The sequence below is a fragment of the Thermobia domestica genome, chromosome 3 (assembly GCF_964235325.1).
Source record: "Thermobia domestica chromosome 3, izTheDome1.hap1.1, whole genome shotgun sequence".
Lineage (NCBI taxonomy): Eukaryota > Metazoa > Arthropoda > Insecta > Zygentoma > Lepismatidae > Thermobia > Thermobia domestica.
The window spans coordinates 343621016-343693104 of NC_137456.1; the positions used below are offsets into that span (position 1 = coordinate 343621016).

The 72089-nt window shown below is 36.7% G+C and overlaps 1 long non-coding RNA gene across 2 annotated transcripts; it reads left to right on the top strand.

The window, feature by feature from the left end:
* The first annotated feature begins 8321 nt into the window (after nt 1–8321).
* LOC145682040 (uncharacterized) lies at nt 8322–26645 on the top strand. Of its 2 annotated transcripts, none has more exons than XR_014130884.1 (3): nt 8322–8413; nt 22690–22827; nt 26490–26645. It is a non-coding gene; the product is annotated as an uncharacterized LOC145682040 (long non-coding RNA). The 2 variants fall into 2 exon arrangements; XR_014130883.1 differs by lacking the exon at nt 8322–8413 and adding an exon at nt 13225–14034.
* Nucleotides 26646–72089: the final 45444 nt, after the last annotated feature.

Here is a 72089-nt window from a genome sequence, read left to right on the forward strand (position 1 = left end):
TATATATATATATATATATATATATATATATATATATAAAAAACGAAATGATATATTCAGTCTAAAAATTATAAACTATCGGTGGCGGACTCGCAGTGTTAAGGATACGTACGGGACAAGAAGAGTTAGAGGAAATGTCCCGTCTTCATATAAGACAAAAGTTGTTCAGGGTAAATTACGTAATACATATATTTTTTGAAAATTTGCAACATTTTGATCAGGCACGTTACATGAATTTATTTGAGAAGGGTCCAAAGCTTTTGGAGGAATCAAATTCATTATGAGGAATTTTTTTTTTTAATTTGTAAACTCACCCGTAAAGAAAACACAATTTGTAGATAAATTAGAATTTTGGAATAATCAGAATATCAGGACTCCATTCACTGCTTACGTCTCAGATTTTGATCACTATTTAGCATTCCCACAACTTGTTAGGAAAGAACTGACCTACAAACACTATAACGACGACGAATTTGACGAACGAGGCAACATTTTTCTGCCATTTTGGACTAGTCGAATTTGAGATCATCTTTTTCATTCTTTTATTTTATTGTAAAATTTTGTTTCTTGATTACTTTTCTCTTTAGACTATATTTGTACTGTTTTGAATTGGAACTGTTTTTGAATCTTCCTTTACCTACTCATGGAGTCTACTCAGAGTTTTTTTTTTAAGATTCGTAAATAGTGGTAAGAGTTCGTTTAACTTTTAGTATGTTTTAATTTATTTTATTTTATTATGAAATATGCGTGTTTACAGGATTTAGACGTTTGGTTTTTCAATATATAGCACAATGTAACAGAAAATTAGTTTCTGTGGTGTTCGGTTTAACAAAATGCCGTTATACATGTACATTTTTCGTCCGTCTGGGAGATAAAAGTCTCAAGAACGAATTGATCAATCATCACCAAATTTAGTCAAATTTAGAAGGTAAAAGTTCGGAAAGGAGTTCGCTTTTCGAGCCGATAATCAAGTCTGTAGCGGTACAAATTATTCATCTCCATTTTTGATTGATCATTATATGGTGAAAAGGGGTAAAAGATAGAGAGAAGCAGTTTCCTGCAATCGATTAAACGTCTCAGAAATTTATACCATGTGTAGTGTAATATCACTATTAAAACTGGAAGTAAAAAAATACTTTCGGTTTAATGTTGAAAGTTATATAGTGAAAATAGTAACACATACCGGGAAGACGTTTTCTGTAATTGATTAAGCGGTGCAGGTATATATTCCACCTCCGCTGTATTTTCTCTATTAAAGGAAGTTAGAGAAAATTATCCACCTTTAATTTTAACGGTGATTGCTATAGAGTAGAAAACTGTCATAGATAGAGGAAACAAGTTTTCTGTAATCAAATAAGCATTCAAAAGTATATTTCACTTCCATTTTTAAGTATCCACAAAAATCAAAACTGGTAGAATCGCACAACGATTGTCGGTTTTAATGTTCATAGAGAAACGTTCTAAGAATAGGTTATGTCTTCTCTCTGAAACTACTATTGAAACCGTAAGTTGTAAATGTCAACCTCTTTAGGTATAAAGTTAATCGTTATAGAGTTTAAACGGTAACGGATAGAAATAAGTATTTTTCTGCAATCAACTAAGCGTTCCAAGAATATATTCTATCTACACTCTACTAAAACTGGAAGTGATACAAATCTACTACCTTTTTCAGTCTCTAATTGGGGAAAATGTTGGTCAGTCCGTTCTGTAGTTATTCTCACGCTCCAGTCTCGTCAAGGTTGGTGGTTCTAAGTTTACTTGTCCTGCCGTCCATGAACAACACGTCTGGCCCATTACACTACGGAAAGCATGCACATCTCCTGTCAGAATGTTACGATATCATTCAGTGGTAGCAGATACTTTTTCAAAGTTGCAGCGATGTTCATCTATTTTTCATGATACCCAAACATACCATAACATAAGATTGGCCATACCTTATGAATGCCATGAAGGTATTTTGTGAATGCTATGGTATTCCATATTCTTGCAACTCCAAATGATAACCGTAGGTGTAATCACTGGATACACAGAAAAGTAACTCACTTAAAAACATGACATTGGGCCAGTTCCCATCGTCCCAGTTATTGGTTCGGTAGACATTATGAGAAAAGGACGAACACTATTGGACATCTTTGCAGCTGGATCTGTTACCGGTGTTGTAGCAAGATCATAAGATGATACATGTGTTTTTTCGTAATACAGCGTGTCCCAGTGGCGCATTTTGTGGGCTACCGGTGGTAGCCCTTGAATATTACGAAATAAAGGTATTATAATAAAAAGGAATATATATTGATAATTTTATACTTTAGTATCTTCTTTCAATGATGCAACTTTCTGAGAACTATATGAATTTAAAAACATCCGGTAGTTTCTTTACACGGAGTGTGTTTCGCTACTTAAATGATCTTCGACTCGGCAACACAGCAGAAACCTACCTTTTCTTTCAGCAATAATCGTGTAGTTATCAGCAAATTCTTTGCTCCACCTCCAACCGCACCTTACGAACGGGCTGCCAGGTAGCACAAGCTGCCTACGGAGTAATCGGTTTCTTGGGCGTGCGTGATAGGTAAAGGGAAGTTATACGAGTAACAACAACGCATTTTGGGAACTTCAGTCGCTTGGAATTGTCTCGGACATCGTCAATTTCATTCCATAGCGGTTTGCGTCAATGCAAAACAAATTTTGTTTTACAGTATTTTGCGATAGTGGGCATACCTGCTATAATTACCTTTGCTTATTTGCGCTACGTTGAGAGGCTTTTACAAACTGAGGCTCCTTCTTCGTTGGCTAATCAGCTATTTCAGCGTTCTTTTGCAAACTTTCATTTACTCTAATGAGTAGAGTTACCACTTATCCAAAGCAAAATATACGGGCATTTCACGCAGCACATGAAGCTAGAAATGTACGATCCTTTTTCCGTAATAATTAGTAAAAAAAGAAGTCTTTCTAATAAGCAAATCGTATTTATCTACTAGATAACATATAAGTATGCTCTAAGGCTTACTGTTGTTTTCAAGACTGTATAATAACGTGAAAATATTATTATTATTATTATTATTAATAATAATAATAATAATAATAATAATAATAATAATAATAATAAGAAGAAGAAGAAGAAGAAGTATTATTAATGTACAGGTGTTACAAAGTAGTGGTAGCCCAAGCCATCAAACCGATAGACGCCGACTTGGTGTTTATGGACGACAATCACAGAGCTGCCCAAATTGGAAACATCCCAAAATGTGGGACAACCTACTAAATAGACTGGTCACCATATTACCTAACCTGAAATACATTGAGAATGTTCGGGATGCTCTTGGAATTGCATAGCGGAATTCTTCATCTTTGACACTTGAGGACCTGAAAACTACCTTCAGCGGAGAATGGAACAACTTACTCCTGAAATTTACGAACTCTATAGTGGATATCATAGCAACTATATGGAGCATCCCTTACTGCTCTGCTCAGAACCAGTCAGTATTAATGACAACTAACATTTCATGTTATTAGTCCATTTTAAAAGGTTATGTCTATCCACAATGACGAATTCTTACCATATTTGATCGATCAATAAGACTAACATAATATCGGCACTGATATTTAGGCCACTTACTGTACTCTGACTGTGCTATGAAAATGGTTAAAAATGAATTTGATGCCCAAAAATTACCAAACAGTGTGTATCCCTACTCATACTTTGAAAAACAGTAATAATAATAAGGAAGTTACATTTGTATGTATCTTTTTAGTAAAAGTATAAGTGCATATGTCCTTTTGTGTAGAACAATGCATGATATTACAGTTCAATTTCTCCTAGATATTGGGCGATCTGTGGTCAGCACTTCAGCTCCCCTTACCAGTTCCCAATTGTCTCACAATGCTTGATCAATACCGAAAAATCTAGCACAGGAAATAGAATCCGACAGTAGGTACAGCCAATAGCAACACATTTGTGCAACAAGAAGAGGTTATTTTAAATTTTCCATATATATAAAGAATACTTTTTAACACAATTAAATATTGCCAAAGTGAAAATTGGATTCTATTATTAGAATATAATATCTGCACTGGTACACTGAGAAAAATCCGTTATCCGGACAGCGGTATGTTGTACAAATATATGGAATCCTTACGTTTAGTACGGAAATCTGTATGGAGCATACGTTATCCATATACTACATAATTACTGCCTTTTTCTCACTTAGATATTACATCATGTTGCTGCAGGATGTCTGACATCGAACAAACTTCCGTATATTACATATGTATACGTATATTATATACGTCAGCTATATATTTCATACATCCATCTGTATGTGAGATTCTGACCGCCCATGGACAGTTCTTTCTTTCATCATGAGTGACGTCATTGAACAAAGAACAACTGTCGTTTTCTTGCGGGTCGGTTTATGCATATCATGTCACGGCGTGGGAGGTCGTAACACCCTTCATTCTATATCTTCTACTTTATACTTTTAATACTTTACTACGTAACACGATCTTATTAATTTATTATACGCTTCATATATTTACTAACTATCCAACGATATTTGTTGCCTCGGGCATTAAATTGGTGAAGAAGAAGAAGAAGAAGAAGAGTCATTTACTGAACTAGGTTTGTTTACAGCTAAAAAGAACAAAGGAAGGAAACAAAAGCCTGAGTAAGTACAATAGTTAACTATAACATTAATTAAATATTCCTTTAATTACCGATTACTTTAGTATAACTCTCTTTAAGCTTAATAAATCACTAACATGTTAACGTGACTTCTGGTTGCAACTCTTCCTATTTTAACCCGTTAGTTAAGAAGAAAGAATGGGCGAATCTGAATTTTGAGAATTCTTTGAACATTGGCGCTTATAAACTTTTTCTACATTTCAAGGTGCACAAAGTAAATGTTGTGTTTATTTATTTCTTTTTAGACGGTCCCTTCCTCGGAGGAGAATTACTATAACATAGAGTAAATCTCATAACTTCATAACATGTTTGCTTAGAAACCGTTTTCAGCGCGAATATCGTCTTCGTGTAGTCTAAAAGACTGTTAGCCATTTTTGCTAGAATATTTTCACATAAAGCTTTTTGTTTAACGTCCTGCGATTATCCACCAAGGTGATGATGAGATAGGTGATAATGGTTGCAAAAAGAAAGTGGGGTGGAACGGAAGAATCTTAAGAGTAATCACGCACACAGTGTTTGCCCACCAAAAGCTCACTTGACAGTAGCTGGAATCGACCCATGGACCCAAGGCGTCAGAGGTGAGAACTCTACCGGGTCCAAGATTTGTTTCGTGAAACACTCTGAAGGGAGGGAATCAATTTGTAAAAATAGTCGAGTAGCACAGAGAGTTAAGGCACCAAATGTGATGGGGCGGAAATTATTATCAGTCAACTTTACTTAGTTTTACTATGCATGCAAATTTACTAGCTTATCTGACCTACTTGTAAGCGCGTAACATTCCAGTTTTTGACGTTTCAAATCTGAAAATATTATGTTGATAGGTTTTCGTGATAAATACTTTCAATATAGAAAAGTAATTCACGTGAAATATATTTACGACGTTAGACGGTCTGTTACTTACAACTCATGGTTTATAAAAGGTATAAATAATACAATGTATATATGTACTGTATGCTGTACACTTATAACATGAAAAAAAGTTTGCAATTTTATTAATAGAGGCCATGATGGGTTAGTGGTAAGGCCTTTACCTCTGGCACATGGGGTCCTTGGTTCGATCCCAACTCGCGCCAAGTGAGCTTTGTGGTGGACAAATGTCGTGTGCATGTTTTTTCTCGGGGTTCTCCCGTTTCCACCCACTTTCTTCATTCCACCATTTCACTCATCTCTCATCATCACTGTCTCCTTTAGCCTAGCCAGCATAAACGTGGGATGTAAAACTTAGAGATTTCATTTCATTTCATTTTTGAAGTAGTGACTTCGACTTTATTCAGCGGGGGTGGGGGCTCAGTGATAGAGTGTTCACCTCCGGTGCTTGACGACCCTGGTTCGATCTCAGCTCGCGTCGAGTGGACTTTGTGGTGGACAAACACCGTGCTCTTGGTTTCTCTCGGGGGTTCTCCCGTTTCCTCCCACTTTCTTCATTCCACCATTTCACTCATTTCTCATTATTGCCGTCTCCTTTAGCCTAACCGGCATATCCCTGGGGCGTTAAACTTAAAGATTTCATTTCATTTCATTTTATTCAGCGGAAAGTCAAAGTTCGGTTTGGAAAAAATCATCGAAATTTATTTTATTTCTTCGGAAAATTCGATTACGTCATTTACGTGTTTTAGTTCTTCTAATGTCCTTTTAACACGCAACCACCGAGTTATGTCACTGCTTGTGAAGTATTGCTTAAATTGGAGCTTTTGTACGGGGCAACTGTAGTTGCTTCCTCTAAAACAGTCGCCGCCACCGTTAGCTTTAGAACAACTGTCTCGAGCAACTCTTCGTACCCGGCAGTCGTGAAGAAGCATTGTGTTAAATGGAAGGATTCGTACGGGGACACGGCAGTTGACGCCACCGTACAAGCTTCCAATGTACCTTTTTTTTTAAAAAAAAAAAATCTTAGTTGGAGTACTGATCACAGGCGAAAAAAGCGGAGTTGTTTATCACTTTATTTTACGTCACATACTGGAGTTCTCCGATGTCTTAAAACAACTATAGACTATTCCTATATTCTATATATATTACAATGCAGTATCATCCCTGTGATGAACGCATAAGATACCAGGATTACATTGTTGCCTTCTTTATATTTATACCATCTTCCAAATTACGTTTATAATACTGATCTTTCTGTAATACAACGTGCCCATGGAAGCTAACTAGTCGTCTATTACGTTTTGTTTTATGTATATGAAGCATACATATTAATCATCCGATTTGCAGCCACCTCTAAAGCATTTCTGGATGTATGTTATTATTATTATTGAGTTGAGTTGATTTTGAGTTTAACGTCCCTTTAAGCAGCGAGGCTATATGAGACGGGACCTACTGATTAACGTGGAATTCGAACCACATGAACTCCTGCCAAGAATCGAATCCGGGTCTCTCATGCCAAAGGCGCGTACGCTAACCGCTTAACCACGAAGAAACTCATTATTATTATTATTATTATTATTATTATTATTATTATTCAACCACTAAAGAAAGAAGCAAAGGAGGAAAATATGTTGTTGACCAAACCAAACATACATCGATGGGATTCAGGAGCGTCATTTCAGATTTTGCTTGGGGGGGGGGCAAGACCTCTTGATATAAGTAAAATTTTGCGTTTTCTTACTGATTTAATACTATTCTATTGATAAAATCTATATAAATCTCAATCTCAGGGGCGCAATTGCCCCTCCCTGCCCTCTCTAAATGACACCCCTGATGGGATTCCTCATGGCCAAGTAGTTAGAACTTCGCTGCCTATGCAGAACAGGTTTGATTCTCGATGGTAGGTACTGTGGTTTGAGAAACGAAATGAATTGAAATGAAATCTTTCAGTTTAACGTCCCATACTTATGTCCGCTAGGGTAAGGGAGACGATGATCAAAGTAAGTGAATGATGATGGAAGAATTGATGGAATGAGAATGTTGGAGGGAAAGGAGTACCCCGAGAAAATCCACGCACACGATGTTGCCCACCCCAAACTTACTTGGTCGAGGATCGAACAAGGGACCTCACGCCACAGAGACAAGGATCTACCACTGAGCCACCGTGCTCTCTAATGTGGTTTGAATGAAAGCTACGGATCTACGTCTAATATAGCCTAGTAGCCTCGGTGCTGTATCTTTGAAAATGAAATGAAATCTTTAAGTTTAACGTCCCACGGTTATGCCGGTTAGGCTAAAGGAGACGGTGATAATGAGAAATGAGTGAAATGGTGGAATGAAGAAAGTGGGAGGAAACGGGAGAACCCCGAGAAAACCCACGAGCACGGTGTTTGTCCACCACAAAGTCCACACGGCGCGAGCTGGGATCGAACCAGGGACCCCAAGCACCGGAGGTGAACGCTCTACCAATGAGACACCGCGCCGCCTGCTGTATCTTTCCATGTATATCTTGTGTACTAACAACCCAGTCCCACTACAGAAAAAATACGTGGGTATTGAAAGGTTTAAAAAACAACAGAGAAAACAAGTAATATATCAGTGTCTGCTATCAGTTGCTTGACGTAAAAAGCATTTTTTTTTTTTTTATTTCCATTGCCCAATAGTAAAATTGCCCGTAGGGGTTACTAACTGGTGGATCCTTTTCATTGGTAGCATTAGCGGGCGGGTTGTCATTATTTTTGTAATACCCAGAATTCAGTAGCATAGAAGCGACTTAGCTTCGTCTTGGCTTGACATTTGATGTGCAAAATTAGTATAAGAAGGAGAGTGGAAGCATTTTTGATCGTGGTCACTCACCTAGGATTTCAAGTAAGTTGGTTTTCCTGCACTAGAAGATCTACTATTTTACATTTCAATTAGTTTTGTTTTACTTTCACCTCAGTGCTGCGAGATTCCGTAAGCTCGTTTGTTTTTTATTTACGTAAATGTATGAAGGTATGTTTATAGAAGTAGCAGTTTGTGTAGACTACGTTAATCTTTCTTTTCTTTTCTTTTTTTTTTTAAAGTTTAATGTCCCACGATTATGCACTGGGGCTGAGGGAGACTGATTATGAAATGAATGATTATGTTGGAATAACGAAAGTGGGAGGAAACGAGAGAACTCTGTGGAAAAAAGGGCCATGGTGTTTGTTCATCACAAAGCACTTGGGAACAGTGTAGACCTATTTATTCCGTTAAGCCCCAATAGCTCTTCAACTTTGACAGTAATTACGGGGAAGGTTCTAGAATGCTGGTGCGCATATATAAGTAAAGAGAGTTGGTACCCAGGATGGTTACTTTCTTCATCAAAGCTCAATATTCAATTCACATAGTAATGCCAAGTGAGCGATAGCGAGTCAAGATTACTTAGTAGTCAGGGTGATTATTTTATTACGATTGAGTGGTTCTATTAAAAAGGAAAAAAAAAACTGGCATAATTACGTATAAATATATTTTGGTTAGGTTTGCTTAATTTTCGTTCACTGGTAAGAGTGCACTTTGAGCAGAACAAGTGATTTTGGGTATCTTTTAGTTTCTCCCCCAATCCTGCAAATATAAGATCTCCAGTGTTACTTACTAAGGGAAATATAACTGAGCGAGTGACAGCAAGCGAACGGGGTTAGACACCCCGCAGGGCTCGGTTTAGTATTGGTTCCTATGAATGTTCTGTTTAAAGTGCATTTTTACCGGTTCACTTACATAGTAGGTCTGGACCGACGGAGTTTATGGTACTTAACCTTGGAACAAGGATTGAACAGGGAGTAATTCCTCACGTCAGAAGTGACCACACTACCACTGAGCCACCGTGGTCCGAGCTCTCATTTCATAACTTAAATATCATACAATATTGACTGTTGGATTAAGTCATTTGAAATCTTGGAGCATTTTGAAATTACTCAAAGGTGTATATAGGTTGCATAAAATATTTTTTCTTTACGTAAGTAATCGAAAAAAATGTCCTATGTTGGTTGAGGAACGTATCTTCACATAGAGTAGTATAACACGGTCATGTCCGTAGCTAGGATGTAAGCCAGGAGAGAGGGCTTGAGAACCCTTTTTGACCATCTTCAGGCCTTCTTGAAACTTTCAGCTTATTGGTATGTATATATGAAAGTAAAATGAGCTCAAATTAGCTTCCACAAAAAATTAACTCATTCCCTTGCCTTAGTAGTTTGAAATATTAGAAATTAGTAATATAATTTTGAATAGTTAGTGATATGCGATGGTTCTAGCTTATGACGAACTGGTTCCTTGAAATCTCTGGTTAGTTCATATTTGGTCTAGAAAACATAATTTTCAAAATTAAAACATGTTTTCATTGTTTTGGATACATAAATTTGGAATTTAGGTATACATTCCTCCCCTCCCATCTGCGTTAACTTGATATGGAGAGTTGGCGTGTTTGCTATTTGTATTTGTCTTGGCACTTGATTTGGTTACTAAACCATAGTTGAAAGCCATGGGTATGCACGCAAGCCGCCACGAGAGTCTGCAACGGACGTTAAAGCAAATGCCTGACATGGGTTCGAATGCCAGGCAGTTTAATTTCACCTTTCACAGTGAGACTATTGTAGGATTGGACTGGGTTCATATTCTGTGCTTGGTAAAAACGTAAAACAACTGAATTTTAACTTGGACAGATGCTATAGATGTTATGAGACAGAGCATGTTATATATTGATAAGTAATAGTAAAGATATAATGTGGTTACTAACAGCAACGTGAAGACCACATAGTAGTTGGTAACTGTATTTTCATTGTTTTACGAGTGGTGGTTCACGGTATGATAACCAGATTTGATCAATCAAGTACTTGTATTACATTTTATTACGTTACAAGCAGTGGCGGATCTAGCCCGGGGCCGGGGGCGCTAGGCCCCCCAGTTTTTTGAGTGACAGATATAATTTAAGGTATTATTAATATTTCTTTCAAAGTTTATAGTAAACTCATGATATACCTACCATAGTCTGGGTTCTGCCCCCCCCCCCCAGTTTTTACCTTCTAGATCAGACTCTGGTTACAAGCGGGACGTAAAACTGAAAGATGTTTTACTTTGTTTCCATGCGTTTTCTTTATAGCTGTGCCCAACCTGGGCTAATGCGCCTGCCTGCATTCCCTAATGTCACGAAGATAATTGGGTCTACTTCTTTAGTTGGTATAGTTTAAGGGCACCGTCATAAAAATCGTTCCGTGATATTGGTGTGTACCAGTGGCGTATTTACGATTTTGTTCGGGAGGGGCTTTGTTAACTTTCGGGGGGGGGGGCTTTGCCTGGAAATGTGAAAATTCTGCAAGATATTTCATTTACTTTACTAAGTAAGATTTTGGGGAGGGCTTAAGCCCGGAAGCCACCCCCCTAAATACGTCACTGGTGTGCACAGTTCACGATTTCAGATAAACTGCGTTAAATAGCATACTATATACCCTGTTGGCATTTAGAATAAGATTCCTTCTCAATTCTTTACACTAATTTGATTTCTACTATAAATTAAATATATTGTTACTTTGTATTTTAGTAGTCTTCCCCACTGGTCTAGTGATTTCCGTGTGGCCTTGCTAAACGTGGCCCCTCGTCCGATTCTCGGTGGGAGAGTGGAAACAAATTACTTCCATAAACGCGTTCACTTCTATTAATTGTCAGTCTCTTTTGGCCTAAGGTCGTAGCTGTGCGACATGAAAAAAGAAAAATAATTTTTAATTCCCTAGTTTTGGTTTTGTGTAGGTCTACTTGCTGGAGTTGAGACCTTCAACGGAACAGTAAGTTATAGAATTTATAACTAGTTTAATCAGTCGGAAATTATTCCGGTTCCTTGAGATTCATTCGGTTATTAGTTTTTCTTCATAGTATTGTTTCACTATTTCTAGAAGGAATTAGGTATTAACAAAGCAACTAATACGCAAAAACTCGCTATGCTAGGCTTTGATTCACTTGAATTATTTCTCCTATTCCGTTTGTGTTTTGATCCCCAGTTGCGCACATTCTAGTGTTTTGTTTTGAGGCCAGGCCCGTAAGTAGAGGGGGAGGCTAGTGGGCAACTGCCCCCTAAACTTTTCATGGCCCCTCCAGACCTCAATACAGAAAACACAATTTAGATATTTGTAAGAGAAGTTTTGATGACTTGCCCCCCTAATATATTCATGGTCCCTCTAAACATATGTGGCTGGTTTCGGGCCTGCTTGAGACTACGTTTACCCTGTTGTATCCAGGTGGGAAGTGCAGTAACTCGAAGGGTTCAAATGAAGCTTCTTACGAGAGGGTGACTTTTCTAGATATACAATCAAAGCTATTTATATCTCAGTGATGCAATACGAGGGTTGCACTGAAAGTTTCGGGAAAATGATAGAACGCAAGAACATGAAAGTGCATTTTTTTATTGCTTTTGAAAGTACTCCCCATGAATAGCAGTGCATTTTCATGCGATAGAACCAAATCTTGAAACAGGTATGCCACTCCGAGGTTGGTATCTGTGAAACCTGCAGTTTGTATGTCTCGATGGCTTCTTCTGGAGGTGCAAAAGCGCTTCCCACGCAACATGTTCTTTATTGTTGGGAACAAAAAGAAATCACTGGGAACTAAATCAGGGAAATAAGCCGGATGTCATGACTTCGCTTTCCTGGTCCAGAAAATCATTTGTGGCAGCTGCTGTGTGCGAGCTCGTATAGTCGTGTGCAGAATGATACGACGGTTGAACTGTTTGCTCACATTCAGTACTTCTGATAGACATATGGTTGTGTACCATTCTGCATTGACTGTTCTGCAATTCTCCAATGGTACAGTTGCAATATGACCTGATTTACCAAAAACTTATGCAATCGTTTGTTTGGAGGCACAGTGTGCATGAACAACTTTGATTGGTTTAGGTTCTCGCGGAACACCCACACAGCAGATTGTCGTTTAGTTTCCGGTTCGTACGTATATATCCAAGTTTCATTACCTGCTCCAATGTTAAACACCGAATTAGATGATCCAGACTTGAACAGTTTCGTTATAACTTTGCACCACTTTACACGGGCGTCTTTTGTGCGCGACTTAAATTGTGTGGGATCCAACGAGTGCAAAGTTTTTTTACACGTAAATAATAGTGCAATATTATTTGTATTTGGCTCATTACAATGCCTAAGATTTCCTGAATTTCGCGATAAGTCACATGCCAATCAGTGTTCATAATTTCACGAACAGCAGCAACGTTTTTGGGCACAATGACTGTCGATGGACTACCTGCACAATCTCCATCAGTCAGGCTGAGCTGACCACACGTGAATTCCTGAAACCACCTGTAAATTGTCTGAGATGGGGCTTCATCAGGAAAAGTAAGTTATCTGATGAACACATTGTTGTTGTGTTAACCCTTGCCGAATATCGTAATAAATCATAATACGAAAATGCTCTCTCATCAGGTCAATTTTTGTTCACGATCACCTCACTTCAAACTAGTGCCCTGCAACGACAAAGATTGAGAGTTATAGAGTTATATACGGTTTATCTTTAGAGTGAACACTATTAAATTACTTGGAGAGGGGAAATCTTCCTCATCCTCCCGTTCATTCGAATTTTCTGGAAGCTCATGTGGTGCGTATTCCACGTTAAAGATCTAGAACCAAGTCTCAGATAGCCTCGGACCTGAATTGGATGCTAAACTTCGAACCAACCACGCTTGTGTAATGACTTGTGGTTTATTAATTGCGAAAGATTGGTAATGTAATGTAATTATAATGTACAATATATGTATTTTCTCTGTTAAATCATGGGTCGCGCTGGCTCAGTGGTAGAGCGCTCACCTCTGGTGCTTGGGGTCCCGGGTTCGATCCCAGCCCCCGCCAAGTGAACTTTGTGGTGGACAAACACCGTGTGCGTGGGTTTTCTCGGGGTTGTCCCGTTTCCTCACACTCTCTTCATTCCACCATTTCATACATTACTCATCATCACCGTCTCCTTTAGCCTAACCGGCATAACCGTGGGACGTAAAACTCAAAGATTTCATTTTCATTTTTGGATTTGGGAAGGAAGAAAACGGCCTGGGACCTATATGTTAGGTACCACTCCGGCATTTGCCTGCTGTGAATGAGGAAAAGCCAAGGAAACCTCATTCAGGATGGCTGGACTTAAAATCTTTTGATACTTTTTCGACCGAGTTCCCCCACCGGGATCGAACCCGGGACCGTTCGCACCGAAGGCGAGAGCGTTAGCGACTACGCTACGCGGGGCCACTAGTGTAGTTTAGAAAACTCATTTTTACTAGGATATTTGCAAGATTTTTTTTTTCTTTTAGTTTAACGCCCCATGATTGTACATCAATGTAAGAGAGAAGGTGACGATGAGATACATGATAATGGTGGAATCAAGAAAATGTAAGGAAACTGGAAAGTCTTAAGAATAACCACACCTACAGTGTTCACCAAAAGCCTATTTGTCGGGAGCAGGAATCGAACCAGGGACCTACCGCGTCAGAGGTAAGCGCTCTCAGAGCTTTCTTTTGTTTAAAGAACTTGTTTACAATGAAATATATATATATTACGAAGATATTGACATATTTTACAGCCTCACTGATATTTTAAAAAAAAAAAGTAGTCAGGGAGAGCTTACTTGTCAGGTTTTTATTTTTTAATTTAATTTATTTATTTTTGCTTTGTTATGTTCCCTAGTTAATTAATGTTTGGGTTACTGAAAATTAAAAAAAACTTTTTAGTATTATTGTTATGTCATCACTTTGGAACCAAAACGTTAGATTTTTTTTCTTGTGTTTTCATATAGGAAGTTGGTAAGTTTGTGCCTTAGCATTGGTTTGGTTTCTAGAACGTAATTGAAGGTCATGTTGAGTTGAGTCTTGGTGGGTTTGAGTTCGTGAAGTGTCAGGCACTGTTTGTGCCCCTGTCTTCTGTTTGTGATGTTTCCTGGCTTTGGGCTGTGACGTATTTATGTTGAGGAGTACCAACGCAGGCCGCGTGATATACAGGTAGCTACAACACAGCTTCAACAGTTACGAGTGCCAGGTCTTTGAATTTTAGCTTTCGTTACGGCGTGACTAATGCAGTATAGTACTAGGTTGAAATTCTATGGGTGGTAAAAACGGTATGGTAAGAAATACAACGTAATTGTTATTAGTTTAATTAGTGTTTCTTCATAGTATTGTTTCACTATTTCTAGAAGGAATTAAGTATTAACGAAGTAATGAATAAGCAAAAGCACACATTGATTGACGTTTACTATTTCTCATACTCCATTGAGAATGTTTTGATCCTCAGTTGCGCAAACATCCAGTGTGCGTTTATTTTCTTTCTTTTTTGGGGGGTTTACACTGCCTCACAGATGAGCTCACTCGTGGCTAAGTGGTTAGTGAACACGCCTTTGGCGTGGGACACCCGGGTTCGATTCCCGGCCGGGGGCCGCGGTGGCTCAGTGGTAGAGCGTTCACCTCTGGTGCTTGGGGTCCCGGATTCGATCCTAGCCCCGCCAAGTGAACCTTGTGGTGGACAAACACCGTGTGCGTGGGTTTTCTCGGGGTTCTCCCATTTCCTCCCACTTACTTCATTCCACAATTTAATTCATTGCTCATCATCAGCGTCTCCCTTAGCCTAACCGGCATAACTGTGGGACGTAAAACTCAAAGGTTTCATTTCATTTTTTCTTAATCTCTTGCACCGACCGACCGATCTCGATCAAATTTCCAACGTAGATGCGGTTCTGGCCTGGGAGTGTTTTTAGCTATTTACTTTGACAGTAGAACTTCGGGGAGGGGGAGGAGGGGGACAGAAAAAATAAATGACTTAATTTACTTTGAAGTGTAAAAGTGCGAGCGTTTTCTTCTCTCTCTCTCTCTCTCTCTCTCTCTCTCTGTCTCTCTCTCTCTCTCTCTTCACTCCTCCAGTCTCCTCTCACTTTTAGGGCCGCGGTGGCTCAGTGGTAGAGCGTTCACCTCTGGTGCTTGGGGTCCCGGATTCGATCCTAGCCCCGCCAAGTGAACCTTGTGGTGGACAAACACCGTGTGCGTGTTTTCTCGGGGTTCTCCCATTTCCTCCCACTTACTTCATTCCACCATTTCATTCATTTCTCATAATCACCGTCTCCTTTAGCCTAACCGGCATAACCGTGGGACGTAAAACTCAAAGATTTCATTTCATTTTTTCCTCTCACTTTGATTTCATGATTTCGCACTCTGATGAAAAGTATTAAATACCGCCAGGAAAAGTACTAATATATAACCTCTCTTTTAGGCGCCCCTCCAACCACGCGCCCGGGACACGTGCTTTGCTTGCTCGCCCATAGCTGCGGCTCTGTGAGCTACATAAGTAACATACAATGCTTACGTAATACTTTGGGTAATAAGTACTATTAAGAAAGGAAGAATTGCATTTTTTTAACTTTGGGAAAGAAGCTACTATGGGATTAAAGATAAGGTAGGAAAGGCAACACATTCCAGTCTATGCTTTCACCCAGCAGACATATTGTTTGGAACCAAAAAAAATGTGACTTTTGGAATCTTGTACTTAGGTTCACAGCGGAAGCGACGAAATAACTTGAATCATCCATTGTAGCTCTCCCCGCAACCAGTTTCTAAAATGTTGGCAATAAGTTTGCGAAACGAGAGGTGACGACTCCAATTTTGGGTGAAAAGTCGCTATAAGAAATAATCGAGAAATTCATTGTCTATAAGCATTGTAAAAGTTGTAGATGTAAACTAAACAATATGTTCTACTCACTGGCGCAAATCCCGGGGGGGGGATGACGGATACATGTCCCCTCCAATCTTGGAACTGAGGGGGACTTCTCCCAAATAATCCGATTTGAAATGTGTTTTTTGGGAGAAATTTGATGATTTTTGTCCGATTGCTACAAAGGAACGTGAGATGTCCCCCAGAATAAGCCTCAAATCTGCAGCCTCCTAACGCTAAAGACAACTCTGATCCTCCACAACATTGTTTTTCAACTTCATAAGTATTTTGGACATCGCCAAAAAAAGTATGGTAACGGTCTTACCCTCTCCCCCCCCCCAATGTTGAAGACAGATTTGCGCCGCTGGTTCTATTCACATCTTTGTAAACAGAGCGCAACCAATCCTTTAATTCAGGGATCATTTCAGGTTGTTTCGGGTACTTTTGTTCATGTTGTGGTCAAAATAGTTCCGAAATAATTAACACTACAGTACTTACGTTAAGCAATTTTTTGTAAAAGAAAACGTGCAAAATAATTAAAAGACCCCAGAGGACAAATATAACAAACACCTTCTTCGCCTTTATTCACGCATCTATAGCTAATCTTGTTGCTATCGGTAATGATGTATTACGTGTGTCTCTCAACGGAAACTCGGCGAACTAAAGGACATCAAGTTTGTAGTTATTCTTCGTTAGAGGGCAAGGGTAACATAACAATGCAGGATTGTGGAGTAGTGAGTACGCTGTACAGGGCCGGCGCTAGCAGTTTTGCCGCCCTGGGCGGTACTTTCAAATGCCGCCCCTTTAATCCACAAACCTTATTTTGACAGAAGACATTCAGATATTAAGAAAAAGTAAGATACCATATTTAAAAACATGTATGAAAAGGAAAAGTAAACAAAAAATTGAACTGCCTCTCTCGAATGCTTTAATATTTAAACGACTCCATACATGACACAATATTCAGTATGCTCGATTTTGCTGTACGTGATATACAGCAGGGCATACAGTTTTTTTTTAATGTATGCTTTAGTTCGACTAAGAATTTTAATTTTTAAGCTTATTTTATATCAAAAGGTGTTTCCAATAGAGTATGGAGCAAAAAGATAATATAGTGAGTCAAATATTACGGCAAAAGTAAGTAATTAGCTTAAGACTTATAATGTACTAAAACACAATAGAAATACACAATTTAACATAGTTTAATTGAAAAAACTTTTCTTGTTTTGGTATGAGCAAATTCCTTTATCACATTCGCGTAGTCCAATGTTTCAGCCAATTGATGTTCCATTGATATCATCACTAGAGCACTTAAACGTGTTTGAGATATGGAAGAATGTAGATAGTTTTTAATAAGCTTAGAGTAAGTTTCGAAAAATTTCTTTCTCAACTTGCCACGGTTACTGGTAAGATAAACCAAATCATAACTGCAACACTGACATAGGGAGCAAAGTCATATTTCTTGATTAATTTTAGTCTCTTTTGATGAACTTTTAGGCTTAATTATAGCGGTTAATAGTTTCAGTTCGTCTTTCAAATCACGGGTTAATATCTTTCGATTCTTCGCGTATTAAAATGCAGGCACTTTTCAGGCAAAAGTTCAGGTGGCATATCGTTCAGATTATTTATATCGTAAAGAAAATCGAAATACTCGCTGTGATGTTTAAATTGCCCAAACCTTTCTCTTAAATCTAACACAATACGTCTAGAAGTTTGTAATAAAAATCGATCTTGTATCTTGTTTGTGGATCTTCAATAGCTTCATCTTCTGCCTTCTATTGAAACTGTCTCTTCTTTCGACTTTGAGCGTGCACTGTATTGCCTATCCATGGATCATCCATATCTAATGCTGATGCCAACTCCATCGCATCAATTAAGCAAGGTTGAAACTTTGCATCATTTCTGCTCCTCTGAAAGTTCTCAGATTTGTTTTAAAGAAACCCTACTGGATCAAACACACTTTTGTTTACTATGTTTATGTGGAGTGAAAAGTCATACCACATAACGAGTGAGTAAAGAAAGTAAAGCCACGCAGGTGGTTTGCTATACACAGAACATCATGGGCGATCATTCTATTATATTGTCGTTACATATTTGAAGTAAGGTATCATAAGCCTCTATTTGATATCTAAGTGAAGTCAGAGCATCAACTCGACTCTCCCATCTTGTGGTGCTGAATGGTTTTAAAGTGAGGCTGCTAATAGGTTCCTTTAGTATGGCCCAACGTTGAACTGACGCAGAAAAGAAGTCAGAAACTTTTTTTAACTATACAAAAAAAAAAAAAAAATGAAACGGTGGACTTGAGATGTTGTGGCTACATCGTTAACGATAAAGTTTAGTAAAGAAACATGTAAATCTTGAGAATTTATTTTTTCTTTTCATATTGGAACTATTGTCATATCTTTGGCCCTTCATATCTTCGATAGAAGTTCATTTCTTTTAGCCGTTTAATTATTACTTCTGTCAGTTCTAGCTAGACCAGTGATGTCTTTTACTGGTACGAAACCAAGAAAGTGTTCGCAAATTTTTGTAAGCCATTCTCCATTATTGTATGTGATTTGTACAAAACGAACGATCCTTTGTACCAGAAATATCTGGTGTACAGTCTAGCACTATAGTATAATATGTTGCAGCTCTCAACAAAAACAGTATTTTACTTTCAATTTACTCACTAAGAATAGGAATTTAAAAAATTTTGGACATCTTTTCCTCAGTAATGGTCGCATTTATTTTGCCCTCCCATGGTTCTTTTAATGTGTTCGGCCATGATTTCTATTGCTTAAATATAAAAACAATTATATATATATATTTATATATATTGTTGATAAGACATGATAATGAACAATTTGTAAATTGGTTAAAAACTCGCTGCTAAAACCTAAATGTCTCTAGGTGCTGTAGGCTAGAACCGCCTGTCTCAAGTGGGAGTGTACCTTTTGCGTACTTGGAGTGGAGCGTTAGAATATTGCTGAATAGAAAAAAAATATAAAAGACACTTGACAATCTTATCCGCTCTAGCTGAAAATCTTATCTACGCTGCTGCAAGGGAAATCTTGAACGAGATACCTGTGGCTAGTAGTTTGATAATTGAAAATGAGGGGGAATGCTTTGAATTTCCTGAATCTGAGTGAAGTAAGTTTAAATTACATTCTCAGGGAACATAATTTTATTTTTCCATGTGGGCCTATTACGAAGCATTATATTTTAATAATATTCTTTTCTTTTTCAAATTTTGCCGCCCACTAGACGTGCCGCCCTGGGCGGTGGCACGGCTCGATCCCCCCTCGCGCCGGCCCTGACGCTGCATTTTCAAACTCTTCATCACTTGCGCTGATTAAAACAAACAAACAGAAAAAACTGTTTTGAACTAATAATGCTTCTCTACAGATGAACATTTTGTTTGCAGCAAAAAGTCGCTAAATGTGTAAGTAGGTAAATCGTCATTTAAAAATCACCCAAAAAAGTCTCCAATCGGAATTTTTTTTTTTGTCGCTATCGTAGGGCGACCATACGTCCCGTTTTGACCGAGACAGTCCCGTTTTAGGGGCGTGTCGCGGCCGTTCCGTCAGTAGATGGAAAAAAGTAGTATTCGTCCCGTTTTATGTAAATGAAAGAAGTAAATAACAAACCCAATACCTTTACTCCTTTTAAAAGTATAAATAATAACAAAGCGGCAAAAATTGAACTGAAATTCCCTATATTAAACATACTCTATAGTTCGCAGTACTGCTCGAAAGGCAGCAGAGGTTTTAGCAGTTGGTTGTGTGTCGAACAAATTTCAACGTGTCTTTCCTTTTTGATAAGTACCCGCTCTGTAACAAAGAGAGAGAGGAGGAAATCTGATATCAAGGCACTGATAAGAACAAAGGTAGATCTAAAAGTCTAGGGTTGCAAGAACCTGTCCCGTTTTTAACTGAAAATTTTATGGTCAACCTACGCTATCGTTGAGGTCGAATTCCCCTTATTTAGCGACTTTACCCAAAATTTGCAACATTGACCCCCACCGAACAACACCCCGTTATCTTTAGCCTAGCCAGTATAATAGTGGGACGTAAAACTTAAAGATTTCATTTCGAACAACACTCCCAGAAAGATTTCATTTCGAACAACACTCCCAGAAACCTATTGTTATACCATTCCCAAAACACCCTTTTGTACAGTTCTCCCTATTCGAAAAAAATTGTAAATAGCAGTGTTCATAGATAAATATGGAACTCAATTTTCCTGAATTTTCCAGGTTTTCCAGGTATTAATTTTGCAATTTCCAGGTCTAGTGGAAGAAACTAATAGTACGAGAACACATAAATTTTAAGAATACTATATTTATATATTTGAGAATGGCCACCCTTCTCCCCAATGAACGATTGCAATTAAATATTGAGTCACAAGAAAATAAATAATTAAAATAAAATTTAAGTTGAAAAATATTAAGTTGAGAAGCCTACTAAGGGAATTATATAATACTTTTGTTCCATACTTGAATACATTCAAAATATACAAAAAATATTGGCTTGGGGAAGAAAAAAGGGCCCGCGAGATTTTAACTGATTCTTGTAGTACTCGACGACAGAAATAGATTACTGAAAGAATTTTCAAAATCGGCACAGGCAAACATGAAGAAAATCGCATTTTCAGGTACCGGTTCAAAATGGGAAGAAAAAAGGACCGCGAGGTTTTAACTGATTCTTGTAGTACTCGACGAGAGAAATCGATTAGTGAAGGAATGTTCAAAATCGGCGCAGGCAAGCATGAAGAAAATCGCATTTTCATGTACCGGTTCAAAATGGGGAAGAAAAAAGGGCCCGCGAGATTTTAACTGATTCTTGAAGTACTCGACGACAGAAATAGATTACTGAAAGAATTTTCAAAATCGGCACAGGCAAACATGAAGAAAATCGCATTTTCAGGTACCGGTTCAAAATGAGAAGAAAAAAGGACCGCGAGATTTTAACTGATTCTTGTAGTACTCGACGAGAGAAATCGATTAGTGAAGGAATGTTCAAAATCGGCGCAGGCAAGCATGAAGAAAATCGCATTTTCAGGTACCGGTTCAAAATGGGAAGAAAAAAGGGCCCGCGAGATTTTAACTGATTCTTGTAGTACTCGACGAGAGAAATCGATTAGTGAAGGGATGTTCAAAATCGGCGCAGGCAAGCATGAAGAAAATCGCATTTTCATGTACCGGTTCAAAATGGGGAAGAAAAAAGGGCCCGCGAGATTTTAACTGATTCTTGTAGTACTCGACGGGAGAAATCGATTAGTGAAGGAATTTTCAAAATCGGCGCAGGCAAACATGGAGTAAATGGCATTTTCATGTACCGGTTCAAAATGGGGAAGGAACAAGGTCCCGCGAGTTTGAACCGCTACGATGTATGTTCACGAATGTGCCCGTCTTCTCAAATTTAGTTAATTACTGTGACACTGAAACATGTGACAGAGTCATATTGTGGATGACTCTGCAATCGGCAACCACTGCACATATACTCCTCCTGCCCCACAGTTTGATTATTTCGATCCATTCCTCACGTGCTAACGGCATGGTTCAACATCTGCAAGAAAGAGGTAAATGTAACGTTCAATTGGCAATAGCTTTTCACCAAATTAAGCATGGAATCTGATTGCATATTTGACATACTGAGAAAATTCTAGCCCGTGGCCATATGTATCACATATCCCACCAGTTCATAAAAATTTTGAACACAAAATTACGGTCGTCCGTGTGACGTACTCCCAAAAGGCCTAATGTGTATCACCCACCTCACATTCAATGAAACCACATCCGTGTAGAATTTAGAAAGGAACTTCTTATGATGTATACAGGATGTCTCAAACGTTCCCTGACATAGGTTCCCTGACGACAAAATGTAAGAGGAAAAACATCTCGAAATATGACGTTTTCAATCTAAAGTGAACACTTTTTTAAAAAATCGGACAAGATGAATGTGCTGTATACTCTTTATGCACCCAATTTTAAATGAAAATGCAACGTTGTCATTTACCTGGACCCACGACATAAGTGAATGAAGTTGCTGTTTGAAACGGGGGCTGGCCATCGACATGTTAGCGTAAAAGACAGTAACTTCACTCACTTCTGTTGTGGATCCAGGTAAATGGCAACGTTGCATTTTCATTTCACATTGGGCGCATAGAGAGTGTACAGCGCAAACGGGCCATCCGATTTTAAAAATTCCTTCACTTTAGATTGAAAACATCATAATTGGATATGCTTTTCCCTTCTACATTCTGTTGTAACTCTGATAATAACAGTTACCCTATGTCAGGGGACTTTTGAGACACCCTGTATACCTTATTTAATGTATGTTTGATGTCACTATAACTGTAGTATAATTTAGTTTGTTTAAATTTACAATTTAATACAAGTAGATTCGGATTTACATGCGTAGGATTTTGTATGCATCTAACTAATGAATTCTTTTATATTTATGCTTAACTTAGTGACTTGGCTTTGGACTGCAACTGATTATTGTAACCCATTATTGCTTGAGAAGAAACAAGATATCCGAATCTTCATTTGGAGAAATCAAAGTCTATTGGAAAGCTGGGGATTACAATCATTAATTTCTACATTTCAAGGTGCGTAGTAAATTATATATTGTGTTTATTGTTAAATTACTATTATTGGGTTTAGAATCAATGAAGCACTTCATGATATTTTATGGGGATCAAGATGGGTGCCGGATAGATAAGTATTTGAGCGTCAGGCTCTTATTTCTTTTCAATTTAATATTTAATCAATGATTATTTTTCTCCCTCATTATTCCACCAAATCGTATTCCAAGATCATATATCCATTTTTGTTCGATATATCCATATTTTTTAACATTATCTCTTTCATATTTCTATATTTTCGATTTTTGATATTGTTTATATTTCGATATTGCTGTATTTTTCGATATTTCTTTGGTGGACTTTGTGGTGGACAAACACCTTGCTCGTGGGTTTTCTCGGGGTTCTCCCGTTTATTCCCACTTTCTTCATTCCACCATTCCATTCATTTCTCATTATCACCGTCTCCTTATCCTAACCGGCATAACCGTGGGACGTTAAACTTAGATTTCATTTTTTATTAATCTCAGCATTTTATAGTGTATTCTTAAGCTTAAGGTGATGTATAATTAAATTTTGAATTCAGTTAACTTATTTTGTTTCTCAGATTGTTTTTAAAATGTATGTACAAACGTTGATGTTCATTCTCGAGAGTTTAAAGTGACGTACAGTTATTAAACATAGTATTTAATATTGTACTCAACGTGGAAGTGATATACAGTTAACTTTTGAATTTAGTTAACATTTTTCTTTCTGAAATTGCTTTAAAAAGTATGTAAAAACGTTTTTATTTTCTTTCTTGAGTGCTAAAAGTGATGCAAAGTTATTAAGCTTACTACGTTATATTGTATTCTCAACCCTAAACTGATACACAGTGCGTTTTTGAATAAATTGTCAAGTTATTTGAGTGATGAACACTGGTAGAAAATCCTGACTACTACTGGAACATTGTGATTTTAAGGTGACGACTACTGGTGCAAGGATTTTAAAATATTGTTTTTCCTTCAAGGGCTACTCCTTTTTGAATTCTGACTACATGGTCACTATAGGAAGGATCAGTGAGTCTTTCCAACTATGGTACAGCTCCGACAGATTCACGATGCTCAGAGAAGAGACAAAATAGTATGTTTTCAAACTTAAAGTGAGAACCACTGGCGTTTTTACCTTGCTATGCAAAAGTGAGTAAGTACTCCAATGGGGTTCCAATGCGGTACCTAATTTCTGCATTTTAGATATATGGAAATACATGTCTCTAAAATGTAAAGAACTGATGTTTTTGGGGGGAATAAACTATAGGTATGTGGGGCTTGCATACTTGACGCTACAATTCGGAAATTGAATTAAAATATGACTAACGGCTATCAAGATGTTGTCAAATAAAGAGAGGACCAATACAGGTATGGGATTTTCGTGTTAGATGCTAAAATTTCCGAAATCGGTCATGGAAAGTTAATAAACACCAGTAGCAATTTCATCTTAAAGTAATTAGATATCTTCATGGGGTGTTAGAACATCATGGAGTCTACCAAAATTAAATTTTAAAAGCTTTTGAAAATATAATCTGACATTTGTAAACAGTATTTGAAATATGTATTTACCCAAAATTTCCAGCTAGTACATCTAACATCTGGAGAAACACTGTGAAATAAAAGCTTGAAATTTCGGAAACAATTATTGGTCGCAACAAAATTAAATAAGATGGTACTTCTATGGGTTAAATCAGTACCTCAGTACAATTTCGATCGAAAGATTAGTTCAGTCCTAGGTTTTCTTCAGGCAATTCCAAGGGTTCATCGAGCTGTGCAAAAGAATGAAAATTCGCTGTCAATATCTAAGATAGTAACTAAGATATAAGGAATTATATATTTTATGACGTAAAAATAGATATCTTTATGGATTTGTACTTTTGGGTCTTTCCTATAAGAAAAAAATTCAGAAAACTACTGTATATACCTTAATAGACAATTCAGTGGGCGGGGACACAGTAGCTTAGTGGTAGGGTATTTAACTAATCTTTTTTTTTTTTTGCAGAAACTATTGGAGTATTCACTTAACCCATAGAAATACGATCATACTTAACTCCCTATTTAATTTTAAAATTAAATAAAAGGAAATATTTCAGTGTAGCGACCCACGATTATGCATTTTAGTCTCAGGGAGATTATGATTAAAGCAAGTGAATGTTGTTGACAGAATTGATGGAATGCAAAGGTGGGAGGAAAGAGAGTACCCCGAGAAAACCCACGAATACGATGTCCACTACAAACTGACTTGGCCGTGGATCGAACCAAGAACCCAATACACCAGAGGTAAGCACTCTACCACTAAGCCACTGTGCCCCGCCCATTTAATTGTCTATTAAGGTATATACGGTTGTTTTCTGAAATTTCTTCTTCTTACAGCAAATACTCAAAAGTACAAATCCATGTGGGTCTCTATTTTTACGACGTCATAAAATACATAATTCCTTATATCTCGCTTGCTATATTAGATATTAACAAAAAATGTTCACTTTATTTCAGAGCCCGATGAACGCTTGGAATTGTCCAAAGAAAATTTAGAGCTGAATTAATCTTTCGATCGAAATTGTACTGACGAGTCTGAGGTACTCACTTAACCCATATAAGTACCATCTTATTTAACTTTTGTTAGGATTAATAATTGTTTTCTGAAATTTCAAGATGGTGTATGGTGTCTCTCTAGCTGCTAGATGTACTAGCTGGAAGTTTTAGGTAAATACATATTTCTAATACGGTACTCTTTACAAATGTCAAAATATATTTTCCAAAACTTTTAAAATTTAATCTTGGTAGACCCCATGATGTTCTTAAACTCCATGGAAATACCTAATTATTTTAAGATGAAATTGATACTGATGCTTATTAACTTTCCATGACCGGTTTCGGAAATTTTACCACCTAACACGAAAACCCCATAACTGTATGGATCCTCTCTTTATTTGACAATATCTTGATAGTCATATTTTAATTAATTTTCTAAATTGTACTGTCTAATATGCAAGCTCCACGTACCTATGGTGTCGCTTTTTATTTCATCATATTTCGGTAACTGTTAGGCGTACCGACTTGCGGTTTCGGTAAACACACACCTCTAACGTTATTTAAAACGTTATTAAGACATATTTTAGAATATTTAGAAATGAGTTCTGCGAATATCATGACACCCGAAAACCCCCATCAGGGCGTGTGTGTAGTGTATTTAATTGAAACTACTTTTGAGGTTGTTGTAAGCCCTCGTAATTACGTTTCCAAAACTGCACCACCTAGTACGCAAACCCCACACTTCTATGGTGTCGCTCTTTATTTTCCCATATCTCAATATCCCTAAGGCTTACCGAGTTGAGGTTTTCGGTAAACAAATGTCAGTTCCCTACATTTTAGAGACATACATTTCCACATATCTAAAAAATACAGACATTAGATACCCCATGGTACCTCGAACACCATTGGGGTACCCACTTACTTTTGAATAGTAATACATTTTGAGTTGTTGTTCAGCATCAATAAACACTTCATAATTTTTCTACGTGCAACCCAAAAGTCCATACCTGACGGAACAGATTTTGTCCATTTAATCTCAAAAATGTTAAGATACTTTGTATTGTTAAGTACAACCAAGTTAAGCACACTGAATTTAATATTTTAAATATTTTCGGATTTTTGTTTCAGGTATTTCGTGCATCAAAACAAAACCAGGATTCTGCTTGGAAGACGGTGAAAAGAAGCAGTGTAGGTTGTGGCTAAAAGTACGTTCTTTCTGAAGACAGACCCAATTGTATTTACATTCTTTTGTACGAATATATAACCCTAATAAAAATACTGTACTACAAATTATTATTTCTTTCTTCCATAAATTAGAATAAAATATTATCTCTGTTTAAAGAAAATGTTAGTGTTAAGTCATTTCAACTCTTTTTCTCTGTAATAAGAATATTATCCCTCGCAATATTTTTTATCTTTGTGCTATTACGATTGGATGAAGTAAAATTCTATACGAAGCACTATTATTTCAGACATGCATTAAGAACTAATGTATTGTTCTGTATGTAAGGCAATGTGTATACTGAACATGTCTAGCGAAGTTGTTTTAATATAGAATCTATAACTCAGCTTTTCAGTAGTCAACTTTATTGGGAATCCGAAGAAAGAAGTATATATATATATATATTAAAAAAAACGTTGGACTTACCAACGTATGTGTTCGAATTCTGGACTAATCCAAATTATCCAGAGAAATCATTATATATTTCTTTGTTGATATTTCAGATGTGTCCTTTATCCAAGTCATATGAAACGGAGACTTCATACATCGCTATACTTTGTATGAACTATGTTCCGTATTTACTTAATCACTTTGTAACTTTCTCTAGGGTTGACAAGGCCGCAGGTGTCAATCGAACAGTTTAGTGTTTCACTCATGTCACCTTGTGACTAAGGTACGTCCTGTCGGTATATATATGGTACTGGGTTCAATTAGCGATAAAATACATTTTTAGCATTAAACAAATGTAAAAATCTACACGAAATGAGATACCATGATCTCTGACTTACGGATAACACCAAGCAACTAATGGTACTGAGTGTGATTGAGTTTACTATCTGGCTAAAATCAGTGTTCCTTTAGCTATACTTCTTTTCGTGCTCTGAATTGCAAAGATTGAAATAACCGTTTTAAATTATTGCATATATATCTTCTGAGTAATTCTGAGAATCATTGCTCTTTCTTTAAGCAATGTATGAGACTGTTAAACTGCTCGTTGCTTAAAATGTTGCACTAAGAAGGATGCATCCCGGAAAGTCCAAATTTGCAGAATGTCTAGAGCAGGGAAGGATAAATATGTTTAGTCGATGGCTGCACAACGCCTCCGCTGTCACCACGTTGTCACAGCGAATACAGCGGACGGTTAAGAATATTCTGCACTTACTATTAGGTATCTGCCTGGGAACTTTGGTGCAGCTACCCAGTCTCCTTCTTGGTGTCGCATTTTTAATGGCGAGTACTGAGTAGGAATCTCTTGTGAGCGAACACGTTTTCGGCTGTCAGCATAATTTTAATTATTGCGATATTAAAAAAAACAAAAAAAAACATACCTGTTAATTAAAATGTACAGAGAAGTTATTTCTGGAAAATTCTATTCAGGCCTCTTGTGGTAACAACTGCACTTTAGAAGAAGATACTATTAAGGAAAAGAATGAGGTAAAATAATCTTTATATCGTACAAGCAATGGATGATAACAGCTTAATAAATGATTGTACGTAAATCTTGTTTGAGTTTGAATATAGGATTGTATATGGCTGTGCATTTTGCATTATTATTGAAGTGCTGCAACTAACTAACTGCAAACCATATGATAAATTCTTACAGTAATATATCACATATTGATTTACTCTGTATGAAAACGAAAATAGTTTAACATATGGTTAACCTTCTTTGTGCCCATAATTTTAAAATTAACGCTTGTGTCACTTTTCAACACTTGGCTTTGCAGTAGCTTTCCAACGAATTAGCAGGAAGCTCAAACTTACAGGACACCCTGCAGGTAAATACATTTCTTTTGACAGTTTCACTGCTCCAAACTAAGATTTGAAAAGTGTAGTATTGTTAATTTTATTATTATTATTGGCACAAAGGAGATCAACCATATTTTAAACTATTTTTGTTTCCATACAGAGAAAAACAATATGCGACAACATTACAGTAAGAATGTATCATGCATTTTGCAGTATGTTGTAGCACTTCAATAATGGTGCACTATACGCACAATCTAGATCCTGAATATGTCCAATCCATATATTACAACAAGGCAATACGTATGCGATACAGGTAAAATCCGTATATTTCATATGGACAATCTATAAGCTACATACATCCAATCCATACATTACATATGACCAACCTGTACGGGACATACGTATAATCTATATGCTGCATGCAGACAGTCTATAAGCTACATATGTGCACTCTGTATGGTGCATACGGATATTCTGTATGCTGTATCGGGACAAGCTGTGTGCGACATAAGGAAAATCTGTATAATACATACGTACATTACGTATGCTGTATCTAGTCGTACGTACGGGGCACAAGTACAATATAGATGCTGTCTTGGGGTTGAACGCAAGAAACATACGTATAATCTATATACTGCATACGTCCAATCCGTATATTACAAAAAGGCAATACGTATGCGACATACGTAAAATCCGTATACTTCAGACAAACAACCTATAAGCTACATACACCCAATCCATACATTACATATGGCCAACCTGTACGCGACGTACGTATCATCTATATGCTGCATGCAGACAGTCTGTAAGCTACATATGTGCACTCTGTATGGTGCATACGGATATTCTGTATGCTGTATCTGGACAAGCTGTGTGCGACATAAGGAAAATCTGTATAATACATACGTACAATACTTACACTGTATCTAGTCGTACGTACGGTGCATAAGTACAATATAGATGCTGTCTCGGGGTTGAACGCAAGAAACATACGTACATAGCGTATAATACATATTACTTGAAATTATGCTCTGTCCTGAGAGTCAGCGTGTGTCATCATTATTAACTAATATGCTGTATATGGTCCTGACGTCACAAAGCTAGATATCACCTCCGTATATACTTGTTACTGCAGATGACGTCACACGAATGACGTCATTGCACTTATGCAGACAGTGCGTATAATACATGCTTTCTCAGCTATACGTTTGCTGCAGGATGTTATTTACGGTTGTACGTTAAGTCCAGAAACTACAGGAATTACGAATGTAACCTACGTTTTTAAGTATGCCACCTACATTTTTTTTTCTCCGTGTATACTGGGAAGTTAAACATTATTTAAACTGGTCAGCACTTTCTTTTGAATGACCAACATGGCATCGGTAGTGGCGTTTAAACAAAATCGTAAAGGAAATAAGATAAACCTTTAAAGAAATCAAGCATTTTGGGATGGGAACGAGCGAGTTTTCTCTGAAACTCGACTTGACTCGAAAGAGACATCTTTGAGCTCGACTCGAGAACTCGACTCGAAACTCGACTCGAATTTATGTCCAGTTTCGAGTCGAGCCAGAACGAGCCAAATCGAGCTGAATCCTGTTTGTAGTTTTAAGTACTCTCTTGAAGCATCCTACATAGACAATATAATTACCAATGATACTACTACCACTACTACAACTACAACTTATTATTATTATTATTATTATTATTATTATTATTATTATTATTATTATTATTATTATTATTATTATTATTACAACACGGTGTTTAACCATGAAAGATAGGCGGTTTGTATCTGAATACTAAAAATTAGTTGACTGCCGACCTCGGTTATGGAAAAGTCTAAATCTTCAAGAGTCAAGGACATCGTTCACGAGGTTCTGGTTTTGAGTTTCGGAGGAGGAAGTATTTGGGCTCAAGTCAAAAATTGTTAAAAGTTATAGAGAGCTGTCCAAACATGTTCAAAACTGCTCGGCCCGGGTTTATGGTTCTCAACGGCTCGGCACTCAGCTCATTCACTATCGATCGGAACCGAAAAGTGAGACGTAGCCGAGTCGGCTTGAGCCAATTGCTCACTCGAGCCGGTTAGAGCCAGCGACTCAGTTGAGCAGAGTTGAACCGAAACGATGGACTCGTTTAAACGAAGCTGGCTCGAGCCGATGGCTCATCTGAGTCGAGTTGGTGGCTCATCCCAACTGAGCCAGCTAGAGCCGGTGGCTCATTTGAACCGAGTCGATGGCCCGTCTCAAGCGTGTCGGCTTAAGCATCGCCTCAATTGAGGCGAGCCGATGGCTTATCTCAACCGAGCCGGATGACATCACTACCCGGATGAGCTTTTGCTTGGGTTCAAAACTTCTATCGTACAAGTCTAAGCCTTGATGGTCAGAAAAACAGTATACACTTATATTGGTGCTCACGACATTTGAGGCTGTCTTGTTACAAAAATATATTGTCCCGTTATTGAAACGAGACGAGACGCGAATAGTGTCCCTGTCGTGAGCAACCCTAGAAATATTCCACATTACTGCTTACATTTCTCATTGCTTTCGCTTTCGAGTCTAATCAGGCCATGATTTCAAAACGAGTTAAAACAAGCTGAACGAGCAAGCCATTTATCAAACTCGACTCCACTCGAAACTCGACCTCGGAAGCAGTAACTCGGCTCGGAACTTGACTCGATAAAATTACCTTTGACTCGACTGTAAACTTAGGTCGAGTTTTAGCTCGTCTCGTACCCATCCCAGCAAGCATTACTAGCGAAGGAGAGCTGATGTGGTGACCACGGGCGGCGGTAGTTTTATCACCGAAAAGTTCGTCACCGGAAAGTTCGTCACTGGTAATTTTGTCACCAAAATATTACCATATAGGTAATTTCGTCACCGAAAATTTAGCCACGATAATATCATCACCCGTGTCATTTAGAACATAATACAATTACAATGAATGAATCGAAAAAGTTTTTGAAATTGCTTTCTTTAATCTTCAACTGAAGCAAATCGAAATATAATAATAATAATAATAATAATAATAATAATAATAATAATAATAATAATAATAATAATAATAATAATAATAATAATTTAATTATTATTATCATTAAATAAAGAGTTACATATTTTAGATATCGTATTTGAGATAAGAGATAAAAGTTTCCAGTAATTCTATCACAGAAATATTATCAACTCGTGTACAGCATTGCTTTTTTTTCACCTGACTCACTCAACGTGGAGAAAGGTTCAAGAGCTTGGATTCACAGAACGGTGCAAGAGCAATGACTATTATGGGAGAAAATTAACGGATTGGCATTTCTTCCCGCAACAGATGTGCATCAGGAATACAAGAGGCTTCGGAGGAAGAGCTGGAACTTCTGGACTATTTTGATCGTACTTAATTCAACAAGTTGAAGAAACGGTTTCAACTGAGATACATCAAGATGCTGTGGGTCAACCACCAAAAAAGAAGCTAAAAGAGTGTTTCAGATTTTGCAGAAACGGCTCCAGTCTTTGTGCATAACGTATAACACTAGAACTAAATGTTTGAAAAAAATTGCTTGTTGTTTCCTATCATGTTATGAATAGTAGAAAATCAACCTGTAAAACACTTATTGCATTATGACAAGTTATATTTTTTTTCTATTTTCTGTTCTGAAATTTTGAAAACTTAATATTTGTAAATAGTGATAAATAAATCCATTAGCTACACATTTTGCCTGTCTTTTAACATTTTCTGAAGCTGACATTATGTTCTTTTATTATTGTTTGTTCTTGCGTCAAGTATCCGAAACTTCGATTTTCAAGAGTCGAACACCAACTGAATTGTTTTCCAAGTTTGATTAAGATAAGATTAGCTGTTTTGGTCGTTTACTTTGTCTCTACTTAGTTCGACAAAGGTGAAAAAATGACCATGACAAATATTCCTACATTCTAATACCTTGGTGACAAAATTACAGGTGACGAAATTACTATGTCAAAATTTCCGGTGACGAAATAACCTACATGCTAATATTTTGGTGGAAAATTCCGGTGGCGAAATTTCCGGTGACGAAATTACCTAAGTTCGGTGACCACGTACTTCCCCTATACGAATGTCAAAGCATAATGATAGGGCTTGGCCTTATTTACTCCTGTGCCACAGATTTCACATTATTATTATTATTATTATTATTATTATTATTATTATTATTATTATTATTATTATTATTATTATTTCACACAGGAAATTTATATGTTACGAGTGCTTTATCTGTTACGTGTCACTCAGACATTCAATATGTACACCTTGTCTCAAAAAGGTTGAGCGCATTCTTTACTGGTGTTTTGAGGCAATAATTTTCTAAGTCCAGCTTCGGGTATCTTCGGGAAAAAGTAAGCCAGGTTCGAACCTCCAAGCCAGCCTTTGCAATCGGGAAAAAGTTTGCAGATGTGTTTTTCTTCTTTTAAATATAATAAGACTTGTTACCAAGTGTTTAAAAAAGCAACATTGATTGAAATACTTAATGACACAATATTTCGAAACTTTGTATTAATGTCACCACATGCTTGTTTGTCATTTAGCTCTCCATACGTAATGGAACATTTAAATACGTTAAGGAATCTTTCCATATGTAAAAGAATGCTCAAAGTTAAGAAATAGAACTTAATTATCGCCTGAGTACTAAAATAAAAGTCAAAGTAGAACAGAAACGGCGTTTGTAATGGATATGAATGTCATAATTATCTTGAGATCCGTTATACATCGCTAGAAGGTTGTGTTAGCTCATTGGTAAGCTGTCGGATTTCAAATCATAAGGTTGAGGGTTCGAATCCCGTCTAGGCTAATCCTTTTTTTAAAATTATATTTTCCGCAATGCATGAAAAATTATATAAAATAATTACATTAGAATACATAAGTTGTGTATATATAACATAATCATTGCAGAACATAGTAATTATTATGTTTAAAATATAACATCTGAGATAATTTTCACAGTAGGTCGGTATTATATATGAGGATGTAAATACAAGTTAAGAAACTCGTTCAATAGCAATAAATAAATCATGTAGCGTATTTATTTGCAGCTATTTGTCATATAGAGGGTAATTCTCAACATTCATAATACAGAATGTCATTTATGTTCTTGAAAAGTTATTCGATGCATAAACAGAAGGTATAAACAGAGAATCCAAAGTCGGAACGCTCGCAAAAAAAAAATTCATGAACCCCAAAGGTCACGTGAGCAGACTGGAATTGTCCTTATGAAGCATGCCACAGCAGAAAGTCTTTACATAGATTTTCAATTCAATTCCTGATATATGCTTTTGCAATGTGGAGGTGGTGATGCCTTGAGTCGCCCTCTCTCGCTCGCTCACTCTCTATTTATACAGAATATAAAAGTGGATTTATGTGTGTATTTCAACATAATTCTGATATATCTAGAGCAATTTTAACTATATTTCTTACAGTCTGGAAAAAGAGTACTGTTGGGATACATATCAAAAATGCTAGAAACGGGTCGATATTAGTATCGAATCTATAGTTTCGTGGTCTCTTAGGTGAATAGTTCTACTTTCAATTCAAGTCCAATTAAGCTTCCATTAGCACCCAGGGTGGTTACGTAGCGACATAAAGATATCGAAATCATTCGATATTAGAATCGAATCGTAAGTTTTCAGCGCCGCTAACAGTGCAGCATTTCCCATTAGTCCACATTAGTCCACATTTCACATTAGTCCCATTGCCTAGAGGGCAACATATTTGCAGAGTGCAAAGTTTAAAACTTGAATAATATTTTAATTTTTTCCGTATGAAAAAGTTATAAATCAAGAGCCACGAACAATCCTCTTTTACTATTCTAATATGTTTAATAATAGCGTAAGAAATCTAATAGTAATTCAGAACATGTTTCACAGTTGTTATTTTTTGTTACATAGTTGTAGCTGTAGCATGTAGTGAGTGGAATTTAACTGTAATAAATTCACTAATTAACCATATTCGAATTAAGTTTTATTTTTAAGTTCGGGATGAAGGGGTGGAGAAATATGTAGTTATTGGGGGCACCGAGCTTTTCTACATTTTACTTTCAAGATCTCCATTTTTCTTTTGTCATTTGTTCCTAATAAAAAAAGTTCAGTCACTTTTGGATTGTCATAGGATAGTAGGAGTTGGATTTTGGGATGCAGCATGTGAGATTCTAGAGGAGCTAACTGCTTGAAAAAATATTTTTGAATCATCTGTAACATATGAAATAAGGATATGTATCATAAAAAATTGAAAGTAACTATGTCTGCGTAATCATCACGGTCAAATTGCAAAGTTAAATGAATTGACGTTTAGTATATAATCAGGCTTCATTCCCAACTGGGAAGTTACCATACGCGTGTCACTTTCATTATAATACATATCCTTAGGGGGAGTAGAAGTCCGAATTTTTGCGAAAAATTTAGTATCTTACAAGCCGTTCAACTGAGAGCTGAAATTCAACATATAACTCTTTATTAAAAATAAAGAAAATATGTCCTGGCATTTTTTTAAATTATCTTTTATGAGCGGGGGGACGGGGGTGTATTTTCTATATATTGGAAATTGGTAGTGGGTTGATTTGTAAAAATAATCGAAAACGATTGATATTAGTTGAGAAACAAATTGAGTAATGCAAACTAAAGTTCTTTTTGAATTTTATACCCACTGCTTTCTATTTATAATTGCTGAAGCTGGTGTTTAATGTATGGAGCGTTCCGAGCATAAGGCAATCAAGCCATAAAGTTAGAGAAAAATGGCCATAAAATTTGTATTCTAAACTTAATTACATGGGCATTTTCAATTAGTACGGCATGCTTAATAATATAGAAAATTAGTTTCTCTCTCTCTCTCTTTTTTTTTTTTTTTTTTTTTTTTTACGTTGGTCTACTTTTCTTTGATTTGAAACTTTCAAATTTCACCCTATTTTCTACTGAAATGTGTCTGTAAGGCAACAAAGAAATAATTATATATGATAAATTTAAATTCATTTTAATTTGGAAGATGAGAAACACTTTGCCATTATATATCGTAAAGGTCAGACCCACCAGTATTGTAACAGAGAGGTGCTTGAGCCATTGACGGTAGAAATTCAAACTCCGATAAGTGATAATTTCACAGTCTTGTTTTATTACAAGTGTAACCTCTTTAGTCAATGGAGAGGAGAACGTGGGCCATCGGTCAGAGTTGATGTCGATGGGTTTTGGTGGGTCGGAGTTGGTCGCAATGGTTCAGAGTGGTTCATAGTTGGTGGTGGGTCAGAGTGGATCACGATGGTTGATGGGTCAGAGTGGGCCAATGGGGCATTTGGGTGGTGGGTGATAGTGGGTCATGGTGGGTCGTGGATCAAATTTTCATTGACCCACACCATCTCTGGTTAAAATTGTACTAAAGATAAGAGGCACCGAAGATGCATGTCGGCTATTATGCTCAAATTTTGCTCATGGATAGTACTCCACCAGGAAGCAATAAATCTGAAACGGTTCACGGTATCACCTTCTAGAACTCGAGATGTAGGGGTTTGTCTGATTGGCTAAATTAAGACGTCAATGATTTATCCTTCAACAACCAAGCTTTTTATGATCGTTTCCGTGGGGAAGTCAGGAGAACACGTGCCTAGTAATCGTAATATTGATAGTTTGCGTCCACCCCGGGTATTTGTTTTGTGTTTTTTTGATTCACCTAAATATAAACAAATCACACATATAGGCATTTTGACATATTTTGGGAGAGTAATTTTGTGGTTCGTTGGCGTTTCATCGCGTCTCTGCTGCTGGTGGTAAAGTTTCCAAAATGGAACTTGGGCCACCACGGATCGTCGCTGCGGGGCCACCAATTTCTTGCGAGAGGTCAATAATTGACCATCTGTAGTCCACCGACGCTTACAGCTTAGAGTAATGAACGATGTCTTTGCCTTGTAGAGTTCATGACTACCGACGTCGGCAGTCAACTAGCTTTTAGTATTCCTTTACTAACCATCTATTGTTCATGTTTTGATAAACTTGCTGAAATTGTGCTAGATTTGGGCAGGATGCTAAAAACAAGATGCTAGATGCTAGAGACATGCAAATTATGCTAGATCTAGCATCATTATGCTAGATCTGGCAACGCTGTTCCCCACAATAGGCGTGTCGTGCAAGTAACCAATCCCACGTCAGGTACTAGCTTTTACCTATTGCTTCCTTATGGATAGACGTTGAGTTGAGTTGATTTTAGTTTAGCGTCCCTTTCAGCAGCGAGGCTATATGAGACGTGGACCTACTGATTAACGTGGAATCCGAACCACATGAGCTCCCGCCGGGAATCGAACCCGGACCTCCCACGTCAAAGGCGCGGACGCTAACCACTTAGCCACGAAGGAGCTCATGGATAGACGTACAGCAGTAATTACTTTATGGGAGTTGGAAGGTTATTCTGCAACTGCAGCTAGCAGGCGAGTAGGTGTACCGGCCTCTACAGGAAGGCGATGGATTCGGAAATATGGTGCTACAGGTCAGACTGATAATTTACGATCTCCTGGTCGTCCGCATGTGTCAACCGAAGCCCAAGATGCGAGATTAGTAAACGAAGCCCGGTTAGACCCACTAAGGACGTCTAGACAGCTAAGGGAAGTTTCTCTCTTTCCTGGTAGTAAGCATACAGCTCTGCGAAGGCTTCGTCATGCTGGGCTACGTGGCCGTGTTGCTGCCGTGAAGGAAAAACTCTCAGGTGACCACAAAATTTACCGTCTCGCGTTTGCACAGGCGAATGTGGGTCTCAATTGGGAAAACGTAGTTTTCTCAGATGAATCCATATTCACAACATCAAAGGAGGGACGCCGTTTTGTGTATCGTCCGAGAGGCACCCGATATGACCATGGATATGTGGCTGCTTGCAATCGCAGTGGCCATGTATCTATTTTATGTTGGGGTTGGATTTCCAGTCGCGGAGCAGGACAGCTTCATAGAATTGAAGGACATCTGGACAATGCTCAGTACTTAGACATTATCAGTAATATCATGGTGCTATCTGTACGAGTATTTCAGCCTGATGGTGTAATTCAGTTCCAGCAATACCAGTCGCCAATACATACTTCCCGTGTGATTCAGGAATGGTTCGCAGGGCACCCTGAGATTGATTTAATCGACTGGCCGCTCGTGGAGCAGACCTCAATCTCATGGAAAATATGTGGGCAGAAGTGAAGCGTACTCTAAGGGAAAGTTGGCCTGAGGCAGATCCTCCAAGAACTCAGGATGACCTGTGGCATCTTGTTTCCGAAGCATGGCTGGAGGTAGGGGAAGGAGATAGATTTGTCACCCATGTAATAGATTCCATGCCCAGAAGAATGGAGCGTGTAATAAATTCAGAAGGGTCTTGGACACAATATTAATGTCCCCGCCTTAACTCCCGAAAACAGCCCTTTTCAGGGCTACCTAAACGCTTCTGAAAATATTTCTAGAAGTAAACCACTCCTTGTATCCGATTTCTGTGCAATCCTACCAACAAAAGAATGATAATTAGCTGTAGGCTTTGAACTCAAGACCTCTTTATTGGCAAGTCCGTACTCTACCAGTGAGCTAACATGAACACGCAAACCCAATCTGAAGAAACACGATTTTCAATTTCTGATATTCGATGACAATGATGCTCATATACTTGGCAAATGTTGTATTCAACTTGGGATATTCCGCAACACACACACACACACACATAAACAAAGCGAAAGAGAGAGAGAGAGAGAGAGAGAGAGATGAATATACAAAAGCATATTCAACGTATTCGAATGAGACTCTAAGCAACGACATTCCGTTGTAAAGAGAATTTGTGTTTCTTCCCGTGACGTTAAGGGGATCGGGAAAAGTTATGTGTCTTGAAGCAGGATACGACTTTGGATACTCTGTTTATACACTTTCTATATCCGTAGGAATATATTGTATTTCACGAATGTAAATGACATGCTGTAATGAGAATATTGAGAAGTTACATCTGTATGACAAATAGATGCAAATAAATACACTACATAACTTATTTATTGCTATTAAATGATTTTCCTAACTTGTATTTACATCCTCATATATAATACCGACCTACTGTGAAAATTATCTCAGATGTTATATTTTAAACATAATAATTACTATGTTCTGCAATGATTATGTTATATATACACAACTTATGTATTCTAATGTAATTATTTTATATAATTTTTCATGCATTGCGGAAAATATAATTTTAAAAAAAAGGATTAGCCTAGACGGGATTCGAACCCTCAACCTTATGATTTGAAATCCGACAGCTTACCAATGAGCTAACACAACCTTCTAGCGATGTATAACGGATCTCAAGATAATTATGACATTCATATCCATTACAAACGCCGTTTCTGTTCTACTTTGACTTTTATTTTAGTACTCAGGCGATAATTAAGTTCTATTTCTTAACTTTGAGCATTCTTTTACATATGGAAAGATTCCTTAACGTATTTAAATGTTCCATTACGTATGGAGAGCTAAATGACAAACAAGCATGTGGTGACATTAATACAAAGTTTCGAAATATTGTGTCATTAAGTATTTCAATCAATGTTGCTTTTTTAAACACTTGGTAACAAGTCTTATTATATTTAAAAGAAGAAAAACACATCTGCAAACTTTTTCCCGATTGCAAAGGCTGGCTTGGAGGTTCGAACCTGGCTTACTTTTTACCGAAGATACCCGAAGCTGGACTTAGAAAATTTTTGCCTCAAAACACCAATAAAGAATGCGCTCAACCTTTTTGAGACAAGGTGTACAAAAAGGAATAAATAATTGTATAACCCATCACCAAATAAGACAATGAAGTAAATAAGATGCAAAGGGCCCTTTCTAGGTTTGAAACCGAGCATAAATATTGTTTCCAAGGTGGTAGTGAGTTAGGTGAGAACTGAATAAATACACTAAACAGTGAGGTAGCAGCAGAAACAGCATATGCACCAACTTCTTGCCAGTGTCACAATTATCCTTCATTCATTTGTTCTTTTTGAAGAAGACGAGAACAATGTCTATTGTACAGCTGTGATGTAGACAGGGCTTAAAACCTGTTTTAAGTGACTCACACCAATTCCTCGCACACCGCTAAAAAGGATATAAATAGAGACTGCGGTGTTGCAAATCCTCACGTAAAAAAAAGGAGGAAATTTGACAACTAAAATGAAGGATGAAAAATGTTGTGAAGATCTGTTCATTACTTAAGTGAAAAACAGTTGAAAAGAATTCCAATGTTATTAGATAGGGAAAACCCGACTCAGAGTAGCAGGAGTTATGCATTAGCAGGAGGAGCAGGACAACTGCGTTAAAGTATAATCTGATCTCCCTCTGGGGCTTGAATCTTGAACCTTGTATATCAAAGGAATACGTGCTAGTCATTATATAAGAGAGTACTACTTCACTATTTATTTTGCACCACCATATAATATAATATTTATAAAATACTAGTAGTAGCTCAGTCTTCAAGGAAGTCAACCAAAAACAAAAGTGGTCAATGTGTAAAGGCAATGTGGCAAGGACAAGAGACATTTCTTGAAGTTATGAGCCAACAAATAAAGACATCTGTGAATTAAACTTCTTCCAAATTCACAATGGTGGAGATATCACGTTAAATCTATATCTGAATTTATATTTTAAATCTATATCTAAAAAGAACACCGCGGAACCTATTCTTAGAACGCTGAATGGATTGCAAATAAAAAAAAATCTCAAAATTTATTACCATGGACGGACAGACTTCGTGGATTGTATGTACTGTATTGGTTGGTTTTGTCGGGAATTTTCCATTTTCTTCCACTTTACTCATTCTATTATTTTATTCGTTACCATAATCTTTTCCTTTAACCTCGGTGTATGATCGTGGCAAATTAAACTAAAAGAAACATTTTCATTTTATCGAAATAGTCAAATTGTGACGGAGGCGTAGGCAGATGTAGACTGATTTCTTTTTTAAAATAGGAGGGAGATACAGGCTCCCAGGTGAAGTAGTTTCATATATATTTCTTGCGGGGGACGGATTTTAAATTTGGAGTTTGCGTGCAAGCACTTGGGCAAATGGTACTGCTGAAGTAGAATACGAAAATTATCATAAGTAATTGTATTATGACAAGCAATAAGACATTTGTAAAGCGTATAGCATATATGAGTTATTGTGTGTGTTTTCCTTTTTCAGTTAAAAATAAATAACTCATTTCTCGCTCTATCTGAGAGCACTAAGCTTAGTATCAAAACCAAGGTTATATTTAAGCAAGCACTGGACTTGCTTGAGTGAGGCACCTCCTTACAGATTTCGCATGAAGGCAGCGAAGTTAAATCACGTGAACATGGTTTATGAATATTTTCTCTTTCTACTGTAGATTTCACGACCGATTCCTTTATTTCGTGACTTGTACCATCCCGGCATTTGCCTGATGTGAATTAGGAAAAATCTGAAAAAGCTTTTACGCTTTCGGTACTAAATATGTCCATCGGAAATCGAATCTTATGCCAAAGCGAGAGCGTTAGCGACTACGCTACGTGGGACCATTTTCTTGATGAAGTGACTAGTTTTCTTTCTTCTATCTAATTTAAATACCAAACAAAATGGGTAGTTCTGTGCTAAACCAGACGTAGTTCATTCTTCTTCGTCTTTTTTTAACAAAATTGATCGTTGAATTTCTCTTTAACTGAGGAGAGTAAAGTCACTCCTCTTTTTCCTTACTTTGGGAATGTTAACCACAATCAATGAGAACTACTGCGAATCTGAAAGGAAATGTGACATTAACGTCAAAGCCAAAAGGATTTACCAAGTTTAATGAAAATCTGGCTGTTTTAAGGAATGATAGAAGCCTATTTGAATTTTTTAACGAAATACATTCACTTCCTCTCTCGTAACTGATTTCAACCCTGAAGAATAGGACCAAGCCTTAAGTTAAAAAAAAAACGCTATATTCTACAAAATCAAAAAAACTTTTAGGAAATCTATATTTTTTCTAAAAAAAAAAGAAAAAAGAAATTATTAGAATTTTCTGAATATGGAAATATAATTTCAGTTTTCACGTGATATAATGTATATTATATTTGGTTCACGTTTTCCAATTCTCCCCTCTACTTGTGTTTCTATTTAGTTAAGAACGATGGGCAAATTTGTTGCACCCACAAGCTGATTTTACCGTATCTAAAAGAAAGTACGTTTAATTATAATCTTCCTAATATTATCAGGCTTTTACAAACTATACTCTATGCTTTCTACTGCACTTCCTAATGGAACGTATTACTCAGGACTGAGGTTAGTCTACAGTAAGGAAATGAATTTATCTATTGGTATGGATTGAACTCGCTCAAGAGTAACATAGTTTATCTCAGCATGAAAAAAAAAGTTACAGGATAAATTAAAATATGTAGGCTTTCCCGGCTTTTATGCATTATGGTGTGCATTTCGCTCCTTATCTGTTTCGCTGAATAACTTTAGCTATGAAACCATGGCATGTGAATGCAATCGGTTATGTTTGGCCAAATAGGAATACCTGTTTGGTTTAATCTATGCCACCGAAAGCTAGTCAAGAGTGGATTTATATTCAGAAAAAATATTTTTCCCACTAAGTCTCCATTGTATGATAGATTACTTGTGAGATGTTACCAATTTTCAAGAGATGCACTGTTTATTGCAATCAAGCAAAGCACTGCAATCAGACATTAATATGGGATGTGTTTTTCTTTTCCAAAGTATTTTTAAATTAAACATTCTGCCTCTTGATTGATTGTCAGCTCTTATTATCAAACTTAAGCATATCATTAAATTTCAACATTTTTAAAAATGTTCTTTACTTCCTCATTCTTAAAAGAGTTTCTCTAATAAAAAGCGTACATTTGATAAACATACTAAGCTGAGGTATGAAGGTGAACCTTAACATTACTAATTTACGTCACATTGTTTAATTATGAATATGGGTGAATTACACAGGATTAATTAAATACAGGATTTATCAATAAATCTAGGTAATAGGTTTCATGTATAACCCTTTTTATACTTACATTAAAATTTCAAATTTAAGAACTGATCGAAATAAGAGGCCGGCTGTGTATATTGTTCGTCAGAGAGTTTCCTCAATGAGTTTCACAAGTAATACTAATATTATAATTAATGCTAAGAGTCCTGTAATCTAAAATCGGGTACCCGAATAGAGCAGTGAGAATCGGGTACCTGGATCCAAAACTGAGGATTGAGTGCCTGCTCCAGAGCTGAGAATCGGGTATCCGAAACAGAGGAGTGAATATCGCGTAAGGTGTCCGTAGTTCAAAGAAGAATTAGCCATTTGAAAATGCACCTGTTTAGCTGACAGAGTTTTACTTTCACTAAAATTGGCATTGCGGTGACCCCGCGTAGCGTAGTTGCTAACGCTCTCACCTTCGTTGTGAGCGGTCTCGGATTCGATTCCCAGTGGGGGCACTAGATCGAAAAATTGTTAAAAAGCTTTTTCAGACCAGCCATCCTGAATGAGGTGTTCCTGTGTTTTCTTTATTCATACCAGGCAAATGCCAGGTAATACCTAACATATAAATCCCAGGCCGCTTCCTTCTTTCCTGAATCCTTTCTTCCTCCTCTTTCCCCGGATAGTGTGCTCGCCGAGGAAGGTCATCCCTCAAACGTGACGGGCTAACATGGCCAGAGATTCCGTAAGCCCAGAAATGTAAATCCTAAATTGACAGTTCAAAGTAAAGGATACAGAGTGAAATCCTATTCAGAACAATATTGAGAACTAATCGTACGTATTGATCGCGATTTTTGGTACCATTGCTATTGAAGGGGAGTTCTCTCTACCATAATTCGTATGAAAAAAGTGATAAGTAATAAGGCCGCTTATGACATTCATATTTCATCACTTTTGTCCCAGAAACTGGCATCCAGCTTTCGTTTCCTTCTACTGTCATCTTTCTTCTTTGTACTGAGCCAAGTTGTTCTCCACCCACAGGAGCCCCAACTCATGTATTTCTACCTCAATGCTTAAATGCTATCGAAAAAAAAAAAAAAGTGTACGTCTTCGGAGAAACAATTCTTAACGCAGCACGCAGAAGATTAGTGTTGAATTGAGACCTTCTTGTAAAGGTGCGTCAAGAAAATTTACGGGTTTCGGCGTTAACAAAGTTCACTCTTACAAAAATTATGATGATCAAAATTGTCATTTTTCCAGAAAGGAAAAATCACACAAAGTCAACAAGAGTATCAAATTTATTAAAAGAGCATGAAAGAAATCACTTATTCGTTATTAAATCGTTTTTACATGAACAACCAACAAATGCTTAATTTAGACAACTTTCACTGTTAGAATTGTGTATGTTGCACTTTCAGTTTTGGCTTTAGAATTGCGTTTGCTAATCACTTTTACGTAAATTAAAAATATATATATTATGTAAAAATTTATCTGGCCAAGAAACAAAGAACCTACGGCAATAAGACGACATAGGCTACCCTCGCTCCACCCAAATAAAAACCGTTCTTAGCGGGCGTAGCCCTTCGAGGTTGAAGTTCAACTGAAGTAGGGATGTAAGCAGGGGGTGGGTGATGAGGGTCCGGGCTCCCCGAACTTCCGACTTTTCTGCAAATTTAGTCTACTTTTAAGGACAATTTTATAAATTTTAATATAATTCATCCTGATACTGAATTTGGACTCCCCAAATGCAATGGACCCGTCCAGAAATAAATGTCTGCGTACTTCAGGTACTTAAAAACTATCGAATTAATGGGCATTTATTTTTGGACAAAGTAACATCTCTTTTCTTCAGTTGGTAGATTACAACATTCAATATTTGTTAATGTCCGTTTTGGTGCCATATAACTTCCCGATATGTACTTTTTTCTATGGGTAAAGCAGTTTCAGAATGAAGACAACCTACACAAGAAAGTTTATGATGGTTCATTTGTGGAGAACGATATTTTTCATCTACAACCTAAAACATTTGAATATACTTCAACGTCTTTAGCAGTATCTACTTTTATCACTACACTTCAAAGATATTATTTGTAAGTTTAGAGGTCGTGAAGAAATCTAAGATTATTTTACTCCCTCTTGAAAGTGTTTGAATTCAAGACTGTAGCAGATAAGAGTATGAAGCCAGAATTACAAATATCGGAAATTATTGCAACCGTAAGATAAAAGAGAGACGGGTAGCGTATGGTTGAAAATTTAGATGTGATTCTCAGTTTAAACAGAAAATTAGAATATATGTTCAACTTCAACCCTTTAGTCAAGTATTTCTCTGTAGTCTATACTGTCTTTGTTGTTGTTAAGTACAGCTCTGATGTTAATTATAAATTTACCATATGAAATGCAAAACCTAAAAATCAGACTTTCTTTTTTTTAAATTTTGCTATTTGGCTGCACTACATTCCTGTGCATGGAGTGCTTCTTCGTTGCTAAGCGGTTAGCATACGCACCTTTGATGTAGGAGGCCCGGGTTCGATTCCCGGCGACAGCTCATGTGGTTCGGATTCTACGTTAATCAGTAGCTTCCGTCTCATACAGCCTAGCTGTTGAAAAAGACGTTAAACTCAAAATCACCTCATTCCTATGCATAGAATGGGACTTCCTATAATCATATTATTATTTGTGGGTTGGGGTATTACCAAATACAGTATACATTTCAAATGTTAGATGATGTATTATTATTATTATTATTATTATTATTATTATTATTATTATTATTATTATTATTATTATTATTATTGGTTTTGGTAACCTTCAGCACTATTGAAAACTGTAGTGAAATTAACTTCATATAACATGTTACTGGTTTCAGCATGATACATAGACAAAGTAAGCAGTTATATACAGGGTGACTGCAAAACAAACAGGAAAACTTCGAGAGGTGATTCAACTTACAAAAATAAGATTTAAACATTCTTCAACATTTTCTCCTCTCAGGTTTGATTTTCAAAGAATAGATCTTTGAAAAACTTTCCACGAGGTTTTTAACAAACTGTACCTTTGAAACCAGAAGAGATACAAGCACATGTAAACACAATATTGAAGACTCAATGGCTTAGAAAATAACAGCAATACTAGAAATCATTCAACTTGAATCAGTGGTAGAACGCTCACCTCTGACGTATGAGGTCCGTGGTTCGATTCCAGCTCCCAATGAGGGACTTTGTCATGAACAACCACCATGAACATGTTTTTTCAGAGTTTACCGTTTCCATTCAGTTCCATCTTTCCATCATTATCATCGATTTCCTTTATCCTTCGTGAGTTCCCTAAATGTTATGTGGATAGCGTACGTACCTTTCGAGCGGGATATCTGTGTTAAATTCCCGCCGAGAGTTCACATGGCCTAGATCCTACGTTAAGCTGTAGGTCCACATTTCAGATAGCCTAGTTGTTGAAAGCAGTGGCGGATCCAGTGGGGGCGATCGGGGCAATTGCCCCCCCCCAGAAGAGGAAACTTTTTTTATTTTATATATATAAATAAAACCCTCCCAGAGTTTAAAACTATTAAAAGTAGTTTTCAGTAACAGTATGACAACCCACCGCTCCCCCAGAAGTCGGTCCTGGATCCGCCCCTCGCTGAAAGGGACGACAAACTCAACAGAATCAATCAAAATCTTAGCCCTCATGCATAATCAGTTCTGTTGACCACTTCTGACACTATAGGCAATAATTACAATACTGACTTACTATGACTTCGACATTTCCTTGGTTTTCTCACTAGGTAGTCTAGGTAGCAAGGGCGCCGATTTCTCTGTAAATTTGGGGAGGGAGGCATTCATATGCAGACGGCATATATATGAGGAAGACAAATTGCATTCAAATTATGCCAAATATTAAATATTCACAAACAGAATGAAAGGGCCCATATGAGCTTTGGGGGGGAGGGCGCTGTTCCCCTCCCCAAGGATCGGCGCCCTCGCTAGGTAGATTTTTTCTTTATCATCATTTTCGACAGTAAGAATAACTTGCGGCTGAGCTAATATTGCTAATACAATGCTAGAAGATGCTTCCTTTGTAATTTCAGTCGATTTAATGTTCGTTTTACAATAAAAATATACAGCAAATTTGCCAGTCGTATCTTATCTAAAGTGCTTGAAAATTACACTTTTCTTCATAGTAAAATACAACCGCAGTGTGCACTCTTGAACAGTGACGACGCTAAAGAAGAAAAAGGGGTCGAGCGCCATCAGTGGTTTCGTTCGCCACCGACTGCTCCCCCCACGTATTATAATGTACTGTAGATCAAGTAATATAAAACTAATATCTTCGGCACACACACACACACACAAAAAAAAAGGTGCTTCCTCTAAATGTCTACTCCTCCGCTCTCCCAAGAAATTAAAGCTGGGGTCATTGTTGCTCACCAACGGTAACAAACGATTTATGAAGATGTTTATTTGTACTACATTAATTAGGTTTACATATAGTTTGTACAGTGGGTCCACCGTTTTTTTTTTCTTTTTTTCTCTCAAGTTACTGTCAACAGAGTCCAATGAATTTCACTGTTCGCTATGATCTTTGTTAGCTAAAAGCCGACGTCAAATCAAGCATTTATTTTTGCAACAAATCGGAACAATAAGGAAATTTTTGAAGGCAGATGTTTTTCCTGCCCTTCCAATTCTTTTGTGGAAATACTCCGCTTTCTACCTAGGTAGACCCCCAACAGCGAACGCAAGGCAAGTGACCTTGTCAATATCCAAACTGTGTATTTGTTTTCTTTCTCTCTCTCTCGTTCATGTCAAACAACTTCACATTGCCACGTTTTCTTATAGGATTACAAATTAGTTACCTATTTATCAGCAGCACATATTAATTTGTGATGCATTAAAAATATTATGTAAAAGAGTGTAGAATATGAATCTATCTATCAATCTGACTCTGTTTCGCCACGCATACACACACACACACACACACACACACACACACAAAGAAAAAGAAAATAAAATAAAAAGAAAAAATGTAAATCAACCTACTGAAGAGAAAAGTATCTGATAGTCAACTAAAAGTAATTTTGAATCCTCTTAGTACCAACATTCATTGTAAAATGTAAGACTTCTATTGAATTTCATTACTATGAATACTTGATATAGGCTACCTATGTAGTTTGTGGCTGGATCTGAAAAATGAATACTCGAATCCAAAACCTAGAATCGGATATTCGGTTCCAGAACCTAGAATCGGATATTCGGTTCCAGAACCTAGAATCGGATATTCGGTTCCAGAACCTAGAATCGAGAACACTGTTCTAACACTTAGGATCGCGTATCAAGTTCCAGAACCGTAAATCGGGTACCCGGATCTGGAACAGGCCCGTAGCCAGCCCAAAAAGGTAGGTGGGCGGTAGAAGTTAGGGGAGCCAGACGCAACGATATTATAGTTCATTTGCAAACCTAGTGTGAAAATTTTAAGGGAACCAGTAAAAATTTTGGGGGGCCCGGTCCCCTAGACACCCGTGAATACGAGCATATCTGAAATCGAGAATCGGGTACCCGGTTCCAGAACCGAGAATCGGATACACAGATTTGGAACCAAGAATAAAGTACCCGATTACAATACCGAAAATCGGGTACCCAAATATCGAGTACCCTGATCCATTATTACCCGCGATGCGAATATATCAGGAACCGGTTCTTTATACCCACATTGTATATTAATCTTGTATGTGTTCTCAACTACAAGTTTTGTATGGAGAGGAACATTATTTTACTTGGAAGACTTGTCGATATAAGACCTAATAAAATTTGTATTTACATAGCAAGAAATGAGTTCCATTTCACAGTGTGAAACTACGGTAGACTTCCAAAATGTATGAATAAAAGGATAAGGGAAAATGGAACCTATTCTTGGGACGCTGTATCGACTTAAAAAAAAAAAAAAAAAAAACTCCTTCCCGATATCTTTCATGTTTTTGCTATTTGGAAATCAGATTTAAAACTTGAAATACTAGAAAATTTCAAACACATTTTGTTAACGTATTATGAGCTACTATTATATACTGTATATACCTTTGAGAGAGTGTATCCATTGCAGAAAACATTTGCCACTGTTTATTACCATTTCTGTTCTATAGCTATAAATGCTGAGAAACCAAAAGATTAATTTGAACCATTTCCGGCTTGTATGGACGATTAACGGAAGATATAGAACCTATTTATGTTACTCTGCGTTGTTTGCAAAAAATCGCATGTCGATCTCTTATTGTTTTGCTCTATGGAAATCAGAATTGAAGCAGGAACTGGAAGTAAATTTGAACCACTTTCGGTTGCAGTAGTGTTGTGAATAATAACGATACGTTATCTTGAGACACTGAATCGTTCGGAAAAAAATTCTATCTGTTACCGTTTTCGTTCTATTGTGATAAACGCTGAAACTGGAAATTACTAATTAGAATCACTTTCGGTTTGAATAGAGAGTTTACGGAGGAAATGGCACCTACCTTTGCGATGCTGAATTGATTGTAAAATATCGCATCTCGATAGCTCTTACCATTTTTGCTCTGACACCTGTAGATAGACGGACGGACAAAGCCGTTCTATAACTTCCGACACATATGCATAACATAGTTTGGAAGTCGAATAGTAACCAGTTCATGCTTCTGCTGCAAATAGCATGCTGTTAAAAATATTTACTAGTGTGCTAGTGTGCTCAAATTTCGTTAAACAAAACTAATAAAGTGTACAATCTTATTGCAAATTCATATAAATCTCTTATTTTGATGAAGAAGCGCTTAAGAACATCAATAAGATTTCAATAACACACTTGAAAATTTACTTTGAAAATTAAACTGACAGTTTCAAGTACTTTCAGGTTCGAATAGTATACATTAAAATTTTATATAATATAATCAAATTATTCACGGGTAACCTGTATCTCCACTGAAAGTTTCGGTCAAAATTAGAAATGTAGTTTACTAAACATTTTATTTCTTAGAATAAATGAAATGAACCCAAATTTATTTTATAAACCTATGTATTCACTGCAATCGTATCGACTTTTGAAAATAGGTCGTGTGGCTAACTAGTAGAGCGTTCACCTCTAGTGATTGAGGTCTGGTTTGATCCCAGTCCGCTAACTGAATTTTGTGGTGGACAAACACCGATTGCCAGGGTTGTTTGCTGTTCCTTACCTCATTCAACCGTTATCATCTACCTCATCATCATCGTCTCACTCAAGATCGGAGCAAAATCACGGGACATTGGAGTAAAAAAAAAACTTATTTTATTTTATTTTCTAATTTTGTTTTTCATCAGAATGATGATAGAATACTTTACGCAGTAAGCAAAGGATTTGCCCGTTTTATTTTATAATACTGTATAAAGCTTGCTAAGCACCCCATTTGCGTCTAATAAAAATAAAAGACATAGCAAAATCTGAACAGTGGTAAATTGCTAGTATTTACATGAAGTGCTTTTGCTAACTGAGTATATTTTCTTTCTTTTGTTTTTTATTATTATTTTTAAGTTTGCTCCATGTTGAAACAGAAAAATTCGTTACCTTAATATAAGCAAGAACAAGGAAACAATGATGACTTAACGCCAATGCTAGAACATAGAAATCTAGGCCGCAAAAGATTAAATGGAAGCGAGTAAATCAGCGCCTAAAAGTCTTGAAGGATAGGCTCCTTAATGATCATCTTGATTTGAACCGTTATACTGATACTTTTAGCATGAATTATTCCTAGAAGCGACAGTCCTATTGGCAATAGGGACTGTTATCTATCCTATGAGCGCCCGATTCATTTACATAGAGATAATAGATGATGATATCATTCCTTCTCCTAAAATATGTTGGCCTCTGGCGTTATTAGCGTCCGAACACCCTTGTTATGAAAAATGTAAGAGCCAGTAATACTATTCGTCATATATGTTTTCCATCTACTGTGAGTGCAAATAAAAATTATCTTAATTTTGAGTTAGATTTGACATAAAACATAAAATAACGAGTCAACAGGAATATTTTAATGAAAGTGTATTCCTATGTAATTAATTATTGAAAATCCAACTGTTATATCCCCTTTCTTCAAAAGCTCTGCTTTCTGTACTTAATTTAATTACTCACTAAGCAAAGCAATATATTTTATTTTTGAAACCTTAAACGCGCAACAGTTTTGCCAATTATCTACTTTTTTTTAGACTTCCTAAGACTCTATGAATAAAATGAGAAAAACATTTTATTATTAAAAAAGATTCCTTACATCTAATTGGACATTCCCAACCAATCCCACCAATTACAATGCAATGCACTCTACACAACCCAAAAGGTAAACTCTTTAAATTGCCTTCCCCCTGTTATAAGCTACCGAAACATAATAATTCGTCTTCTCCCTTTGTTTTGACTTATACGTAAAAGCTTGTCGCATAGCAATCTGATATAATCCCTTGTACCTAGATGAACTCTTAAATTCTGCGAGAAATTTGTAGCTTGAGTAATAATTTCTTCAGATTTATCCATGTAGTGTATACTCTTTTACCCAATACGAGGAAAGAAACTTACAGCAAATTGTTTGAGCATCTGGGTAATTCTCTAACTTTATGGAAACCGAAATCCGTGATAATAGATTTCGAAGCAGGAGCTGTTTCAAGCTTGAGGACAGTATTTCCTGCAGTGGATGTCAATAGTTGCAATTATCATTTTAGTCAATGCATTTGGGGGAAAGTGCAGGATATCGGTTTGGTAAGGGAGTACAAGAAGAACACAGAAGTAAGACTTCATATAAGAATGTGTGCTGCTTTGGCATATTTATCACCTAACAATTGCTCTGAAGAATGAAACTCAGCCAAACAATCTTTTGTATAACAGCAAGGTTCTGAATTTGGAGGGAAAAAGAAGGAAAATGATATGTAATGTTAAACCACAGGATATCTTCCACCTTGATGAACACGAGAGTACACTGAATGTGAAGAAATGTTTGTGATCACTTGCATATGTGCAAAAGCTCCAGTAATATTTTGTCCTTGCATATGTGAAAATTTTGACAGAACTGTCAGTATATGTTAAAGAGTGTAACTGGAAAAACTGTATTCTATAACTTTGACAAAGACCGCTTACCGTAGGTTTCGAAGCGTGATAAGGAGCGTAGTTGACTGTACCTTCTGTATAGTGTACAGTATGTGCAAGATACAATTTCAGAAAAAAACTGCATACCATAAGTTGATAATTTTGACAAGGAAAGATATGTGTATGTAGAAGTGATGAAATGAAATGAAATCTTTAAGTTTTACGTTCCACGGTCATGCCGGCTAGGCTAAAGGAGACGGTGATGATGAGAAATGAATGAAATGGTGAAATGAAGAAAGCGGGAGGAAACGGGAGAAGCCCGAGGAAACCCACCCACACGGTGTTTATCCACAACTTGGCCGGAGCAGGGTTTGAAGCCGGGATTCATGTACCAGACGTGAACGCTCTACCACTGATGTAGAAGTGATTTTGACAGAAGATTGTTTTGTATAAGTTCTTAAGTATGATAAAGGCAGTTAGTTGCTCATGTGTGTGTATATTAGAGATTATTTATTCTGAAATCCTACTTTCCGCAACTTTTAAATACGCCGACGCTATGACCAATACGTTGTCAGTCTCAAGCATGGATAAAGTATGAAGGGTAGTTAAGGAAAAATATACATTATATTATTTAATAGTTTATTATTACTACTTGCATGCAATGCTTATTAACAGGCGCTTTATACTTATGAATGTAAGGGTAAGGTTACATCTGAAATTTATAATTAAGCAAGAATATTAGGAAAAATTTACGATCCTTGTAATTGTAAAACAACTAGAAGAAATTAGATCTCTAGGAACGTAAATTTTTCATAGTGCATTTTGTTAGGTTCTAAATCACACTAGCGTGACACAAGTTAAAAAAGACGGGGCCTTATCTTCTAACATTATCTTAGCATGAACGAATAGATGACTCATAGGCGAGTTAAAAGATCGAATCGGCCACTCATAGGCCAGTTAACAGTTCCTATCTCACATAAGACTGTCGCAAGTAGGATGACACCTTCAGCATATAGTTAGAGAATTGGTTAATGTAAACGTTGACCATTTTACCATTCTCAACTTAGTTTGCATATGCATTTTGTTTAGTGTTCAATTTTATTTGTTAAAATCTGTTTTATAGATAAATGCGTATAATATCCTCATAGTTATAAAAGTTGTTTCTAAAGTTTAGACAGCACGATCTTTTAACCACTGTAATAGAAAAGGCTCCTTTTCGCAAGCTGCATATAATAATTTTAAGTTTGATTAAACTGCTAATTGAAGAATCACATTACTTATTTATAATGTACTCATAGTTGTAGATTGTCTTTCTGAGGTTCACGTAAGATAGTCTTTTGATTACCGCAGAAAAAGCTTTCTTTCTGGAAGCCACACTTAGTGATTTGCCTGGCGTGACTTTGTTTACTGGCATCACGCTTTTCAAATGATTTGGTGTGTAAATACGAGACGTTCCTATTTTGAGAATTGGAATTGAACAAAGTGGTGTAGGCGATTATCCACAATATCGTATATGAGAACGGAGTTCAAGTCCCATGACCGGGAGTCCTGACACACTATTCTGTGCAGTCGGTAGCTTACCTCGACATGCCATTCAACGATCAGCATAGCGTTTCATGAAAATTGGCTCCTTAGTGGCCAATTTGCCTCTACATTTTATGTTAATCTTTTGCTCATTGTATACGTTTGAAATATCGTAAACAGCTATTTTACTTTTGTCATTTTATTATGTATACATGCAGTATTTTATGTCTTGAATTCAATTTGCTTGCTGAAGTAAGTGCTCACATTTGTGGATTTTTTTTAAATTTACATAAACGGCCTTTTGACTACCTTAACAAATAAGGTTCTATTTTTTTTTCTTTTTTATCCAACACTATGTAATCCGTTGCATTTTGCATAGGCTTTGAGGATTATTACCGTAGTCACAAGGGGCGGTATTCAGAGAGAATTCGTTAATGAAGAGTTAGTCACAGACTAGTTAGTGAAATACTAGCTTTTTACTAAGGAAAATGTACTTTTTGGTATTCAGAGTCTACTTTGAATAGAACTAATAAGTTGATTTGGGTATGATTAACTAATATAATCCCAATGCATCGGGTGAGAAAAATAAATGTGGCAACTACGGAATGTTGATGTGCGCATGCGTAGTCTGTAAAAATGAAAATACATGAAATACGAATCCGAAATGTTGTGTCGCACAAGCTAAACCGTGGCTAAAATGGTATCCTCTTCTCTAGATTAATTAGTCACATGTGATTAATTTCGTTAACTACTACGTCCTAATCAGAGACTCTGAATACACTTTTGATAACCATTCGTTAGTCAAACTACTAGTAAGGGTTAATTAGGTGTCAAAACGACTCTGGATAAGGCCCCAGGAGTCTACTTCACGTTTATTAGCTTAGTCTGCATATATGAACATTTTTCTATGTATTCAGTTTGACTATAGTTATTAAATTAAGTTACTATTAGTGATGAACGCATATAATAAGTCACCTGACGTGACTGTTTCTGATTGTCTAAAGACCGATTTCCACACAATTATGTATTCTTTTTAGATTGTTTAGTCAATCAAATAGAAGTTGGAGTTTCATTCAACAATATTATATAGGATGTGGGGGCCGCGGTGGCTCAGTGATAGAGCGTTTAGTTCTGGTGCATGGGGTCTTGGGTTCAAACCATGCTCACGCCAAGTGAACTTTGTGGTGGACAAACACCGTGTGCGTGGGTTTCCTCGGGGTTCTCCCGTTTCTTCCCACTTTCTTCATTCCACTATTTCATTCATTATTCATTATCACGGTCTCCTTTAGCCTAGCCGGCATAACCATGGGACGCAAAATTCAAAAAATTTCATTTCATTTCATTTTTATATAGGATGTGGACTTGCAGCTTGACGTAGGATCTGAACTAAATAAGATTTCACCACAAATCTAACCAGATTTCCGTTGTCAAAGACGCCTACACTAAACATATAACAACGAGAAAGTCGATGGAATTGACAAAAAAAAAAAAAAAAAAAAAAGATTGATTTGAGAAGTTTTCTTGAAGATTAAAATGAAATGAAATCTTTGAGTTTTACGTCCCACGATTATGCCGGTTAGGCTGAAGGAGACGGTGATTATGAGAAATGAATGAAATGAAGAAAGTGGGAGGAAACGGGAGAACCCCGAGAAAACACACGCACACGGTGTTTGTCGACCACAAAGTTCACTTGGCGGGAGCAGGGTTTGAACCCGGGACCCCATGCACCAGAGGTGAACGCTCTACCACTGAGTCACCGCGGCCCCACATTCTTGAAGATTAATCATATGTAGTGTGGTAGAGTGGACTATTCGAAACCTTGAACGTTCGAAACCCATGGCGGGTGGTGTTGTCCACAAGACGAAGTTTCGGGATGTTTATTCTTGTTATAGTGTCGTGAAAGTGCTGTTTCGTCACTAAAATTCCGTCTCGTCTCATCTTGTCTCGTCTCGTAAGCAATACTTGTAACCGCCAATCATAAGAATTTTTCACCACATAATGCCTTTACCTTATTAAGGCAATACCGGAAGTATGTCAAAAAATAAGGTTATTATGGCTTCCTCTTCATCTCTGGCCGTTTTTAATAGAAAATATTAATTACTCTAATTAGTTGTCGATGAAAATTTTTCAAGGCTAAGACGCTGAAAACAGGAACTTCAATAAAATATTTCGCTCTCATCTATAGTGGTACCATACTAATTTTATTATTATTATTTATTGAGGTTTTTTCTTTATTCTAGGTAAGTGCAAAACTAAATCCAAATTCCTTGTATTGATAATGGAAAAGGCAGCTACATGTCCCCTACTTAAGATTTCAATACATCTTCCCTTATTTATCGTCTCTAAAGAAACGTTATTCTTTATTGTGAAACTTTGGTCGTCCACCTCAGAGACGTAAGAATATTAACAACTTTAGTTAATTTCAGAGAAAAAAATAATTGACCTACTTTCTCTCCATAACCTTAGAAAACAAGGAAAGGAAGTTGTTTCTTGCTAGAAATGGTGATTACTCGTTTCACTTCCAAGTTAGCAGATAAGACATAGGTCAAATTTTATTCCGTTAGAGCAGGGGTTCTTAACCTATGGTAAGCGTACCACTGGTGGTACGCGAGTCGATGTTGAGGGTACGTACGACATATGGTAGTATTGAGTAATGATTTGCTTTGGTGGTACGTCGATGGAAAAGGTTGAGAAGCACTGCGTTAGAAGATTTAGCAACAAGCTTTATGATTTGAAGAGCCTACGGCTTAAAAGAAGCAGAAACAAAAGACCACCTCTATTTCCTATTCAGTACTATGTCTTTGTTATCTTTCATTCGATATAAATATGGTAAATGTGTAATGGACACCATTAAATCGACAGATATAAGATAAATATTTTACTAAATAGTACTATGGTACTTTTTTCAAACATGATACTAGATAAAAAATACTCCATACACTATTCCATAAATTGAAATTTTACTTATGATTAGTATGGTGAACAAGGGCGTCCCTAGAGATCCTTTGTAGCTATATGGTTAGCTTACGCATCATTGTTACTATTACTAATCTAACCAAACTATGATTATTACATATTACAGTATGGCAATATTTTTAAGCAAAATCGTATGTGAACAGATCATTTCATATTTTTTGATCAGATTACCATTAGGCATACAGGGACAATTAATTCGGAAACGATAACTGATAGGTATATGGCATATATGTAAAAAAAAAAAAAAAAAAAAAAAAAAAATGTTTACGTTAAGAAGACGTTCTTAGAAACTGCTTTAATCAAAGATAAAAGATTTTAAGTACTGCAGGATATTTTTTTTTAAATACTACACACAATGACTTATTAGCAATGTGTGATTACCAAGTTTCGAAAAAAGTTGTAAATAGAAATGTACGAAGATTAAGAAGAGTGCCAAACCTGGTTCTGTATTAGATATCACAACCTTTTAAATAAAAGCAATTTAGACACTTGGACTTGTTTTGTAAGTTGTATGTTTCTAATGGGATGTATTGTTCTGTGAACACAATATCCTTATGTTCTTTTAAATTTCGATTAATTTCAAACTTTTATTGGGTTTTTGGAACTGCCAGCCAATTTAAACATTTCTATGCAATGAGTGTTCCTCTTATCTCAAAATTAAGAAGCGAGGGAGAAGATATGCTACGAAGCACCTTAGGCTAAGAAAGGAGATTTCTTCTGTAAGACAATGGTGAACAGTATCGCAAATTGTGTTAAGCTAAGAATCACTTCTTGCTAGGAACCAAGTATCAAATACTATGACTTACAAAGAACATCATTAACAAGACAACCGACTAAGCAAGTGTTTAGTGTATGTCCCTCAGTTGTTTGGCATCGTGTTTTATTTATATTGAACATATGTTTTCCTCAAAATATATAATAATACAGTAGTAGCAAGCTCATCTGAAATCTTAATCTGAAGTCTGTTTCAAACTTCTGTCATACCATCTTAATCTTTGCCCACCTCTATTTGCTAAGAACGTTCGTATCATCAACCAAATATATTTTCTATTAATTTTCAGTTCTCGAAAGTTCAGTTTTCGAAATTAGAACGATATTAGAACAAAACTGCCGTTATTGTAACTATATACAGAGATGACCATCAAACATGCCAGCAGAATATTTTCCAGGGAATTGTGAAAAACCTATGGTGAATGGATAGGCCAAACGCACGACAAAAAATCACTATTTACTACAATTTTAGGTTTGAAAATATGGAACAGCCTATAAAGATTATCCCATTTTAGATTTCCATGTGGGACATTGTTCTCTCTGCGGCAGGCCATGGCATGCTAAGGTTAATTCTACATCAAGCTAAAATTCAGATAGCTAGTTACTACTATCAAGTTAATACTTAAAATATCAGCCTGAAATCAACCTTGACATCTGAACTTTTAAATCAAACTAATACCAAGTTGAAAATAGCATTGTTGTATCAAGCGAATGTAGTCAAGTGTAAAATAATAGTAAGTTGTCAAGAAGTATAAAAAAATAAGGTTGACATATCAGGCAACCTAAAATCAAACATATTCAGACATAAACAAGTATACTATTTGTGATATATTGAATAATTGTTTAATCAATACACGTTAAACGTTTTGTCATTAAGGTCGTTTCTATCGTTTTCGATCATAATCATTTCTGCGTAAAATATAACATTATTAAATTCGGCGCAAAGTAATACTAAGTGCGTTTGCACACGACAACGATAATATCGGTGGTCCCACCGATAATGTCGGCGGTGAAATCGACTTCAATGTATTCAAATCGTAGCTTGCACACGCCACCGATATTATCGGCCGTTCCTCCGACACGCAGATGCTGTCGGCCAAGCCCCCGATACTGTCGGCGGTACTGCCGACACCGATTTTGTCGGGGGCAATGTTTTCTTATGATTGGATGCACACGCCACCGATAATGTCGGCCGGCCAGCGGGTTAGATGAAGAGAGTGACAAGGCGCTGTGTATTTTTGTTTTTTTTTCTTTTCTTTGGAATTTTGCTGTTTCCATTTTTTCTATTACAATTGTATAATATTATTATTATCTTGTCCTATAAACAACTTTGGAACAGTTTATTATTTTTTTACAGTCTCTGTTTTGGAGTAGCTAATTCCCTTTATTAAATAAATATAAAATGTGGGAAGTCTGAAGAGTACTGATTTCCCTCGAAATAGTTATCAAATAGAATATAGGAAACTTACATAACCAATTTCCGTTGATTGTTTTCTACTCCCTTTTTTTTCTTTCTCTCTCTCTCTCTTTGATTGTATCTTTTTAAATCTACTAATGCATTTAAGTTTTATTATATTCTGGAAATTAATTCAAGCGTAATTTTCAAAGTTTGATACTCTGTGAACATAAGCATATGGAAAAATCCTGATTATTATTACTTTCTTTTATTTACATCAGAATTGTGTGCACACAATTTTCCCGGTCTCACTCGATAAGCAATGATTGAATAGAATATTTATTGACAAGTAGAATTATTATTATTATTATTTTGAAACGAACCTAGGATAATCAAACGTTCTTTTCAAAGCTCCCGAGGACTTTCTCTTGATTGTGATCTCAAAAACAGGGATGTGACTCCACGCTTCACTTGTCGCACATCCTTTCTCTAACTTCCAACGCTACCCCCATTTTTTAAAAGAATTTGTGGAATGGCAAATGGAAACAAAGACCAGAGCTATGTATGCAAGTTTTCCCTCTCCCCTTTGTACCGGGATCGACCACCTGAAAGAGTTCTCCAGTTTAGCTATAGTGAGTGGGTGAAAAGGTTGTGTATTCTTGAGTTCTTACCTTTTTAGTTTTGCTTACAATTTTAGAGATGGCAAAAATTTTTCCGTATGATATTTTAACCCTTATGGCCCGATCCAACCATATTATAGTTCATCACCATATTATAGGTCATTTGCAACCCTACCGTGAAAATTTTAGGAGGGGGCAGCAAAAATTTAGGGGGGCCGCCCCCTAGACCCCCTTGGATACGGGCGGATGGGCCTGTGCACAACCTATAAAATTTTCAAAATCAGCCTCAACACTTTTATTTTCACTTCAAACATCAGTAAACAAGGTTCTTCCAAGGACACCTTCAAATTATTAACGTGTTCTGGGGGAGCCGGCACCGTTCTGAAGTTAAAATTCTATTCATTGTTGAAGATGATCTCTCGACTGAAGCGGTACCGATTGGAACAAGCACACGTTTTGTTGCCAGAGCTGACAAATTAGAAAATATAATGGATTTATATTCTTCACAGGAAAGTTTCATTAGAAATCCCTTGAAGAAACTTATTCTTTCAATCGTTTGAAAGTTCTATATTCAAATAGGACTTCTTCGCACAAAACATGAAATAATTGTGAAAAATCGCCTATTCAGGCTCGGATCAAGGCAGAAGTTTGGAGGGTGTTACTCGAAGTTTAGGGGTGACACCCCCTATCGAGGGGAGGGGGGTCTGGCGGAATCCCTGACTGGATAAAACGCTTGTTTGTATAATTGTTCGTCAGAGTTAAAGCCCGTCGACGGGAAAAAACGTTCTTTTCCATTGAAAGTGATATTCTAGAAATTATTGCCATAACGTATACCCACTCTCGAATATTTTAAAATCTTTTTAATAATAATAATAATAATAATAATAATAATAATAATAATAATAGACTTGCCTTATTGCAACTGCCAACATTTCTATGGGTGGAATACAGGGTCTCATTTCTGTATGCTGGCGCTGAATATGGTTTCCAATTCTTTCTATTAAAAAATCAAAAGTTTGTGTGGACATGCGATAGTAATTAAAAAATTTTGCATCGTCTTCGCGTAATTTCTCATATAGTGTATAAAAAGCACCTTCTACATAACGCACAGTCAATAATGGATGAACCCAAAGCTTTCGCGATCTACATTTCCTGTTTCTACGTCGTAAGTACAACAAGGCAAGAAGATATCTCTTGTTGATAGCTGGACTCATCTTCTCTCTTTCACGTCCTGTCCAATACTAGTCTCAGCGACGATATTATCGGCCACGTGTGCAAACTATCGCCGACACCGATATTGTCGGGGCTTCCACCGATATTGTCGGCGACGTGTGCAAAGTACGCCGACACCGACACCGATACTATCGGGGCTTCCACCGATATTATCGTTGCCGTGTGCAAACGTCCTAAAACTATTTATCGTATTCAGTGCAAAATTTCTCCAGACGATAGACTCAATACTGCACGTTCATTTTTTTTTTTTTTTTAAGTTTTAAACTAGTGTTCATACTACATAGTATTATTTTAGATAAAGAAATATGACCTCGCTGAAGATAATATACGCAGCATTTGGTGAATGAATGACGTGTCCTTTCTTGAACGCGGGGGGTGCAACAGGTACAAAGTCTTAACTGATCCTCACAGAGTATTTCTGGAAGAAATCAAAAGCGGAGCAACAACCACTGCCTCCTACATCCGCTGCATCGAGCAGGCGGTGGCAAGAACACAGAATGCATATTTTCGAAATGACAATAGCTTAGTTCCCAGCCGTGAGAAGACCGCGAGGCAAGATTTCGAAGAGAAAATATTGGGGAAGACAAGACTAATTGCTATCAGAAATAACAAGAAGGGTCATTTTTCAATCATTTTTGAAACTCTTTTACGATAACGTAATTAAACGTTTGTTAAACTGTGGTTTGCAGATCTCAAATAGTTCTCGAGGTCCGCTTAGTTGAATATTAGCACCAAAAAAGTAAGAGAAAATAAAATGCAAATCAGTTGTGTATCACCGTAATTGGGGATCTCAAACAGGTATAGATTATGCATTAAACTAATAATAACGGACGCCAAAAGGGAATGAATACTTGTCCATAAATAGGAGGTATTCGTTAAAGGGAGGTTACAGAAATTTAAATTACAGCTCGTGCGGAAATTTGTAAAAAATGAAATAAAAACTTTAGTTTTACGTTCTACGTTTATACCGGTTAGGCTAAAGGAGACGGTGATGATGAAAAATGAATGAAATGGTGGAATGAAGAAAGCGGAAGAAACGGGAGAACCCCGAGAAAACCCACGAGCACGGTGTTTGTCCACCACAAAGTTCACACGGCGCGAGCTGTGATCGAACCCGGGACCCCAAGCACCGGAGGTGAACGCTCTACCACTGAGCCACCGCGCCCCCGTGCAGAAATTTTATAGTATATAGTAAATGCATTGTTGTAAATACAAGCTAATATGAAATGCTGTAATCTATAAAGAAACAAAAGTACCACCTTAATTTATTAGGCTTACTGAAATAAATGCAGTTAGTGCGTTTCAAACATCAGTGTAATAAGATAAACACCGATGGGATATCAAAAGTCTTTATTGAAATGCAACATTATAGTGGGGTGCGCTATGTCTGAAATTGCACATCCGTGTGCATTTCTTGTTAAAATTGAACTAACACTTGATTTTTGTTTCTTAGGTGATGCTTTAGAATTCTGATACGTTTGCCACTTTTTTTGTTCATCCAAATCCAATATGGCGGCTATCAAAGGTGGGCACCTTCGCGAATGCACAGCGCTGTCATTAAAAGCATATATCTCCCAAACTAATTGACTAATCTTCATGCAACAAACACCAAACGACGTAGAAGATAATAAATTTTTAAAACTTGACAATAATTATTACTTATCAATGCAAATAATAACGTGAGAAATAATTTTATTTCAAATTTTAAACATTTTATGATGTGTTTTCTTTATATTGTTTTAAATATCAAGTAAGGAACTATATTAAGCAATTTGAAGCTATGCTGCGCTACATTCGGGCCACAAGGGAGGCCAACTGGTCCCTTCATCTTTCTGCTCAAGAAAACTTTTTTTGTTGTTGCAAATGATAAACTAAGCTACGCCAGAATGACCACTCTGTATTGTGCAGAAAACCAAGCCTGAAGTACTATTTGAAAACTTAAAAGAAAGAAACTTTTGCTTCAGCAAGTTCAGTCATCCTTTTACATCGATTGGCTCAGATCACGGGACAGAACATCAGATTCGATCACTGAAAGTAACAGGAGGCATCACTGGATTGACACAAAATGAGTCAGCTCTAGATCGCTATCTTTGGTCGGCACCCGTTGTAACTCAAGTCCTCCAAGAATTTGAAATGTTATATGGATCAAAGGAACACGTGCAGTCGCATAACCATCATCTTCTCGTTTGAACTTCAAAAACTCGAATGCTGCAAAATGCACACGAGCTAAGAACGACTTTAATTCACTATGGTAATCCTTTTGCTGAAACAGGAGAGCTTCTAAACATCACAACCAAAGCAGTTGTTCCCGAGAAAATAAAAACAGATATTCTTCTCTGTGATGACAAGGGACAGAACAAGCAGACCAGTTCGTGAAATCTCGACTTCACGGTTCCGCGCAGACAGTATTTGATAAAATGAGGAAGCTTAATTTGGGGTCCTTCAAACATCTGGCGAAGAAGCTAACACAAACTGTAGCCGGTAAAATCATCAAATTGAAGGAACAGAGAAATTTGTTACCGCGTTTTGTAATCATCTGTCGTACACGCAATGACATTAAAAAAAAAAAGTGATTGGAGAGTTTGAGCTATCTACAATCCCTCAAGCTCTCTTTGCTGCAAATGGTTCGCTTCTAGTGGGCACAGTTAAAGCCACTATTATTCGCACTTTTGAAGGAATGCTGCATTCACGCAACAGTACCGAGCCAGAAATTGATGAAAACTCGAGCAGGAGTGTTCAAAGTATAAACATCATGATAATTGATGGATAGGGATGCGCACGAGACAAGATTTGTGGCTTTCTCGTCTCGAAAATGTGCTGTAAAAGTGATGTCTTGACTCGAAAAATGTATATTTTTCTATTGGAAGAGCAGCGTCTCGACTCGAATTTTGTCAGGAAAATCCTGTCTCGACTCGAATTTTGTCAGGAAAATCCTGTCTTGACTCGTCTCGTGCGCATCCCTATTGATGGAATGTCAGTTGTACAAAGCATGAAGAAGACCCCGACGATGAAAACCTGCGGTGATCTTGCAACGAAATTTGTGAAAAAAAAATAGAGTGGTTCTCACGATCATCAGACGAAATTCGCATTATATTCGATAAGTGCATAGAAAATTCCTTGAAAGATAAAATGCGAGCTAAGCGAAATGGAGGTACATCACTCGAGTTCCGCATGGATGCTTCAACACACATCAGTAATGTATCTATGAGCTATTTTCTTCCACATTCCTGCACAAAACGACATTTAACAGCATTCTTAGTGAAAGAGACCATCGATTACTTCCGAAACATGTCTTCACAGAAGCAGGTCACCATTGTGTGGGTGGATTGCGCAGAAGCAGCATCAGGCTGGAAGACGAGGTGAAAAATCATAGTCATGAAGAAGCGGATACACTCATTATTCTTTATTCAATCCATGCTCGAAGAAAATACCCTGACGCTCACTTGACAATATATTCACCAGATACAGACGTAGCACTGCTTCTGTTACATTACTTTGAAGACATTGTCCCGCAAGTCAACTTTGTCGGTGATCTCCAGGGAAGACGCGTAATTGACTTGTGAGATCTCTATTCAGCTCTCGGAACTGATTTGTGTAGAGGACTATTAAGCATCCATGCATTCACTGGCACAGGTGTTGCTGGAAAAATTGCTTTAAAAAAAACAGCATTTAAAATCTATCAAAACAGCGGCAAAAAGTATTAGAGTACTTTGCCTCTTTAAGACAGACTGTGGACCTACCAACCGAGGAAACATGCAGTAATTTAGAGCGATTTGTTTGTGGTATGTACTCAACAGGCACTGACTCTAGTAGCGACCTCTCATAGCTACGATGGCAACTCTTCTCACTCAAAAGTACCGAAGGGTAACGACTTCCATCAACATGCGCAAGTTTAAAATTTCACATCTGGAGAGCCCATTACGTGTGCCTTGTGTGGAGAAACGGTCACCTTTCCCATCCCGAAGTTCCAACCCCCAACAAATTATGGATGAACAGAAGAACAACATCGTTTCCAGCCTATTCTGTGTTTGCAGCCACCTGCACCGGACGCAATTTTGTTGAATGTTCACTATGTCTGTAATACTGGATGCAATGCGTGTCGTTGCAAAAAATGCTAATTACCTTGCACGGAATTTTGTTAGTGTGGAGATAAGTGTAAAAATTCAGCAGATCATATGTTAGACTATGAAGAAAAAAATAATTATGAAGGAGAATCAGTGTAATTATGAAACAGTTTCACACTGTTTGAAATGAAAAAAAAAAAAAAAAATCCAGAGAGTCTTTGATAAACACTACGGTCACAAACATTCGTTACTCTACATTTAAGTCTCCACATTAATGTATTTTGCGTTTTAACATATTTTTTATAATTAGACAGCGTTGTGAATCAAGTAAATGGGCGGTATTTTTATAAATAAACATATTGATGCATACACCAACAGAGAGATATCCTACTTGCGTAAACTTTTTTTTTTTCTCTTTGGAAACAATTAATGGTGCTTATTCCTGATGATGCATGTTACCATATTGCGCATAACGCCTGCTGTATAACGCTGTGCAAAATACTTTCTATTTCAGCGTTATCTTAGCAAAATATAATTATAATATACAATTTAATTATTTAATTATAATATAGAATTTAATTTATAATATTAAAATTTCCCACTGTTTATGAAATTTGAGCAGAAAACTGTTCTATATTTAGGACTGGGTTTAGGGATGCGCGCGTGACAAGTCGAGACAGGATTTTCCTGACAAGAGAAATATACAATTTTCGAGTCGAGACATTACTTTTATAGCACATTTTCGAGACGAGACAGCCACAAATCTTGTCTCGTGCACATCCCTAACTGGGTTCATCCAGTTAGGCAGAGAGTACAAAGTGGATGATTAATTAGGTTGTATTAATTATTTTAGCATGTTGATGTGAAGTTCTTTTTTTTACATTCTATTATAAACATTCTTAATTTGCTGTAATTATAATAAAAATAAATTTGCTGTTAGTAAACATACAACAGACTAACACCAAATTGGGGGGAAAGGGGGAAAGCAGTTTATTTTGGGTGTTAAGCCATCTTGTGGCTCACGTGATATAACCTGTGTTTTTAACCTTACCTACTCATATAAAGACTTACGTCTCAAAAAAGTAGCATATTTGAAATATACTACTACTACTACTACTATTACTATACTACTACTACTAATAATAATATGTACGCAAATATTTCTGCAATATGTATGTATCTATCTGTTATTAATGTTTTCAAAATCTTGAAAGAAACTTTTGGTTTCTTTTTTGTTTGTGAAAAGCCTGCATCCCGGTGACTTGCCTGCATCCCGCAAGACATTCATGTCCCCTTGAATAACTTGCTGCATACATCTCTAAATGACTATATTAGTATTGTGTTGTATATCACGTTTGTAGTCTAGCGTTATTTGTTGATTTTTTTTTCGTTTATACATATCGATGTAGTAATTATACTGAATAAAATCCTTTCAATTTTAAATTTACTGCGCTTCAAATGTATACATCGCTTTCCTACATAGACCCTATAATGTGTATTTAATGTTTATCTCAGTTTCATTGCATAATGTTCTGTTCAATCTGGCAATTTTATAAAAGTCGGATCTCACCTTGGTAATCACGACGTTGTATAAGGACGCAAAACTCAGAAACTAAAAAAAAAGAAAGAAAAGAAAAGAAAAGAAAAGAAAGAAAAAAGAAAGAAAGAAAAGAAAAAAGAACGAATCTCATGCATTGCTTCTAAACTATTTCAATGGTTCGTACCTCAATACACCTTCCCCAACTACGGTTGGGACGTAATTAAAATGTATTGTTCTTGAATTAATTTTAATTCTTTTAAACATATTTTTAAGTTTCTCATTCATTTCAATTAAGTTGCTTTTCAAAGGTCCCCTATAATTTCAATAACGTACTATGGACTACGTTATAAGAACCCATTAAATTCTGTGGGCACCCGTGCTACAAACTACAGACGTAAATATTCGATAAAGCATTTCATTAGTAAGTAGTAACCACAATACTGTTACGAACGCAGTTAATTTCAACGATAACAGCCTTATTAGTAATACTAAAACTATTATTATTAATAATAACTAGCATGCTAGTTATTTGCTACAGAAAGATTTGAATACAATAAATATATGTGTAAAAATAATGTACTTCAGTACAATGAAAACTAAATTTATGACATTTATAACTAAAACACGATATTATGTTAGTAAATACGAGGTCAATGGTGTGGAAATACAAAAAAAAAAAAGAAAAGAAAAGAAAAAGAAAGAAAAAAGAAAAGAAAAAGAAAAAGAAAAATTGAAGGATCTGGGATTCACATTTGACAGGCAGTTGAAATTTTGACACCATATAAATGCTATCATACAAAAAGCAGGAAAGGACAATAGGCTTTATCTTTTTTCTATTTTTTTCAGAACGATATAATGTGTACTTCTGCAAATTACTTGTAAGACCTAACCTAGAATTTGGTTCTGTAATATGGAATTGTATATCTAAAACTTTGACTAATAGATTGACAGCATTCTTGGCATGGACGCGATGGTAACGCCACAATAGATTTTTAGGTCTAGTGTCGTTTAGATCTTGTGCCACCAAATGATTTTTAGGTCTTATGCCGCCAAATGATTTTTAGATCTACTGCCGTTTAGATCTTGTGCCGCAAAATTAGTTTTAGGTCTTCTGCCGCGTCCCCAGTATTCTCCCTATCATGGTATCTACTTTTAGAAATATTTATAATTTATCAATTGTGAACACCTTCTTCGCCCTCCCTCGGTATATGTAAAGATATTCTGCTACAACGTATGAACTTCAATACTTGATGCTAGTGTCACAAGAGGTTTACAGGATTACTGCACTCAGGGCTTGTAAATGCAGGATTATTGACAGTGAATACATTTTAGGACCTCTGCATTTTGATTGTTTTTAGGATCTCTGAATTTTAATACTTGTGCTGTGAGGCTCAATACAGTTTTGATCTTGTGCATTTTATAACTTTCGACATGACCCCCATAAATATTCACTTCCATATGTTCACCTCTGAACTACATCGAAGTGCTTCTTATTAGAGACTTCATTATATCTACCTATCAGATGACTTCAATGAAACAAAATTGATTTTAAAATTACATGGTCACAATATGTCAAATAAAATAATTAAGTACCAATGATATAAATACCTTTCTGTCCGGGAGAACCTGGGTTCGATTTCCGTTGAGAGTTTATGTAGATCTTACTCCACGTTAAGTTGTGTGTCCACGTCTCACAGTGCATTTTTTAAGAAATCGCTACTGGGTATCCAGGCACAAAAGGGCCCTTGACACACACAAAAAAAAATCAAACGATTTTTTTCAAGTATAATGTACACTTTTGACATAATAGCATACAAAATTACGTATTTGTCAGACTTCTGCTAACCGTTTCATTTCCGATTCAACACATTGCTACCAATACAGGAGCGGACATTTTTCTTTTTCACATTTTAGCGCAGATCTGCTTTCAGGTCGGTACTTAAAGATAAAACCGTACTGTGTTATCATAATTGAATATTTTCCTTTATTGATTGATTTATTTATTTTTATATCCATTTTTTAAGTTGGACATGGACAGGACATAGACAAAGAAATGCGACTGGTACAGATGGAGAGGATACAAAACACACAATACAAGACACAAACTACTCAATAATGAAATAACAATACCTGAACTTGAATAAACATTTCCCTAACGAAATCATTTTGTGTGTATACGTATGTATTCAATACTAAATATTACTACTAATACTTTATTCTTTAAGAAACAATGGAATCAACTATCAATCTGTTTCACATTGTTTGGTTTCTTTCTTGTTCTAAAGCGTGTTATTCCACTTGTAACTTGTTAATTTCTAGTATTATTTGCACACTTAAAATTTTAAGCTGTTTCATATTATTTGGTTTCTTACCTGTATTATGTATTAAAGCATTTTAGGCTATTTGTTAATGGTTATACGCTTGCTATTATTTTTACACTTTAAAGCTGAAGCTGTTTCACACTGTTTGGTTTCTCATGTGTTTTAAAGCATGTTACCCCAGTTTTTATTAGTTATACTTCTGCTATTATTTTCACACTCTACATCTGAATATGTTCTGCGTTGTTTGGTTTTTTATGTGTTTAGAATACAATTGAGTAAGTTTCTCATCTAGTTACCAAAGGTTTGACGGAGTTTTCCATATCACTAGCAGTCTTAACACCTGTATTACATTGACGGCAATTGATACATGATCTACTATCACCGACTAAAGGGCATTTATTGATAACACATCGCAACATAGGCCTAAGTGATATAAATATGTTGATTTTGAATATAACAGATAATTCAATTCTGAAATAGGCTACTTCCTCACAAACTCACTCCTTTTATAAATACCACTATCGGGCCTGCTCTCCCGTCCGTCCTTTTGCTTCAAGAACACCGCTACAGCCGGTCTTCGGTCATAGTTTGCAGTACCCGTTCCATTTAGTGATATTCGTTCCATTTTGACGTGTTTTCACTCATCGACAACGATGAATACTTCGAAGCTGATTATTGTGTGAAACAGCTCGTTCAACTGACATGCTGTGAGGCGATATTGCAAGTAAGGCAGCAAGAAGTTGCTGCAGCATCCTGAGGAGACTGGTAATAGTCTCCTCCGTCTCACAGAATTTTGCATTCCTGCATCAGCACTATCCACTAGTAATGGTACTTCTTCAATTCCTGGCCAGCTGTGGCATACATTTGAGATAAAAGTCTGTACTCCTTTTTTTCCAAATATTGCTTCTACTAATGGACGAGCAGTATTTATCATTGACTGTGCTGAAGATGCGAACAAAGTAATCTGAATGGAGCTGAGAATGACGTAATCTTCTATGTTCAGTCGAATAGCAAAGAAGTTTAAGCAAGAATACACTATTTCTCTTCGAACAGCTTCCCAGTTTCTGTTCTGACGAGTCACATGCGTATTATCAGTTGTACGGCACTGGCGCCTCTGTTCATTGTCATCCACGTCCTTGAAAACTACGCAGTCCTCCTTCCACCAGAAAGGGATTCTCCGATTCTCCAACATTAAAATGAGCTTCCTTAATGCTGCATCCCTTGCTGTAAGAACATCAGGCAGTAGATCAGACCGTGGAAGAATTTTCTGCATCTACTGGAAGATACTGCTGATATCATACCTGAGAACGGTTAGCTTAAACTGCATGGAATTTTCTGCCCACGGCGGCAATCAATGTATGCAAGTGTTCAGCAAATCGTACCTCTAAGTAGGCAGGAGAAATATGGAAATTAGGCATTATTTTGTGCAACATTTTTGTATTTATTTTCAATGTTCTGAAGTACGTTGCAACACTTTTCAAACTTGACAGCCAGTGTGCCATTTCAGGGACAGTCCAACAAGTCCTCCATTGCAAGATCGGATCTGTGGCAATTGTCTCCAGAAAACATACAATCAGAAAAAAAACATGGCAATCTAACTAATTTTGTCGCTCTAGTTCCTTCCTATTTACCTTAAATTCCTTTTCAATAGACAGGTTAGTTTTTGACTTCACATAGCTACATTAATCATTCGGCGTGAGAAATTTTCACTAAAAAGCTATCTGTGTCGATACTCTGAATCAGCAGCTCCTGCTTGCTATATATCTCGCAGTTTTCGATCTAAGTTTGTCAGGTCAGAAACACAATTGGCTAACGTCGCAATGCAAAGTGTTCCCCAAAAGTGTAAAAGTTCTATTCACAATATTTTATCAGAAGTAATGAGTCTTAACTGTAACGAACCAAAACAGTGTTGTAAGCACAAAATAAGTAAAGATTCCATTTCATAAAAATTAAATATCCAAATAGCAAGTTGTTTTCTTTGTTATTTTCTCTCAGAGAGTACCCAAAAGGTAAGCCAAAAGTCATTTGAACCGTTACATGTGAGAGTTCGGCTTCAACCTTTCTACCTCCTTAGGCGAACTATTAACTTTCTTTCTATTAGAGTAGAATAAAAGTGCTAGCATTACGAGATAGACAAATGAGTACGCGAAACGAAGGAAAGTGGAATAGCTGAAATTTCAAGAGTGAAGCTATCCACAGAATACAAGCTAATACATATAGTCACAAAACAAAAATATATTGAAGTAATTTTAAATTTACAGTAATTCAAGTAATTTATTATTCAAGTAGACTCTTCTAGTAATTTAAAGATTTACGATGTGCACTGGGTATCCCAAATTGTTGGCCTGCGTATCCAAGTGCTGGGCCTGGGTATCCATTTGGATACAAAAAGGTAGCTTAAAAAATGCCCTGACGTCTCATATAGCCTCGGTGCTGAAAGAAATGCTAAATTCCAATTCAACCAATCCAAGACGATTATTTGGTGTAGAAAATTCCTCAAGCCTAAAATAAATTCGGTAGTTGGTAAATCTCTAGAGTCTGGTCTCATATATAGATAACCCATAAGTATATGTTTTTTTTAAATGAGTTTGCTCCTCACTTTGGAGTCCGATAATGCACCATTATTACTCCCACTTTTTTTCCTTTTCTTTTCTTTTTTTTTTTTTTTTTTTTTTACATATTTTCTTTTCGATTGAATCATACAGTTCGAACGACTTGAATAAAACAAATACACGAACTACAAAACACAGACACGGAACTTCTGAATATCGTCAGCCACCATCTGCTTCAAACTATACATATGGCTGTCTTCTCAGAGAAAATGCTTATATTGTATAGGAAAAGATATTTACAAATGAAAAACAGGTTTTGGTGTTACCAGCGGTCAAACAGACGGCACGTTCTTATTGTCATTGTTTTCAAGATAATGCGAAGCACTATCAGGAGGTCTTGCAGGTGGGGAGAGAAACCAAGAAATCTGTCTGTCTTGTTCGAGAAGGAACATCAATCATTCTGTTGGCAAATAGGGCTAAGTTTAAAACAGCTATCAAACAGGAGGAAAATAATTTTTAACTATTATGCTCTAATATTACCCTACTGAGAAAAAGGAAAAGTAAATAAAATATTTAATAAACACCTGGATGAATTTCGAAATGTAAAAAAAAAAAAAAAAAAAATGAAATAAATAAATAAATAATTTCCGTAATACTTTCGAAAGACATTTGCCATGCTATTATATATGGAAGTTCTATCGTATTCTAGGTGCTGGACAAAGTCTGAATAAACCTTCATCAGACCAAAGTAATAATTTGAATCAGTGTAATAGTTTCAGCAGTTATCTCTGTTTTTGTTAGACATTTTCAGTTTTCTCGGAATTTAATTTACATTTTAATAAACGTCTTTATTTTAGACGATGACGGAACACAATTCTTTTTTATTTTTACTTTAATCTATTTAGGCTAACATTGATCTCAGGGATGGTGAAGGTGGTGATTAGTGCCTTATTCTAAGGAAACATCCCAGCATTCCGCTGGTAGAACTGCGGTAAACATGAAAACCTGAGTCAAAATGATATGATTGAGATTTGAACTACGACCAACCTCCTGAATATAAACTAACGTTTTATCATCTGAAGACAAAAATAGAGAAGCAGATCACAGGGTTAGAAACAGGCTACTCAATAATAGTAGAAGTATCGGCATTCGAATCGAATCGAATCGAATCGAATCGAATCGAATCGTATCGAATATCTGGCATTCGAGCGTTCAACTCAATGGTTTCGTGGTAGGTGCTCAGGTAGGCTTGGAACGGTGTCTTCCAACTTTGCCTAGTTCTCATTTTACCTAACACTTTATCAGCTGTCGATCACAGAAAAAGTACCATCCACCATTTTAGGTGAAATGCCAATTCCCATTACGCCTAACGATCTTACCAGAAGGGAAATATCCCCCATATAGAAGATCCGGCAGTGTTTCCATACTTATATAAATAAGTGATATAAACTTATATATAACCCTAACAGCACAAGATGTGCTAGGTGCCCCAGCTACTTTTAGGTGCCCCAGCTACTTTTTTAGGTACCCGACACTTGGTACATATTGTATTGATGTGCTAAGTATATACTTCAGCTACCTAAAGTTTTAGGTGCTTGTTACACCTAATTTGATATTTGCGACTAGGTACCACAAATGTAGCATTTATATACCTGGCTCAGTTTCGCACTCTGATAGTCATTTGTTTTTATGTCGTCACTTGGGACACATATTTTTCAAGTTCGGGGTACTTCCTTTAGGTGCATACTTTTCAGATACTTATGGCACATAATTGATATCTGAAGCGACGCACGAATGACAGTC